The 72089-nt window shown below is 35.6% G+C and overlaps 2 protein-coding genes and 1 long non-coding RNA gene across 4 annotated transcripts; 1 reads left to right on the forward strand and 2 right to left on the reverse strand.

Moving 5' to 3' along the window:
• Positions 1 to 12952: 12952 nt before the first annotated feature.
• LOC135598172 (protein DOUBLE-STRAND BREAK FORMATION-like) lies at positions 12953 to 20088 on the reverse strand. Its single transcript, XM_065091708.1, has 5 exons — positions 20026 to 20088; positions 19702 to 19909; positions 18682 to 18825; positions 15917 to 16055; positions 12953 to 13290 (listed from the first exon to the last, which is right to left on the reverse strand). Exons 1-5 carry the CDS (start codon positions 20082 to 20084, stop codon positions 13100 to 13102), a joined length of 741 nt encoding a protein of 246 aa, XP_064947780.1. The 5' UTR covers positions 20085 to 20088; the 3' UTR covers positions 12953 to 13099.
• Positions 20089 to 20576: 488 nt separating this feature from the next.
• Positions 20577 to 23322, forward strand: LOC135598173 (pyruvate decarboxylase 1-like). Of its 2 annotated transcripts, XM_065091711.1 has the most exons (7): positions 20577 to 21196; positions 21281 to 21444; positions 21564 to 22214; positions 22299 to 22416; positions 22496 to 22684; positions 22751 to 22898; positions 23182 to 23322. In XM_065091711.1, the coding sequence occupies exons 1-7, from the start codon at positions 20678 to 20680 to the stop codon at positions 23193 to 23195; spliced, it is 1803 nt and encodes a 600-aa protein (XP_064947783.1). In that variant the 5' UTR covers positions 20577 to 20677; the 3' UTR covers positions 23196 to 23322. The 2 variants fall into 2 exon arrangements, with proteins under 2 accessions (XP_064947783.1, XP_064947782.1); XM_065091710.1 differs by lacking the exon at positions 23182 to 23322 and having other exon boundaries at positions 20578 to 21196; positions 22751 to 23110.
• Positions 23323 to 24483: 1161 nt separating this feature from the next.
• Positions 24484 to 30765, reverse strand: LOC135599115 (uncharacterized). Its single transcript, XR_010481835.1, has 3 exons — positions 25179 to 30765; positions 24969 to 25073; positions 24484 to 24797 (listed from the first exon to the last, which is right to left on the reverse strand). It is a non-coding gene; the product is annotated as an uncharacterized LOC135599115 (long non-coding RNA).
• Between the last annotated feature and the right edge of the window lie 41324 nt (positions 30766 to 72089).

Below are 72089 nucleotides of genomic sequence, written 5' to 3' on the forward strand. Positions count from 1 at the left end.
CTTTTATAATCCAATACACCTTACATCTCCTTGTGCTAATTTTTCTAATATCATAAAAAATAAATTGTAATGTATTATGCATTATCATTATCTTAATATGTGATGAATAAAAAATGATAAATTAAAAGTCTCTAGTATTATCGATAAAATTGATATGGTTAGATGTTAACTTGAGGAAAAAATGACCCAAATGAAATTATAAATATTAACTTTGAAGATTGTCTATAATCATGATAAGTATTATTATATTAAAGAATGCTCTCTTTCTATTTCTAGAAATAGAAACATCCAAGTTTATAAGAAAAGAAGTTTTGACATCACTATTATCACATGAAATCAAGTTATATCATTATATTTAAGAAATTTTTCAACAAGATGGATATTTTTTTTGATATTATTCAATTATATAGTTTATTATTGTAAATGTGTAATTCTTGTAATAGGAGTAGATTTTTAATTTTCTCTACAAATGCAAACCAATGTATATAACACTAATTTTATTAAAGTATAATTATATTATTAGTTACTAGGTTTTGATAATGAATAACTTAGTCGCTATTTAAATGAACAAATTCTCGGTTCAAGTCACTAGTATGTACCAAGTCGAAATATTTCTATAAAAAGAAACTATCAATACATTATAAGTTACCTATAATAAAATACTCTTAGAGCATTAGAATTTGCTCATCTTGAAATTTAAGTGATTGTAATGTCAAAGTAGGCAAACCAAATATTTAAGATATTTTAATGAAATATCAATTTTATCTTCTTAGATTTTGATTATATTTGACTTTTTAGTTTACTCATTTATACAATTGATTATTAAAATTCATCTTTGTTATTTAGTATGAGGGAAACAAATTAACACAAAACAAAATATTTTTTTTACAAATATTTATAACTTTGCCATGCTTGTATACAATCATGATAACATCATATTATGACATACTTGATGTTTATTGAAATGTTTTATGCTTTTGATATAAAATAATGAACAAAGAGGATCATCAACTAGGTTCCCAATTTTGGAAGATTGTTCTCAAGAGACAAATATTTTTCTCATGTTCTTTGGAAGGTTTTATACTATTGTTGAGTTAAGATATGTGTTCTTGGTATTTTTGTAATCCTCTAGTTATTCTAGAAAAGACTTATCGTAAACATGTTATCATTATTGATGATAGTATAAGTTTGAAGTGGACTACGGTCTTGTGGTTTTTCTCACATTAAATTTTTATGTATCACTTTGTGATTGATTGATTGTTCTACACTTTGATTAATATTTACTTTTAGTAACAAATTGATATTTTGATGAATAACCCATTTTGATGCACAGGAAAAAAAATTATTCCACTATAATAATTTTTCCGCATAATAAGTTTGATATATGTTAATTCGGATCAATTTGATTAAAACTCAATTTTAGCATGCCATGAGAGCTAAACGAGTGAGTAAAAAATACAAATTATATAAAGATATAAAGACCACCAACTCATTTCTACCTGCCTCGTCATTGATGCTGTCTCCTTGTGTGTCATGAAGCTCACATCGGAGGTTTCAAAATGATGGAGAGAAGTTCACTATCTCCGAGTGATTTCATTTGATGACCTAATATCCTACATCCAAATAGGTCAATAACTTGGATCAAACATGGCTTGCACCATGTAACCCAAAAGTTTAAGCTCAAGTTATATGAATGAATAGCTGATTAATTATGAATTTTCAACATGTAATTCCTGAAGTTTTACAGTAGCAATCAACTAATCTCTTACTATTTGCAACCTCCGCAATCGATAAGAATTGTGCCCACAATGAGACTGCCTCCAGATTTCAGGTGAGCACCTGTGATGAGTGATACTCAGGGGGCATGGATTGCATTCTTGGTGATTCCACTATAAATGTGAACTTTTGTGGCAAATCAGAGATAGTTTCTCTATTGGTGTTTTATTTATCAGTAGCTACAGGAAAATGGATTCTGCTACCATTTGACTTTTTTTGGTTGCTTCTTTATGTAATTTTGTTGTCTCATACTGTGTTACCATAATCTGCATCCACTAAATAGCAGTGACCAACTTGGCCGCGGTGAAGCACACGGACTACTGCAGACAAATTACTGAACAAAACAAGAGCTCAGCTATGGAGAAGCACATGGATTTCTGCAGACAATTTACTGAACAAACCAAGAGGCTGTTGGTATGTGGACAAACAATCCTGTGTTGAGAAAGAAACAAACACAGCACAGGAAGCAGATATAAGAGGATGCTTCCTCTCAGCTGAGATAAGCACCGCATGAGCTCTTATCGATGTTATGAAGAACAAGACCCTAAAATGGACCTGGGAGCAATTATGTTGCAGCATAACGCAGAGGTATCGAAGAAGCAATGGGACAGCAGCAGCAGCAGCACCACCTCGATGCTACTCCATATCTTGCATGTTTCAGGTACATATGCCTGGCCATCTCTCTGCTCACATGGAGATGCTGCTTTATGTATCTTTCAGGAATGCAGAGTCTGCTCTGCAACCAGGACATGGAGTTTTACAGTGTTTTGTGACAGTTCTTGCCACGGAATATTGGCATGTTAGTAGTGCCCTGACCCATTGGGATCCATGTGATGACAATAAAAGGATGGCAGTTCATTAATGTGCACTAGGGTCTGCCAAGTTCACAGGGTTTGTGCAGCAGGAGATAGCACAGCTATCTGCCTTTGTGCAGACATTTGTGGCCCATCATTTAATGGCTGCCATCCACTGTGCTGATATCAATTCCAATTTGCAACCTCCTCATCGATCCCAGCAACAAGGCATGTGGCTTTCTTTTGTTCTTTATTCTGATATTCCTGTTCTTGGAGCTGCAGACAGTAACTTACTGGATGCACACTTTCTGAGTTGCACCAACTTATCTCATTGGCGTATGATTTTTCTCTCTTTTTTTTTTTTATGTGACTGACATGAACAAAGTATAAATAGCAGAACCACAACTTCATCTGTATATGGGTGGATTACGCGATGAAAAAATGCTGAGTCCATGACAGACAGACAGATTACAAGTCCAATCACTAGTCTAGATCAAATATGCTCATATGTAACCAAGTCTAATTCCAACATCTCGAGTACCTCAAGAAGCTAAACCATGGAAAAGCTGCAACTTAGCTGTCTAAGAGTCAATAGGATAAAGTTTCAGTACCATGCCTTGCATTAATTAATTATTTTCGTATCAGGGAATTAGATGAAGAATTTATGGAGACAATAAATGGAGCATCATGAAGGAAATACTAACAGTAGTGATGGAATATAATATGTCTTGAGCATAATATCTGAGCTAGCTTGCTACATTCATCCCAAAAGAAGATTAAAAAAGGGTTAGCTTGGTACCTTCCAACGAAGAACAGAGACTGACATGCTCTGGTGCCATAAGCCTAAAGTTTCACGAATGAGAAAATGGACCGTAGTCCCCAAAATTGAATAACAGCAGCAACAATGAGGATGAATTAAGAAAGTAGGAGACCAGAACAAAAAAAAAACAGAGAAACAAAAAAGGGGTAGAGAGATTCACTGCGACAGAATCAACAAGTGGAAGTTGCAGAGTAGACCGAAGGGAGAAGAAAGAAGCAAGACGAGAAGAGATCAACATATGGAATGCCGGTCTGTGAGAGCAGGAAGAGCCCATGGAACTCAGGATAGATAGCGCAGCAGATGAAAGAGCAATCCCAGGTCTTTCCTTGTCATCAATGGCGCTATCCCTCCTGAGCTTTATGGATGCTTCCATACTTTTGCCATCCTTAAGGTGCAAGTCAAAGTAGGGAGAGGGGGAAGGTGGATGAAGGCATGTGGAGAGTTTGCTCAGCTGAGTTACACAAGTTGGCAAGGGTTTGAGGAAAGGTTGAGGAGAGGGGGTATTTATACAAGAATGGATAGAGGTCACAACTATTAGGCCATGAGGAGCCTTTGACATGAGAAATATTTCAATTGATTTATGTATGTGACTTATGCACATCGATCCTTCCCAAATTCTACATTGACGGAGCCTTACAAATGAACTAACTAATTAGATTGTTGCATAAATATAAATCAAATAACAAAAAATGGATTACTCTAATCCATTAGGTTTCCCTATGCACCATAAATGATTGCTATTTCGATATCATTTTCATCATAATCTAAATATAAAATTATTATTATTATTATTATTTGGAAGAGTCTACATAATCTTCTTTGAACGTCAGCATTCTCAAAAGAAAGACATGATTAATACCAAAGGAGAGCTAAGATGCATTACGACTACATTATAATATGTATGACCTTCTTACAGAATTTGATGACGAGACAGATCCAATTTGAGAGGTAAATTTATGGCTGATAATTTGAAACAACATTCATAACATTAACATATATATATTTTTGTCATGGGTTAAAGAGTTGAGGATCAAGAAAAGGATGCTATCATGTGGACTTGAAATATATATATATATTTTTTACAAGATTGCCTTCTCAACTAATAAATCATCATTTCGGTTCTGCGATTAAATTCCACAAGAAATCATTTATAAAGAAGAACGAAGTTAAAAGCTGCAAGGATGGCGTGCTTGTAGGAAGACCATTAATACATTAGCAGCGTTGGAATGAAGATTACAAGGCACATATATATATGGGTAGGGAAACTCACAAGATAGGGTATTAGCCTTCTATTGATCCTTTCTTTCTTTGTGCGGTATCAATCTGAGAGACTCTCGACACCACAAACTCGTGCAGAATAATCATCAGCAGAATACTTTAAAATTTCTTTTTTTTTTTCTACAAATCATATGTGGTAAACATAAGATTAAATTCTACAACTTGCTAATGAATTATCTGTTAGAATATGTGGTCCTTTTATAATTGAATAAGATATATAATAGAATAACTAATTGGGTTCCGTTCAGATATTTTAGCTAAGTCCACTACGGAACGATTCTTCGGAGATATTCTTGATGGGAGGAAATCTTATGAGATCTCATCGTAGACCCTTGCACTCCTTCAGCGTGAGATTGGATTAAAGACGGTGCTTGTAGCGATCTTGGATTAAAGACGGTGCTTAGCAGATCAACGGGATCTCTGAACATATGACGTCAAAAGGTACACATCGTATAATTAGATCTATGCATTGATTTCAATCCTGGCATATAGGTTATTTCCGCATTATTAACATAGCATAATTACATATCTTTATGCTTACAATTGGTATCAGAGCCCGATTTTTGAAATCATGCATTAGATTTGTAAATTAATTTACGATGCATAATTACCTTTATCTTCTAAGAACTGCTAAGCAGTAATGGTCACCGTCGACCTCGCTGCAAATCTGCGGTTAAGCCGAGTAGCATGCGCATCACAGAACTCGTCCCATATGTGGACATTACAGAACTCATCCCATATGCGGACATCACAGAACTCGTCCCATATGCGGACATCATAGAACCCGTCCCATATGCTGACATCACAGAATCTGTCCCGTACGCGGGTATTACAGAATACGTCCCGTACGTGGGCATTACAGAATCCGTCCCGTACACGGGCATTACAGAACCCGTCCACGCGACGGCATTACAAAACCCGTCCACGCGACGGCATCACAGAACCCGTCCACGCGATCATGGACGGCATCACAGAACCCGTCCATGCGACGGTCGGCCACACGCAGGCAGACAGCCCAGGTGGCGGCCATGCGTGAGTAGGCCGTGCACAGGCGGCAGCTGCGTGCTGACAGCAGCCACCCGCGGGCAGGAACCGTCGCAGCGGCAGCAGCCGCGCGTGAGCAGTAGCAGCCCCGCGGAGGCAGCGCCGTGGCGGCAGTGGCCGCGCACAGGCTAGAACTGCCGCTGGCAGCCGCGCACATGCGGCCGGGCCGCAGGCAGCAGCGGCAGCGCCGCTTGCGCAGGTGGCGGCGGTGATGGCAAATTAGGGTTTTGGCATATTTATGTTTTTGCCCTCGATGCTAGGGTTTTGAAAAATTATAATTTTACCCTTTTCAAATATCGTAATTACAGTTTATGTTCTGTCAATATATTTACGGTTTTGCCCTCAGATCTAATTTCTGCCAAATTACAGTTCTGCCATTCATATATTTTCGATTTATATCCTATCAAATATTTTCGATTTTTATCATTATGAAATTAAGAAATTTAGGTTATATTCTCAATTATAAAATTAATAAATATCATTTATTATAATTATGATTAATTTTAATCATGATTATATTTTTGATTATTTGATTGGATTTAATTTTGATTAAAAAAAACTATAAATTATGGTTTATTTTATGGTTTTCTCATATGAATTATTCATTATATATGTGGTAAATAAAATTAAAATCCAATTATTGTTTTTGAAATTTTCATTTATTTATTCACATGTATATGCTTGAAATTATCATATGAGTTTTATTAAAGTTCAATAATTATTATGGTTATTTATTATTGAACTGCTTAGCATTAATATTCAATAATTATTATTGTTATTTATTATTGAATTGCTTTGCATTAATGTTCAATAATTGTTATGGTTATTTATTATTGAACTGCTTTACATAAATGTTCAATAATAATTATTATTATTTTATTATTGAACTGTTTAGCAAAATTAAAGAAATATTGATGAATATTATTTGTAATTTATTTCCCTAAGTTTTATCTAACTAGTAGCTACCAAAGTGGCCTGGGATGATAAACTTTTGTGATATGAATTACAATAAAAGTTTTGTCATTTTATAGGATATTTTTATTTTATATTATTGCATTAGTCTTGTAGCCACCAAAGTGACCTAGACTAATGACTTATAAAATAATATTAAGGAATTAGTCCTAAATGACATTAAGAAAATAATATTTATAATGACACATATAATTAGGAGATTTAGATAATCCCAAAGGAGAATCTAATTCAAATAATTATGTGATGGGGTAGGATGATACTATTTTAGATATCCTTGCAGTTTAGGGTTGTATACCCAAAGGTAACAATACCTATTCCTCAAGGATGGTATCAGTCCTCCATAAATATTCTTGAGTGAACACTAGATAGGCAATTCATTAACTTCTAGTGTCCCTGTACTTTCTGGATCAAATTATTCAGAATGGTTAGAGCATGTGCAATTCACACTAGGTGTATTAGATCTTGATCTAGCATTACTTGTTGAAAAGCCTGCAGACTTGATTGATGAAAGTATTGCAGAACAAGTTAATGAAATGAAGGCTTGGGAAAGATATGATAGGCTTAGTTTAATGTTCATAAGAATGACAATTGCAAATAACATAAAGACTTCATTACCGATTGCAACTAGCACAAAGGAATATTTAAAGGTTATTGAAGACAGATTTAAATCTGCTGATAAGTCATTGGCTGGCACATTGATGAAAGAACTGACTACGGCTCAGTATGATGGTACTTGAGGAATTCAGGATCATATCCTCAATATGGCTGACAAAGCTGCAAAACTTAAAACATTAGGCATGAATGTTGATGAATCTTTCCTTGTGCAATTTATTCTCAATTCTCTTCCTTCTCAGTTTGGCCCATTTAAGATTCACTATAATACAAATAAGGATAAGTGGGACTTGAATAAGTTGACTAGCATGTGTGTTCAAGAAGAATTGAGATTAAGGAAGGAAAATTCATATAATGTCATGACGACTACTCAAGGAGGTGGTAATAAGAAAAGAAAGTTGAAGCATCATCCATCAAAGAGATTTGCTAAGTCTGGAAATGTTAAACAGACTAATGAAAAGAAAGCCTTTACTATAAAGTGCTTCTTTTGTGGTAAGAAAGGACATGTGAAGAAGGATTGCATTAAACACAAGACTTGGTTCGAAAAGAAAGGTATTAACTCGACCTTTGTATGTTTCGAATCAAACATTACAGAAGTTCCTTCTAACACTTGGTGGATAGATTCCGGTGCTTCAACTCATATTACAAATAACATGTAAGGATTTCTTTCAATTCGGAAACCAAAAGAACATGAAAGATTCATCATTATGGGAAATCGTCTTAAAGCGAAAGTGATATCAATGGGAACTTATCGTCTACGCTTAGAGACGGGTCACTTGATGGATCTTGTTGACACATGTTATGTCCCTACAATTTCTAGAAATTTGATTTCTCTTTCTAGAATTGATGAGTTAGGATATTATATTTCTTTTGGTAGTGGCAAACTCAGCATATTTTACGATTCAATAAAAGTTGGTTTTGGAATTCTGTGTGATGGTTTGTATAGAATTAATTTGGATCTTGAGTTTGCAAAGACACTAATGACCTTGCAATCAAATATTGGATTGAAACGTAGTTTCAATAATAAAAGATCTTCTATATTGTGGCATAGATGATTGGGGCATATCTCCAATGAAAGAATTGAAAGATTAGTGAAGGATAATATTTTAGAACATTTAGACTTCATTGATTTTGATATTTGTATAGATTGCATTAAGGGAAAGCAAACTAAACAAATAAAGAAAAATGCCACAAGAAGTAAAGAACTCCTTGAGATTATTCATACTGATATTTGCGGACCACTCCATATTCCTTGTTTTAGTAGAGAAGAGGTGGTGAATTTTATGGCAGATATGATGGATCTAATCAGAATATTGGTCCTTTTGCTAGATTCTTAGAACAATGGGGTATTTGTGCTCAATATGCATTACCAGGTGTGCCATAGTAGAACGGTGTTGCTGAAAGGCGAAATCGTACTTTGATGGATATGGTTAGGAGCATGATGAGTTATTCCTCTATACCTGAGTCGATGTGGGGTGAAGCTCTTAGGACAACTATGTACATCTTGAACAGGGTTCCTAGTAAGTTAGTTTCATCGACTCTATTTGAGTTATGGACTGGTAGGAAGCCCAGTCTGAGACATTTACATATTTGGGGATGTCCTGTAGAGATAAGAGTATTCAATCCACATGAAAAGAAATTGGATCCAAGAACTATTTCATGATATTTTATTGGTTATCCAGAAAAGTCTAAGGGATACAGATTTTATTGCCCTAATCATAGTATGAGAATAGTAGAATCTGGTAATGCAAAATTCCTAGAAAATGGCGAAATCAGTGGGAGTGAAAAATCTCGAAGGATTAATTTTGATATTGAGGAGATTCAGGTTAATTCTCCCATATCATCTCCTGTCCGAGAGATTGTTGTTCCTCAAATCAATGAGAGTATTGATGAGGGTGAACAACAAAATAACATCCAAGAACTCTCATATGATGTTGATGTCGCCGCTGATGATCTTGTAGAACAATCACAATTGGCAGATTTGAGAAGCTCTCAAAGGAAAAGGAAACATGCCATTTCTGATGATTATGTTGTATATCTACAAGAATCAGATTATGATATAGGAATAAAAAGAGACCCCTTATCGTTTTCACAAGCCATAGAAAGTAACGATTCTGAAAAATGGTATGATGCAATGAAAGAAGAGTTAAAATCAATGGTACAGAATGATATCTGGGATCTCGTTGAATTGCCCAATGATTGTAAAAGAGTCGGTTGTAAATGGGTCTTTAAGACAAAACGTGACTCAACGGGCAATATCGAACGATATAAAGCCAGACTTGTGGCTAAAGGTTTTTCTCAGAAAGAAGGCATCGACTATAATGAGACTTTTTCTCCTGTTTCTAAAAAGGACTCATTGAGAATCGTTATGGCATTAGTAGCTCATTATGATCTTGAGTTGCATCAAATGGATATGAAAACAGCATTTCTAAACGGGGATCTAGATGAGGAAATCTATATGGAACAACCCGAAGGATTCATAGAAAAGGGAAAAGAAAGTTGGGCTTTTAACTTAAGAAATCCATTTATGGCCTTAAACAAGCTTCCAGACAATGGTATATAAAGTTTCATAATACCATTTCTTCCTTCGGATTTAAGGAAAACATTGTTGATCAGTGTATATACCTGAAGGTAAGTGGGAGCAAGTTTATTATATTGGTCTTATATGTGGATGATATTTTACTTGCTAGTAGTGATCTTGGTTTATTGCACGAAACCAAGATATTTCTCAACAAGAACTTTAAGATGGTTGATATGAATGAGGCATCTTATGTTATTGGCATTGAGATATTCAGAGATAGATCTCAAGGATTATTAGGATTGTCTCAGAAAGGATATATTGATCGTATCTTGAAGAGATTTAATATGCAGCTTTGCTCAACCAATGATGTACCTATTACTAAAGGTGAAAAATTCAATCAAAACCAGTGCCCAAGAAATGACTTAGAAAAGAATCAAATGAAGAATATTCCTTATGGATGCGCAGTTGGAAGTCTATTATATGCTCAAACCTGTACAAAACCAGATATCAGTTTTGCAGTTGCAATGCTGGGAAGATATCAAAGCAACCCAGGAATGGAACATTGGAAAGCTGCAAAGAAAGTAATGAGATATCTACAAGGGACAAAAGATTATATGCTCACATATAGGAAATCTGATCAGCTTGAAGTAATTGGATATTCAGATGCTGATTTTGCAAATTGCCTCGACAGCAGGAAGTCCACTTCAGGATTTGTATTTATGTTAGCTGGTGGGGCAATTTCTTGGAAAAGTGCAAAGCAATCGATTATTGCATCATCAACAATGGAATCTGAATTTGTGGCATGCTTTGAGGCCACAAATCAAGCTTTATGGCTGTAAAATTTTATCTCAGGACTTGGTGTGGTCGACTCAATTGCCAAGTCGCTGAAGATATTTTGTGATAACACCGCAGTAGTTTTCTTCTCTAAGAATGACAAGTATTCTAGTGGTTCCAAGCACATTGAGATAAAGTACTTGGTGGTTAGAGAAAGAGTCCAGAAACAGCAAGTGTCAATTGAGAACTTGAGCACCACTATGATGATTGTTGATCCATTGACAAAAGCCTTACAGTGCAAAATATTCAAAGAACATGTTCTTAGAATGGGGCTTGTGAGCAAGTCATAAAGGATATGGTGATGCATGTTTATGTGGATGCTATTATTGACATTTTACTTAATTAAAGTTATATGTTTCTACTATCCTGTTTACATTTATGTTTATGCATATTATGGTTGAATGTAATAACAGGATTGTCTTGACAAGACAAATTACAGGGGTCATTATGGACTATGTTAGGAAAGACTAACAATGTTGTGGTACATAGAAGGGAGTATGACATTGATGAAATACAACCGCTATGACTCGCATTAATAGTTGGACTTAATATAGTATTATTATGTTTATTGGACTTATTGGCTTATTTTTAAAACATGACCATGTATAAAATGTTTTTCAAAATTTCTTGGAATCCAATTAGGTAAAATTATTTTCAAACAAATTTTGTTTTGTTTGTTTTGATTTTGTATCTCTTTTATATCTTATCAATTAATGGGCCAAGTGGGAGAATGTTAGAATATGTGGCCCTTTTATAATTGAATAAGATATATAATAGAATAACTAATTGGGTTCCGTTCAGATATTTTAGCCAATAGACTAAGTCCACTACACCTCTCCATTGAGGGATTCAGTTATTCTCCTCGACTCTCTCCCCAAAACACTCTCCCTAAATCCATCAATCTGTGTATATCCTGTGAAAGGATAAGAAGAGAGGAGAAGCTCCTTGCACTCCTTCAGATTGCGTGCGATTGGATTAAAGATGGTCGGATTAAAGATGGTGCTTGCAGCGATCTTGGATTAAAGACGGTGCTTAGCAGATCAACGGGATCTCTGAACATATGACATCAAAAGGTATACATCGTATAATTAGATCTATGCATTGATTTCAATCTGGCATATAGGTTATTTCCGCATTATTGACATAGCATAATTACAGATCTTTATACTTACATTATCATGAATCAAAATCAAATCGAGTCGATGGTTCAATCAAGTCAAAATCGAATTATGATAGTTCAGTTTTGAACTGATAAAAAAAAATCTAAATGATCAAATGCCCCTGCAAATGAAGAATGTGTCCCTTCTAATAATTTAATAAATATTTAATTGAAGGAGCATTTTAAGAAAATAAAATTTAAAATTTAAAATTAAAATATATGAAGTTCGAAACCGGAACCGTTCGGAGCCGATTCGATTCTGATTTCAAATTTGACTGAATCAAAACCTCAATTCTGGAACCTAGATAGACTTCTTCATCAACTAAAATAACTTATGATTTATGAGCCAGGATGAGCATGAAGCAAACATCAATGATTGAACCTTCCCTTTTTTTTTCTTTTGACAAAGCAAAGCCACAATCCCTCTGGAGGTTAGGTAAAGAGAGGAGGTAGTAAAGTTCTCAGTGCAGTAATTATAAAGAGAAAAAATAAAAGGAATGGGTCTTTGAAATTTTTGAACAGGTAATGAAAAAGAAATTGCTTTCTAAGACCAGAGAAGTCCAAATTAGAAATCCATATGATACTAACCATCAGTCGGTTCGATCTCAATCACTAACATCAATAGGAAATTGAGAGCTCCACAGCATAAGTTTGCCTAATTCAGCCATCTGATCAGCTGCTTTACTAAGATCTACCAGAGGATCAGAGTGGATCATTATCATAAAAAATTGCAACAAATTACCACCCTTATATATATCATTAGAACCCTGGCATGTCGCAAGTCGAAAATGTAGGCCACAGTCATAGATGAGTCCAGTAAGTAGCTGCAACGGCTAAGATTATCAACATACATATATGATGCCCACTCTGAATCAAGAGGATTAGATACACTGCAGACAAATACCACTACAGTAATATCACCAAACCATCCATCTTACTAGCAGCAGTGGCCATTTCCCGAGGGAATAGACTCAAGCACAATAAAACTATCAGTAAGTGGCCACTTCCCCTTCGGAATCCAGAAAACATAGCAACTTGGTCCCTTTGTGAATCTTCAAGCAACGATACAGACTGTTGTACAGTGCCAATTTCAACAGCAATGAAGTCCACATAAAGCAAAGACAAAGAACTAACATGCCATCCTACTCCGAATGATTTCTGACCAAGTTAACCTAGAACTAAATGCCTTTACAATGCAAAGAAGTTTTTATCAAATTCTACTGAAAACATGCAAAATGTTGGTCAAAACGCGCTGACGTTGAGCTTCAGAACTTTGCTTTAAAAAGCAATCAAAACTTTTTACCAGTTAACACTATTTCCTTCGGCAGACCTTGACTTCTTTGCAGCTTTTGCATGTTCCTTTTCTTTATACCACATCTGAACATTGAACTGGCTACATGATTTGTCCTACTTGGGCACGAAATGCATATATTTTCTTGTGTGCCTTTTCTTTTCAAATATTCTGCAGACTGGGTCTGAACTGGTTTGCCCCAAAATTCAGATATTAGCAGAAATATCTTTCACCTAAATCTACAAAACCAGCTAGAAATTTTAAGACATTAAGCTTTATGAAAAGTAGAACTATATGACTGCAGAATCATAGAAGCATTCACACTCTACTGCAACACCCATTTGTATCAATTTTAAATATATAAGTAGATTGCATAAAGCCAATTAGATAATAACCATCCCTGAATAATTACTATACAATAGGATCCTGTTATTTACAAATTGATACAGAAATTCTATCCAAAAATATGATCTTATAATTAATCATAAATTGAGTTTGCATAATCATGTTCATTCATTGCTAGTAATTTAATTATATTACTCATCCATATTTTGTTGAGGACTAAAATATGATTTTGAAGATTGACTAGATGATGCACAAAACTTAGTATAACTAGCACAATGATTATTGTTGTTAATTTAAGCAACTTACACCAGATAATACAAAGATTTCCCTTGACCAACACAAGCTATTTATCCCAGTAGGCACCATAATTTTATCATTGCAAGGACACATAGTAGTTTATAAGGTTAAAAATAGGATGAATTCCCTAGAAAAGCCTAAAATATAGCGCTTTTCAAATATTCATCCTAATCCAATGTTGCTAATGTTCCGGTCTTAAAACTAGAACTAGGGGGCTCGTTCGACCTGACACTAGTTAGGTGTGAGGTCAAACATGTCCCGCTTCGCCCTATAGCACTAAACGGAGTGTCCATATATTGTAGCGAGGAAAAGGCGCTCAACTGCGCTTACTGTCTTATTACCATATCCCACCAGAGGACTTCGAGGGGGCGGATACTAAGACACAAGCTGGAAAGAGCAAAGGAGAAGGCAGGCTCCATGTGAGTTTAGATGCGCCCTAAAGCATCAAGCAGCCTCAATCGCAATAGTAGAATCAATCCAATATCCAGTTGGATTGGATATATGACTGAAAAAATAAAAAATTAATGTTTCTCCAACAGAAACATTAATTTTTATTTCTCATAGAGTACTTTGCTTTAGTAAATGAAAAAACAAATAATCCTAAAAATGCAAAGGCAAGATTCCCACTCATATTTTGGTCCTCTCTCCAACAGAATCAGTTTCTCCCCTAAATTAATGTTTTCAGATTGGTTCAGAATAATATTTTTTTTTTTTGTAATAATTACTATTGTTAAAAAATATATAAGTGCTTCTAGATATCTAGTTACAACATTAGGTATTTGATCAAGGCACCAATCTTGAATGGACAAGATACTCCTTTTAAAATTAACTGATTGTGATCATTGATATACTTTTGTTGAGTGTCCCTCATCAAGCAATGACCAAGTTGTTGGATTACGTTATCACATGTGTGTGTTTGCGTCCGTGTGTTCCTTTTATATCTCATGCTGACTTTAATCAACAATAAACTAATATTCATCACTCTGATGTCCAGGAGTTGCTTAAGCACATTTGATCAACTTTTTTTTGCCATAAGAAATCCACATTGTTTTATTCATAACTAGATCAAAAAATTCAATTTGCAAGAAATATAATATAAATACTGTTAACTTAAATAATTAGTCCTAGCAGACCCTTCTCTTTCAAAGTTTTGTTTTATTTGTCCTTCTCTGAAAGCTTCTGCATGATATGTTGGGACTCTGTTATGATTATTGATAGAATGTAAAGCCACACATCGAGTGTCTTGTTTCCTCTAGGAAAAAGACACCTCAAAGGAGTAGAAAGAAGAGAGATGAGGATGACCAAGATAGAGAAAAATTAGAGAGAATATTAAGAACTAGAATGAATATTATTGATACAACTCATGAAACAGTAAGTAATCACATTATTGAATCTTTGATTGACACCACCATGAAGTAACACTGAAAGCTCTCCTTATTGCCTATTTGATCATTAAAGATTGTTTTGTTGGCCCTTGACTTAGCCTATTTTCTCCATATTTTTGAATGATTATCATGCCTTCTTCCCTACTTCATAGTAAAGTGGGTCAAATGTCACTGGTCTTTATGAATTTTCTCTAGCTCCAATAAGTTGCTCAATCTTTCTCATTATATTGCCATGTCAACAAAAAAATGCTTATTGTACAAGGCTCCCGCCAATGCAGGCCTTGAGAAGGACTGATCTATGTACCCTGATCCTACTCATATCTGTTAGATAGACCACAATGCAGTAACCTTATCATGACACAAAGTTTCACCCTCTATTTAGGCCTAGTTCATCACAAGCATAATTTTATAAGCTTGTATATCTGTGCCAAGAGGTATAAGATAATTATTTTATAAGCTTGTATATCTGCACTGAGGTTATAGGTTAATGACTGATTTAAGGCATGCGTTCTAGTGGCATGCCTTATGCCAAAAATGTAATTGCACTTGCTTGGTTGTTTAGCTCCTATTGTTTTATTCAGTATACACACAAATTTATCATGTACAATATCAATCTGATGCTACAGGTGACAGTATCTGTTCCAGCTTCTATATGACTGTATTATAAAACTAATATTCTTAAAGCCACTTCAATTACTTTTTCATTTTCATAGAGTTTTAATGATGGTTAAGCAAGAATATGCTAATCTCTTTCAAGTAGTTCAGTTCTAGCCAAATAAGACACATACCAGAACATGATGCAATTAATGATGTTGCAACATCTTTCAGTTTTTTTATATACTTGATAATATGTGCATCCTCGGATGACATAAACTCTGGATCTTCAATTTTTTCGGTTTGGAAGCAATGAAGTGCCCTTTCAAAACCCTATGAAATGAGATGAGAAAAGATGATGTTTCAGACTACTTATGATAATCCTATAATGTGTACTCAGATAATTAGAGATCAATATTATTAAATGGAATTAACAAGGTAATTGTTGGAAAAAAAAAATGAACCCACTTTAGCACCCATGTGGATCATTCATAAGCATGGTGAAGCAACAACTTTGAGCTAAAAGAAGTCCTCATATACATTAAGCCTTATACACAAATGACAACTCAGTAAAATAATAGAAAAAATAATCATAATGTTCTCTGAATTGGTTGGTGTGAACCTTGATACCTTTAGAGTGACATAATTAAGCTAGTTATTCATTCCATATCAGAGGATACTAAAGAATGATTCATAACGAAGAGTCCTTAAAAGCAGGAGTGTATTAGGAGAAAGAAAGAATTAAAACAACTAACACATTCAAGTTCTAAAAATTGATGAATGGATGTATTTTCTGATATAAGTTCTTGGATGCTAAAGAAAATTCTTAAGTTCCAGTGAAGCATTGGATTCTAGGATCTAGATTGAATCTATTTTCTAAAAATAGTTTAACATTATACAGAAAATCATCTTAGAATTTTCATAACAAAATTGTATTTTTCTTTACTTTGTCTACTCTAACCTGCAAGCAGGATGGCCACTCAAGTTCTGAGCAGGGTGTCAAGCCCATAACTCTTAGGACTGTCTTTTTGCAAGGTATCAATTTAACAACTGCTAAGGGCTTCGCGAAGACCTGATTTCTTTTTTTTTCCAAAGAAACACATAAATTTACTACTTCACAGTTCTGTAACAACCGATGCCTTGCCTATCAAAAAGTAAGGAGTGGGCACAAGCCCTTGGACCAATGGTCTTTCCAGCAAAAAAATTAAACTTATTAACTCTAGCAAAGTTGGCTAACTGGTTAGCGTACTAGTTCCCCTCCCTATATGTGCACACAAAATGATATTATGTGAAATAATACAACATATATATGACATCTCTTGTTATATTGAGTATCTTCTAGGGTGGATCAGTTGCCACATGACATATCTTGTTATATTGACTATTGAGTAACTTCTAAGGTGGATCAGTTGCCAACTTTCCACAACCTAACTTAAATTCTTTGACTTATTTAAGTGCCCTGAACAATACATGCTGATTTCAGAAAAGCGAGCACTGAATACAACCTGATTTGTCAATACTAGAACTCAAAACAATCAATTGACTTCCATTTTTGTAATCAAAAGTCTAAGCTACATTTTTAATGGAATCATGAACACGAGACCAAATAGTTATAGCATGTGTAACATCAGGGTATTCATAATAGTAATCCAACCCAATATCACGTGAAATTGGGAATAGCATGATTTGCCAAAAGGTGTTACACTCGATAGTTATACCAAGGGAATTTGCTTGGTAATAAAAACTCTGACATCATTTTTTTATGTACCGTGTGAACTCAAACATCAAATCAACTTAAAGGAAATTTAGTTGTGTAAGAAACTGAAAATGATGTAACATCAAGGATTAGTCTGCCAATCATTTTCATAAGTAGCTGCTAAACTCCTGATATATGCATACTGAGAAAGAAACTACTAAAAAATCATACTAAGTAGGTAGACATTTCTCATTTGAGAACTTAATTAAATTCCATGAACATCCTCCAATAAACCAGTATTGTACAAATGAATAACCATCATATGTTAATAAAGAATTGCATTACATTAATAGTCAAAATTAGTTACACTAAGACCATTTTCCAAAAAAAGATAAGTAAAATGAAGTGACTTAAACTTAAGAATTGTTTTATACATTCAAATTCCAAGAATCATTGTGCTGATCCAAACCAACATATATTGCGTTTAGTGAAAAAATCTTTTGAACTTCTCACTGAAGCATCATTTGATGCAAACTAGGAAAGAATAGACTAGCTTATGTTTATTATCAAAGACAAGCATCCATGCACATCTTTTACACTCCTATTGCTGTAATTTTGTTTATAGTAGTCATTTAAGATATAGAAAACAAAATAAAAACACATCAAGCTATAGTGGATGCCATACAGAATAATTAATGAATCAAATATATTCTACACATCTTACTTGGTAGAAAGTATATCTACACATTTTATATCCTGAGACACCTCAGAATTTAAAGTGTACGAGCGGCACAATCAGTTAGAACAATCAAGGAGGAATAAAGTAAAGAAAGAAAAACTCAAATAACTAAGAGCATGATTATGGTAGCTAGTAACTAGGAGTCAAAAAATAAAACAATGAATTTTCTAGGGAGAGTGCAGTTGTAGCTACGACCACTGCAGAAAGTCAGGAAGATCAAAAGATCTAGAGCACATACATTAAGCAATGAAAGAAACCAACATCCAAGAACACAAATGTGACCATGACTGATTTTTGATGAAAATCAAGAACCCTTTATCTTCCAGATGATGGGGATCCAAAATAAACTATAGCAGTAAAATTTCATCAGTATTTCAGAATTATGAATGGTAGTCTGAAATTAGAGGGCTAAAGGTGGGGGTGACAAATTGTGAATCTAGAAGATGCACATTGGCACATAGAAAGAATCACACAAGAAAATAAAAAGATGGTAATTACTAATGAGAAAAGACAAGCTGTGGTACCTGTATGGCAACTGGGTAAAATCCATTATCAAGTGAGTCCTTGGCAAAAGTCAACCATTCCTCATATGAAACTTCTAGACCATGAATTTTAAGATGCTTTGACTCCCGTAGAACCAGAGCTTCATATTTGAGCAACAAACAACTCTGAGAAAAGCAAACATTTAGTTAATAGTTACTTTATCTTCAAATTTTAGTGAAATAAAGCTCAGAAAAAAATGCCGATAATTGGTTCAATTCTGCAGCCAAAGACGCAATATTAAATGTTAAAATGAGTTCTGCAGGTTCCAAATTGAACGTTGATTCTGCAGATAAAGCTGCAATAGTGAATGATCAAATGAGTCCAGCAGGTTCAAACATGAACCCACGATTCCACAATAATTTATACATGTACAAAAAACTAAGGACCCTAGATTTATTCATTAGCTCCCTGTCACAACATCCAATATCATCTAACATTGGTCCTTATGAATACATAATCTGCATGACAACAGACAAGATCAATGTGATAGCCGTCATACTAGTATACCAGATTGAATATCTGTGAATTACCTAATTGAAACTTTGTCAGCCAATCATGTTAATAAGAAATTGGTAGGACGACTCAAATTTGGATGATACTTTGTCATCCAACAGGCAAGTAGCCTTCTCTCATGACTTCAACCAACGCAAAATGGAATTTTGCAGTCGAATCAAATCAAGAACTACTCAAACTTGATACAATTCTATCAAATCCTATTCTAAAAAGTCTGGTAGTTAAACTAACACATCCAGCTGATGACAAGTTTAAACTTACATCATTCAAGATCAGAAGCAAAGAGATTCAGTTCTCCACAATAAAATGCAAAATTATTATTTCGATTTAATTCACTGGAATCAACAAAACTTAACAGAACTAGATCTTCGTCATCCCAAAAGCTTTTTTACTAATAGGAAACTACCCAAAGCATTTGAAGAAAAGGACACGAGGCAACATCAAAATTGAATCACCCAAACCAAATAAACAACAAGATCAAGGCTCACCTCGACATCCCCGACAAGAGCAAAGGCCCAGACGAAGAACTGAACCGTGCTGAGCTTCCGATCGACCGTCATGCCCGAGATTCCTCCCATGACCGACAAGGCCTCGGATCGAAAGAGCTGCCGCAAGGCCGACCTGGTTTCGAGAAGCGACTGCACATCACGCGCGACCAGAACCGATTCCAAGATCTGAAGGGTTCGTCCGTCGAGTCTGGCGGAGAAAAGAAGTCATCGAGATCATAGGCGTCGGGATAAGAGGCGATCGAGGCGGCGGAGGCCAAGCGGAGGAACAGCTGAGGCCGAGGAGAGGGTCTACGAAAGGCGCACCTTCGTTTCTCGAGCTGAGAGCGGACGAGAGCGACGCTCTCTGAGATCGAGTCGGACATTGGAACGCAGCGATCGAGCAAAATGGCGGCATGAGTTGAGCGCGTATTTATAGGACGAGTGAGCAACCTGATCCACCGGTTCAGATTCATTGGACCGAACCCTATCCAGGCCGGGTCGGATTCCGGCCTATTCAAATAAGACGCTATCCTTTCATATATATATATATATATATATATATATATATATATATATATATATATATATATATATATATATATATATAAAAGCCTATCGTTGATTCCAATTACATGTAGGGTTGAGACGGCTGCAGGGATTCTAATTTTCTGTAGTTTGCGTTCCAGTATGCATTCCTCGTAAAGAGAGAAGCATTCAAGATAGCCTGTTCCTCACGACCCGGAGGAATCACCACATAGCTAGCGGAATGCCACGCACTCTTTCCTCCCTTTGATGCGGGAACACAAGACCAAAGCTACGGCAAGAGAGTTCCTACTTCCATCACACTCGTTCGAGGTGCGTATGGCGGCGACTTGATCGATGCCTTTAAGGTCGGAGGCAGATACATCAACCTCTATAAGTAGGTCTTCCGCTTCCTCTTCGGCAGCAAGGATTGTTCCGCCTCTGAGACATCTTTATGGAGACCAAAGTGGGATCAGTGGACGGGGTGGCGAAGCCAGTGAGCAACGACGTGGGCGGGCTGCCGTCGGCGACGTGCCACACCCTCTCGCCGTCTGCGGTTGCCTGTTCCTCGGATGCCACCCTCGGGCGCCACCTCGCCCGTCGCCTCGTCCAGTTGGGCGTCACCGACGTCTTCGCCGTGCCCGGGGACTTCAACCTCACCCTCCTCGACCACCTCATCGCGGAGCCCGGCCTCCGCCTCATCGGCTGCTGCAACGAGCTCAACGCCGGCTACGCCGCCGATGGCTACGCCCGCTCCCGTGGCGTCGGCGCCTGCGTCGTCACCTTCACCGTCGGCGGCCTCAGCGTCCTCAACGCCATCGCCGGCGCGTACAGCGAGAACCTTCCCCTGATCTGCATCGTCGGCGGGCCCAACACCAACGACTACGGCACCAACAGGATCCTGCACCACACCATTGGCCTCCCCGACTTCTCCCAGGAGGTGCGCTGCTTCCAGACCGTCACTTGCTACCAGGTACTTCCTCCGTCTCCATCTTCCCCGAGTCTCACCTTTCGCCATTCGGAGCCCCGGAGTTGACCTTTCGGGTGGGCGAAGCAGGCGGTGGTGAACAATCTCGAAAACGCTCACGAGCTCCTCGACACCGCCATCTCCACCGCCATGAAGGACAGCAAGCCCGTCTATATCAGCATCAGCTGTAACCTTCCCGCCATTCCGCATCCCACGTTCAGCCGGGATCCCGTTCCCTTCTTTCTCTCCCCCAGGTCTAGTATCTCTATTGCTCCAGTGTTCCGCATCAATCGCTGGAGTGGTAACCTTCTTAGTTTGGACATGTCATCACTTTTGTGCTCTGTGAATGATCTGGTGTCGTTGAGCTCTCCAGGTTGAGCAATCAGATGGGCTTAGATGCGGCCGTGGAAGCCGCAGCTGAGTTCCTCAACAAGGCTGTGAAGCCGGTCATGGTCGGAGGCCCCAAGATCAGGGTAGCCAAGGCAGGCAAGGCGTTCGTGGAATTAGCCGACGCGTGCGGCTACGCGATCGCCGTCATGCCGGCGGCGAAGGGGCTCGTGCCAGAGCACCACCCGAGGTTCATCGGCACCTATTGGGGAGCCGTCAGCACTGCCTTCTGCGCCGAGATCGTGGAGTCCGCAGATGCCTACGTCTTCGCCGGGCCTATCTTCAATGACTACAGCTCCGTGGGATACTCCCTCCTCCTCAAGAAGGAGAAGTCGATCATCGTGCAGCCTGACCGGGTGGTGGTGGCCAACGGGCCGGCGTTCGGGTGCATCCTTATGAAGGATTTCCTTCGGGCGCTGGCCAAACGCCTCAACTGCAACAAGACGGCCTACGAAAACTATAGCCGGATCTTCGTGCCCAGGGGGGCACCACCCGAATGCCAACCCGACGAGCCACTAAGGGTGAACATTCTGTTCAAGCACATCCAAAACATGCTGTCGAGCGCTACGGCCGTGATCGCGGAGACCGGCGACTCATGGTTCAACTGCCAGAAGCTGAATCTGCCACAGGGATGTGGGTGAGTCCCCCCTCCTACCCGCTCTCATCTTTTATCCGCTCAAGTAACAGCAAACCCCACGGATTAATGTTTCCATCGTCGTAGATATGAATTCCAAATGCAGTACGGTTCCATCGGATGGTCGGTGGGAGCAACACTAGGATACGCGCAGGCGGCCAAGGATAAGCGTGTCATTGCCTGCATCGGTGACGGAAGCTTTCAGGTACGATAAATGCACGCGAAACATTGATGCTGATGAAACCTGGGATTACGAAGAGCTCGGTCTTCTGCATTGGACCCAGGTAACAGCGCAGGACATTTCCACCATGCTGCGGTGCGAGCAGAAGAGCATCATATTCCTCATAAACAACGGAGGGTACACCATCGAGGTCGAAATACATGATGGCCCATACAACGTTATCAAGAACTGGAACTACACCGCCTTGGTCGATTCCATCCACAACGGCGAAGGCAAATGTTGGACGACAAAGGTAAATTCGTTGGCGTCTGATCGATTGCATGATCTCTCCAGAAGAGAACCGACTGTTCCGTTTTAGGTGCAACGCGAGGAGGAGCTGAAGAAGGCAATCGAGACGGCAACCAACGAGAAGAGTGATTGCTTGTGCTTCATCGACGTCGTCGTGCACAAGGATGACACGAGCAAAGAACTGCTGGAGTGGGGCTCGAGGGTTTCTGCTGCCAACAGTAGGCCACCAAATCCCCAGTGATCTATTGGCAATCGTCATGAACGCTTTCTAATAATGCTTCTTCTCCTCTCCACTATTATTCTTGTGCTTTTAGGGATTTCATGTATAAGTTGGTAGCCAAATGTTGCACAGACTAGTTTTAACCATATTGTGCTGCTACTTCAAATCAAATCCAGCAGGAATAAGAAAAACTTTTTGCAGATTTATTGTGAATAAGCAAATGTCTCTTTTAGCATATAAATTATTATGTGTTTCTGAAATGGTTTCTTGCATTCATTCAGCCCCCTCCCTCTAGTTGAGGAACCGGAGGATTGAAGCAGACCGGAGGCTTCCTGTTTGGTGCCTCATCATCCATGGAGGCGTAGGGAACGAAACCTTCGACCTGTCCATAAAATAGTATCCAGATAAAGATTAGAGAGTTTCTTCTGAGCATTTGATTTTGAAGATTTCTGGGAGAGTGAGTTTGGAACAAGTTGGACATCAATTTGCTGCACAAAATGGTGGAGATGTCACACAAGTAATTTATTGAAAATATTAAAAATGTTCGGAAGGTAATTGTAATTTTCCTGCGTCGATCTTTTTTATTTTTATTTTAATGTTTTTTGAGTGATTGATTGAATTCATTATAGGCTTATTTCTACAGATCTTTCATAATGTATATGTAATTGTAGTTCTTCTACACATCGAGCGTTCACTTAAATCAAAATAAGTTTGGTGTCACCATTATCTATACATATGTTTACCGATAAAAACAATATTTTATTTGCAAATATTTTATTTTATTTAGCTCGCAGATATTTTGTGGGGTGTGAAAAATGAAGGTTATGTAAAACCATATAAATCTAAAGATTCTCCATGGAAAAGAATTTAAAATGAAAATATATTCACACTGAGATAATTCTTCTTATGGAATGAACATGTATCAAATAACTTATGAAAGTATATTGGGCCCAATAAGATAATTGGTTCATCAATTTCGTTTACGACTAAAATTTTTAAGATTAAGTTTAGAATAGTATCCTTACCATATATTTATAAGTCAATTTTAATCTTACTCATACTCATTTTTAACATGAGACTAATTAGGATATTATAATTTCTCCTTCTTGATTTAGATTAAACCCTAATTTATACCAAATTATCATGATAAGTTAATTGGTCCATCAACCTCCCAAATCACTAGTAAAATACTTAAATTAATCTTTATAAGAATTTATAAGTCAATCTTATATTTAAGTTAATCTTAAAATAATGTGGGATCAATCCAAGTGTATTATTCTCTTTTTTTTCTCTCTCCACTCTTTTTTAATGTATTTCTTTTATTTTTTTAAATATCTTAAAATAATAATACTGATTCATATTTCTCAAAGGTATTTCACAATCAAGATAATTAGTTGATTCCATAAATCTATTTCATAGAAGTTTCCTATTTTTTTTATAAAATAAATCAAGTCAATTCTTGATCGATCAAAGTCAATTATTCAACTTTTTTATTTTACTAGAAAAAAAGATTTATGTTAATAATTATTTATATTTTATTTGAAAAAACATTTGTATTGCAAGCTTTCTCTTGTAATTTTTCTTCCAATAAAAAATAGAGCTTGTATTAAGGAGGATTAAGCATGTCTACTACACGTATCTCCAATGGCATCACTACAAACCGGATGACCAAGTACAAAAATTGACGACAGCTCGTGTGGTTTGTAAGCTTAGTTAGCAGGACAATTACCCTCACGAAAGATGGATAACCTAACGTTGATAACATTTGCAGCAGTGTATTTGAGACAATCCACCATAGCCATGGAATCAGGCTCAGCGTGGAGCAGCAATTGAATCCCAATTCCAAAAGCAGCCTGAATGCCCTCTTTAATACCTCATATTATGGTTGCTTAATCTCCTGCAACCACATAAAACACAGCCTCCATTAACTTGGCCCAACCGAGTGGAGAATTCCATTTAACCAAGAATCTAATGCACTCCCGGACTGCTCCTCAGAAATAGCACTCATCATGCAAAGGAGAGAAGTGGTAGAGACACAAGCATTGTCGAATAGCTTATTGTTTCGCACCTTCCGAAGAAACCAAAAAACAATGGCAATAAAAAGCCCCAACAGCGCTTGCAGGAGGACATCATCCAAATAGAAAAGTGGTCAAGATGCACCCCCTACTTTAAGCTGGACAAAATTCCAAAAGCAAGTAGCAACAAAATTAGATGAGCAATAGTTTCAATAAGTTAGGAGGATCATGAACCTAGAATTTCTAAGGAAAAAAAATTTTACCTGAGAAACGATGAAAAGTCTCCAAGCACGGTGCCATCCGTGCCAACTGATGGAAGGCTTGAACCTGCAAAGGGTGGAAGAAATTTGAAGGCAGATATGATAGAAGATTTGTCATGCACATTATGCCTCCAATGCCATGTATCTTCCTTGGGGACTTAGGGAACCAAATAGTGTCATGAATGATTCAAAATCCATGCCAGAAGAGATATCGAAGGAAGTAGGCTTGAATAAAAAGGCATTTCGAATATCCAGGACTCAGAATAAATGTCAGTGGAAGTCCCAGGTCTAATCAATCGAAAAAAACCATTCTTAAGATGCTCAAAAGCTTTAGGAAATAACTGCCTGATCCAACTGGAGTTATTGGATGGAATTACTCTACGGGATAACCTTATATTTGATTCTTACTACTACAACTTTGATATTATTATTATCGTGAAGAAAGAGAGGATCACATATAATTATAATCCTTTCTTAAATAATAATAATAAAGTACTATTAGTCCAAGATTAAACCAAATAAAAAAGAAGAAATCAAGATGAAAAAAAAAAAAAAAAAACTCACAAGATCTTGATCTAACTCTAGACTTGAGTCCTATATGCTTGGATGCTTGAGACTTGAATAAATCTACACATCTATGGTATCATCTATTTATAAGTGTAAAATAACACCTTAAACTAAGAGAATATTATCACATCTTTTATTTTAATCAATTAAAACTCTATCTAATCAATTTATCTAGAAGATAAAAATCTTAAGATCCTTTAAAAGATATAACTTTAAACTTTAGTCCTCCCCTTAAAGTATACTTTTGAACATAAATTTCAACTTGCTCATTAGTAATGGATGAAAATTATCACCAAAAGTTAAAAAAATATCACTAAAAGAATTAGTGACGATGCGAGCTATCACCAACTTCAGTCGACCTAAGTATCATGATTGAAAGCTTTAGCGAACACAATAGGCACACTTATCACAAAATTATAAATTTTAATGACTTATTTTTTTATTAATATACTCAAATTCTATCATTAAAAATAAATAAATAAATTGACAAGGTAATGTATGTGACAATATTTGGTGAAGGATGATTCTGTCATTAAATGTCATGACAAAAAATTTTAGTGACAGCTTGATCTGTCACTAATTTCTAATTAATGAAAATAATGATGATAATTCAATGATAACTAATCTGTCACTAAAATTTTAGATAAAAAGCTTCAGTGACAATTACTTGGATCTATCACTAGTATTTATTTTGACAAAAATAATATTAGTGAGGTAGTTCATTAGCGACAAGCTATTAACAAAAACAACATTAGTGATAAAGTACACTAGTGACATATTATCAACAAAAACTGTCAATAATAATTTTCTTGACAACCTCTGAATTTTTAATAATTTTAAAATCATATCAGAATTTTTTATAACGAAAACATCCACATGAATATTAAAGATAATACAATCACAAAATCCACATTATTTTGTCTAAGAGTCAATATTAAAGTTCATACAATCACAAAGTCCATGTCATATCAAAATCAAAATTACTACATTGTCTTTTGCATCCTGTATTAAGGATAAAAAAAGATATACTTCTATGTTCTTTTTTCTTCATTCCTAGGCACTCTCTTCTACATTATCTTTTGCATCTAAATGAGGTCATAGTTACATACTTACATAAAAATAAGTCGTTAGATTGACAATAAAAAAATATATAAAATAGGATGCACAAGAATGAACACTGCTATACCTTCTTCAATTTGATTACCATAAGCATCAAACATCTAACAATTTTAATTATTTAACCACATAATTTGAAGGGATAAGATAACAGAAAAAGCCTCAAATTCAAAAGTAAAATAAATCATGACTACATTGGAATCAAACTGCTAAACATGAAATAATCAGCAAGTGCAAATCAAGATTATTTGAATTTGTCACTTGTTTTGATATTCTTGCACCGTGCCAACCACCAAAACTTACCAACAATCTACCACATGCAGCATGGAGACTACCATGAGTACTCCCCCACATCAAGTTAACATATACTACTTTAAATGGATAATCATGAAGTTCTTACAAAATGAACCACATAACAATTAGAAAAGAAACCATTAAATACTTAAAACCATGAAAATTTGCATATATTCTCCTCTTAAACATACCAGATTAATGATTTTTAAATAAATTCATCACAACTTAAAATAATGTCAAAGTTATAGCATGGTGACTAATATACATATCATGACATGGGATTTGGGGAATTATGATGAATAAATAAAGAGAGAAATGAGGTACTAAGATGTAAATTTTAAATGAGTAATTTTTTTTACCATTTCAAGACATTCAAGGTATCAAATAAGAGAGAAATGAAGTACTAAGAAGTAAATTATAATTTCAAGGCATTCATGAATCATTACCATTTTAAGGTATTAAAAAACAATGATGGTTCTAGTGATCAAGGTCATTGTAGCTACGTTGCAGTCATAGATTTACATGGAAGCTTATTTTTTTTAAGAAAAAAAAAAGAATTAGAAAACATAATACATGCACGCTAAGATACAAAACCCAAGTATTTCATTTAAATGACAAGGGAACATGTATATATTGTTCAAATAAAATTTGCATATGGAGAAGTTATCATCCATTTTAGAAAATAAAGAAAGCAATTCTAAAAAGGATCTTTTATTTTAATTTATGCCCCCACGTTTCAAATGTTATAAAAGTTAACAATGCAACTATATATGTCAATCAAGATATAATTTTATCATTCAGATGTTTCTTTCATTACTTTGCACTTCATCTGCAGATAGCTAAAAAAAATTACTTTGAAAGGAAAAACGACAAATATAAAATATATCACTCATAACGTTTAATACCAATCATGATCACATACTTACATGATAAGAGTAGAGCAAAAACTTATAATAATATGTTGACCAAAACTCTACATATACTTATAATACAAGAGAAACATATCATCATGTGTCTTTTTATGAATTGATCAAATTTTATAGTAATATAGTAATGGCTATACTTGCTTATTGTAATTTTTGTTACATCAGCCATAGGTCAACAGAAATTAGACATAAAAATGTGTCATTTAATTTAAAACATGACAGAAAATCATGATTAATGAATTTACACATATATTCACATGTATTGGAAAAAAAAATGTTTGGTTGATAACATCATTTTCATTGCAGAATCATTGCTAGAAAACCTAAGTGGACCACAAGAAAAAAATTTATTAATACTTTTTTATTAGTTAGGTACCATCTAAGAAAGGTGGCAAGTTGACTTACCATATCTAACGATCATTTGAGGAAAAAATTAGGGGTATCTGGTAAGTCAATCCCATGAGTCTCTTTCATGTCACATCTCCACAAATAAAATAACTTATTGATATTTCAGTGGGTCCTCAATGTCATGTCATCCATTGAAGTAGCAAGGAAGTAAGGATGAAAGACTTGAAAAAGCTTGTGACCACTTGTCAATGCTGAAACTGATCCACTGGAACCAGACTAAAGCTTCAGTCTCCAGATCCACATTCAAAGTTCCAGGAAAGATAAGCAAAATGTGACCCTTAAGGAGTTTACCCATGGATATATTTTATAGTGTATATAGAACAATAATAATCCCTTCACCCAGTGTTCCTTTCTGCCAATTAGAGACAAATACAACCAAACTATCCATTACATCAAAAACAAAGTTAAATGAATCATGAAAGGTATGCTAATATAATTTGGAAGTGTTCTATGTAGTAGTCAGTTCATTTCTACCAGAGATTGAATTAATAACTTATAATTACAGAGTCTAAGAAATCATGGAATGTTACCACACCTTAACAAAAGAAAAATATGACAATTGTAATGAGTATAAAAGATCATTATAAACAATGTGGGCTATTTAATTGTCTTATTAAAATTTGACTCCAACAATACATGACCACCGTACACCAATTGACAATGTAACCTTTATAGGGAAATCTTAAATAGAAAAAACAATCATTCTGGAATCATATCATAACACTACATTCATGTTAGAGGAGAGTAGCATCAATATATTTATAACTAAAGGAGAATCGCATCATCGAACTATGTAATTGCAAAACTAATTTAAAATGATTCCAGCAGAATATAAAAAAATTAAGAGCATGGTAAATAACACCGAAAATATAAGTATAATATGAATAAATTATCCAAATATGTAGATGAACAGGCATATCTTGAACATCTTCAAGATTTCAGATGTAACAATTATGGCCATCAGGTAGGACCAACTTCGTTTCCCTAATACAAGAGCTATTCTCATACAATAGTGACTCAAAAGGTTTATAGAGTATAATTTTAACACCACCAGTTTATCAACTATGTTGTGATACATAATTGATCATCGTTACTCTAGTAAGTGGAGGGAAAAAGCGTGTTAAACATCCATTAAATCTCATCAATAAACTACATATTCCCCACCATACCCATCAGCTAAGCAATTTAGCTTGTGGGGCTTCAATATAATTGGAATGGAGAAATACAACATATCTTCGGGCATGAAGAATAGTACCAAAGGGAAGTACACAAGATTTTGCAAGCAATAGTTTTGTTTAGGCATCTAAAATTCCTAGCCTGATAAACAATAGTTGCCAGGAAAACAAAATATGTAGTTGAGCAATAAAAGTAAGAAATGCTTGGTGAAGAAAAGTCAAAATCCAGCATGCACTAAATTTGGTTATTCAGTATGTTAAGAATAACTTTTCCACTGACATTTATATCCCTACTATTTCAGAAAGGCTTGCAGATGCAAATTACTAATAAAACTTGATTTTAGTAATAGCTTAGGGTACAATCGAAATTTACATACGGTTCAATGACTGGTTATGAATTAACCATTGCATATACTCACAAATCCTACTCCTCCAGTAGGTAGATGACACAAGGTTGTAGCTAGTTTCCTTATAGGAAATGCTCCATAATCATTCAATCGATTTCAAGGATTTAGGTTTCCATGAGGATGGCCACTAGACAGGAGTGTTTGGGATCCTCTCGGTGGAGGATGGGCTTTGTGAGAAAGAGGGGTCGGTCCTTGGCCTCCTCGGTTTCATCGTTGACATCCTCGGCAGTGCCGAGGTTGATGCAGGAGCAGCGCTCGAGGGAGGTGAAGAAGGCAAACACCACGCTCGCCCGCTAAGTCTGGTCAAGGCTACAACTGAGCCAAGGATGGCATCAAGCAAGTCTACGAGGTTTAGTTGTGAGAGAGCACGTCGGTGGCATTGCGGTCATTTAGTTGCGTATCCTCAACGCATGGTTTGGCTCCTCGCCCTTGCTCTGGCACCTATAGGGAACCCCGATGAAATCACCATCTGATGCCGGTCAGGAGGCGAGATTCCTGCCTCCCGCGTTGTCTCTAGCAGCAGCACTGAGCCTCCCGGCGATGCGTGGTCGGCCGAGATCCAGATGGCCTTGCCACCGATTTGGAGCGGCAGATTCTCCTGTGATTCCACCGAAATCTCGGGCTCCGACGCGATGCCTTGCCTACTCCCCCATTCCGTAGTAGTAAAAAAAATAGAACCGATAAAATATATGTTAGAGAATAAAAATATATTGTCTTGGATTTACTTGCTTGCGTCGACTTCGCAAACTCGAGTTGACTCGCTTGAGTTGATCGAGTTTAGCGAGTCGACTCGTATGATTTTTCATGACAAAATATATTATCGGTCGTTAATATTAGTTTTAGTGATAATAATAATTATATTCATCAATAAAAATATTATTTGTGATAGTTATAATATTTTTATCATAGATAAAAATATTTGTGACGGTATTAGTGGCAATGACTAATATGTATATATGAAAATTTTAGTGAGAATATATATTAGTGACAAATGATAGTTTATCACTAAAAGTCAGTATAGTGATAATCACGTCAACAAATTATCTTGTAGTGATAAACTTAAATGCTTGGAACATACAGCCCATGGTGAATAATAAGTTTTCTGGTAGTATTAACTCAAAGATTTTAAACTTGCAAACTTGTAAGTTTTAAAGATGTATAAGTTTAGCAATTTTGCTTCTCGAGAAATGCAAGATAGTAAAATTTTTGTATCTTTTTTAAATAGCAAGTTAGCAAACTTTGCTTCTATTTTGAGATGAGTAAATTAGCAAATTTTTTCTTTCTTTACGAGTTAGAAATTTTTACAAATTTACAAGTTTTTCTTTCTTCTTGAATTATACAAACTAGCAAATCTTTCTTCCTCATTGTCATTGTCAAAAAAAGGGAATGTTACAATAGTGCAAATTTTTTTCCTTTACATCATTTTCTAAATTATCACATGAAATATATCAAGAAAAATTAACTTGGTAATAAGATATACAATTCATTGAATACAAATTTCAAGTTGTGAATATTAAGAGAGAAATTATAATTCTTTTGGATAAATCAAATAGTGAAAAGATGAATTATACTAAACGATCTTGATTCAAATGAAAAACGTAAGTCATTAAAAATCAACAAATTAAGATAAACCATGATTCATATGGATAATTCTCCTCTTTAGTAAATGGTGAAATGAAATTTTAGGAGATTAAATAGTCAATGATCTTCAAAGGTGATCTTATGTTATAAATTCTGAAAAATCAAGAGAAAAATTTGAATAAAAATTATGTTTAGTAAAACAAAAAAATCATAGTGAATGATATTGATTTATATAAAAATCTCAAGTTATAATTATCAAGATCATGATTTGTTTGCATAATTCTTCTCTTTAGTAAAAGAAGAAATCATAAAAAATCTTGATTCATAAAAAAATTCAAGTTATAATTCCGAGAAATTAAAAGAGAAATCATGATTCATTTGGATAAATTTCAATTTGAAGAAATCTCAATAAGAAAAAATGATACAGAACATATAATAAGAGATCTTAATTCATAAATGATTTCAAGTTATAAATATTAAGAAATCAAGCTCATGATTTTGATAAAACTTATTAAATTCAAATCATCAAAATCACTTTCTTAATTCAAGAGATAACATAAAGTAGATTCATAACTAAGAATTACTTGTTAAAAAATCGAAAAGCTTTAGAGATATTTTCAAGAAAAATACATTCTTCCTTTTTTTTAATTTCAATTTCAATGATTGATTTCATACAAGCATATCCTTGTTTTCTATGCCAAATCCATGCATCATTGATGAAAACAAAAAACTAAAAAATCATCATAAAAAAATCATCAAGATCAATAAGCCATAAATCATAAAAATCATCATACATAACTTCAAAATATAAACTCATTAATCATGAGCATATTCAATCAAAATAATTTTGTTTCAGCTAATGAGCTTTGTGAAGTTTGTTAGATCTCCGGTTATAAGCCTTAAGCATCCACAATCAAAAAATCATTTTTGGCTTCTAGCTTTTAATTTTGGAGATGTCTATAAGAAGGGTGGGTTTGTTCTAGGTACCCATTGAACTTTGGGTCCCTCATGATTAAATCTATCTATCTTGCTTTTTGGCATAAGGTCATTTATGGTTCGAACCCAAACTAATTTATGCAAGCTATAATTCTTGAATGGACATTTATATATAAAATATACACACCTACCATAAAAATTATATTTATTTTTATGGAAAATATGTAATGTGAGTTATATAACAAATAAAGTTAGTTTTTGTTGAGTGTTGCTACTCACAAAACTGATTCTTACTTTTGTATGTATATGACCCTTATTGGCGAGAATCATATTTAATGATTTGCTCTCAATTTTAAAATTTTCTAACATTTATTTTAGTAATACATTTCCATTCTTAACTAAGTCTAACTCTTTACATTTAGTGTAATAAGTTAACATATAATTATCATACTCATTTTTTAATTTTTTAAAGTCACGAGCAAGAGAAGCATACTTCTTTTTTGACAATTTATACTTTTTACTAACTAATTTAAAATCATCAAACAAATCATTAAATGCATTGAATAATCCATTGTAAGATAAAGAAGATTTATTTGAGTTGTTTACCTCATTGTCGAGAGCCATCAAAGCGAAGTTCACCATTTCGTCTTCATCGGTTTACTCCTCGTCTTCGGATGCACTCGTTTTGTTCCAAGTCACCTTGAGTGCTTTCTTGTTCTTTGGCAGGTTCTTCCTTTTAAGTTCATTTTTATTCTTTGATTCTTGTTTTATGAGCTTTCTAAATTTACTTGTGAGGAGTTCAAAGTCATCATTACTTGAGCTTTCACTTGATTGGTCTTCTTTTGTTCTAAGTGACAAATCCTTCATGTTCTTTGGAAGGTTGTTCTCATGTTCATCAAGTTCATCATATGCCTTGCCCGTCATTTCATAGGTCATCAAAGACCTGATAAGTTTTTCAAGTGGAAAGTTATTTAGGTCCTTTGCCTCTTATATTGCAGTTACTTTCAAATCCTAATTTTTAGAAATAGATCGTAAGACTATTAATAAGTTTAAGATTTAAAAAATATTTGCCAAGAGCTTTTAAACTATTGACGACATCCATAAAACGGGTGTACATGATAATAATAGTTTTATTTGGCTTCATTTGAAATACCTCAAAATCATGTATTAAAATATTTATTTTAGACTCTTTTACTCTATTCGTGCCTTCATAAGTTACTTCTAGTGTGTGTCAAATCGTATGTGCAGTTTTACATAAAAAAATATGATTAAACTTATTTTTATTCAAAGCACAAAATAGAACGTTCATAGCTTTAGCATTCAAAGAAAAAAAAAATTCTCCAAATCATTCTATTTGTTCATTAGATTAGAAGACTTTTAAAATCCACTTTCGACAATATTCTATGAATTCAAATCCATAGAAAGCAAGAAAACTCTCATTTGAGTTTTCCAACAAGTGTAGTATATTCCATTAAACATAGGAGGACGAACAATAGAAAGACCATCTTGATTAAGGAGGAGGGGGAGGGGGGGTAGGGGCGAGGGTGAATTAGTGCTTTCGTAAAAACAACAGTTTAAAAAATCTTCGTTCGATGAAAATCGATATAAAAAAAGAGTTTAAATTGAAAGCACATTCGTAAGCATAATGAGAGTAGTAAGTGTTGGGAAATCTTGTGGGGCGACATCACATGCGCAACGGAAGAACAAGAAAACAAAATCCTCGATTCCCAAAAAGATGTTCGTCGTCGTGCGAAGATTGGTGCGAAAAAATCTGCGAAACATGAAACTGCGTATAGAGTAGATTGTGTTACCTAGGGAGATCGTATACCCCTGTTTCCTTGCAGATCCTTAGGAGAGGGTGAAGGAGGTCAAGCGTCCTCCTCTCTAGCGGTGATCCACACAGTAGGGTTGCGATGACGCTCCTCAAGACTCCAGGCCTGCTCTGAGGTGGAGAGGAAGAGGAGAATAGGAAAGGCAAGCAAAGACTCTTACCTATGAGGCTCTGAATCCCTCCTATTTATAGAGGTCCCTTGTCAAACCCTAATGAGTCCTCCCCTAGTGGATATTGGATCTGCATCCAATAAGACAAGGGCTCCGTCGGATATCTCATATCCGAACCTCTACTTATCGCAATCCCTACCATATGTGTGTGACCCTCTAGGCCCAATATCGAGCTGGCCGTGAGTCATACCTGTCAGAACTCTTTCTAACTCAGTGAATTATTATCTCTGTAATAATTCACTCGACTCATCGACTACGGATGTACTAGGCCACTACGCCGTAGTCCCCAGACGATACAAGGGAATCCAATCCATTGGACCTGTCTGTCCTTAGTTACCGTGTACCTATAATCCCTCATCCATCTAATATCCCAGAGACCGTATATCGAGCATGGTGTTATCAGACCCATACGGTTTCTACTCGAGTCTCGCTCTAATCGGATTCTCCCGGATAACTCTTTCTCTCTCAACCCGAATGACCTTGGCCAGGGATTTGTCTGAGCAAGAACACATGGGATATTCCTCTCATGACGTCGAGAGTGGATGATCCTCTATCGACACTCAATAGCCCTCGTAAGGTCGACTACCACTCCCAATGACCAGCTGTACTAGATCTGGGACAGCCAAACCTATAAGTCTGGTATCAAAGAGTGGAGCACTCATACAGGACATCCTTGGTGTCTCAAGTCTAAGGACCAGATACACCACTAGGACTATGGAATCGCTGTCTGACAATATGACATCATCAACCATCCAGCATTCCGTAAGCGGATCAATCAGTGAACTCATTCTCCAATGAGCACCTGTACTGTATCCCTAGTGTCCCTACATGAGCAGCTATGAGACCAACTGCATTCATCAAAAAAGACAAATCTCACGTGATTGACATGTCTATCGATCCTCCGACCGACATCCAATTTTTTTATATGTTCACTTTAGCCCAATATCTGATTCCTCCTGCTTTAATCGATTTGTCTTTTTTGATCGAAGTTAGTCTTGCGTCACTCAAAACATAGATTAAATAGTAAACTCATCAATTGATTTCATCATTAAAATTTGAGATTCAACACTAGATACACTATTGGGATGACGGAATCACTATATGACAATAAGGCATCATCAACTATCCAGCATTCCGTGAGCGGATCAATAAGTGAACTCATTCTCCAATGAGCACTTACATTATATCCCTAGTGTCCCTACACGAGTACTTTGAGACCAACTGCCACCATCATATGGATAGGTATACAACATATTAATCTGTCCGGTTATCTCGATGCCCCTCTCGAGTAACCTATGACCAAGATTATTTAGGGTATGTGTTTAAAGATGAATCAGTCTCATTATTATGATCTCATCATAATCCGATTCCCATTGCACAAATCAATGAACATCACACTATATATATATATATATATATATATATATATATATATATATATATATATATATATATATATATATATATATATATATATATATATATATATATATATATATATAAAATATAAAGTGATAAAATGTTAAATAATATAATAAGAAAAAAAAAAGGGTATTATGTCACACATGTCATCACCCACTTAATTGGCTTGCAAGACACCTATAACTAGCAAATACCCGGTATATGATCTCTGAGATATTAGATAGATAAGAGACTATAGATATATGGTAATTGAGGATAAACATGTCCAATGGATTGGATTCTCTTGCATCATTTAGGGATTGCAACGTAGTAGCCTAGTACATCCACAGTCGATGAGTTTGGCGAATTATTATGGAGATAATAATTCACTGAATCAAAAGGAGTTCTGATAGGTATGACTCATGGGTCGATATTGTACCTGGAGGGTTACACATATATGATATGTGTTGCGATGAGTAGAGATTCAAATATGAGATATCCGTTGGAGCTCGTATCTTATTGGATATCCAATAAGCCCCTGAATTATTAGATCCTATGGATAAGAACCAATAAGAGCCAATGAGATATTATTGGGTAGAGATCCATTAATCTAAGAGGCTTGGATAGTTGGATGGAGATCTAGTACCCAATAGGGTAGAATACATTATGGTTAAGCTGATAGGAGGTCTCTATAAATAGAAGGGAACCAAAGGACCATAGGCTAGATCTCTTTTGGCTGCCACCTCTTATTCTTCTCTCCCCGTCTCCTCCTTAGCCAACAACCCCTGTTTGGGGCATATGGACAACAAGAAGGGCCGACCCCTTCTTGATTATATGGTATGCACAGCAAGGAGATTTAGGCAGTGATTTGAGGAGCATCTTCACAACCCCTACCGTGTGGATCATGCTAGAGAGGAGAACAGTTGACCTCCTTCATCCTCTCCTACAAACCTATAGGTTTTCAGGGATATATGACCTCTTTAGGTAACACAACTTTATTATATGCGTAGTTTTTTTATTTTACGGGTTTTTACGCACCAATTTTTGCACGATGACAATAGACTAATTTTCTGTAGAAATTTAGGAATTTTGTTTCTATTCTTCTACGGCGCATGTGATATCACCCCTAATTTCCCAACAGTGGTATCAGTGATAGGTTGTTCATGTAAAATATTAGCTTTTAAACTTCGTGTTGTGTTCAATCACGTAGAATTATTTTTGTGTGATTGCCATGATTTTTGTCATAATTTTGAAATCTGGATTTCACATCTTCTCTCTACTAAAAGGTAGTTTAGATTAATATTTTGTTGCCCAAATTATTAACGTAGAATAGGGGAGAAAGGGCAACAACTATTGCTATCCTATAATTTGGCCCAAGGCTACTTACATCCTTGGCCGAGAGCATAACTTGCTGCTCTCAGCTTGGCCAAAAGCAACAAGGTTGAGAGCAACAAGGGTGCTCTCAACCTACAGGATTGGCAGCCCCTACAGTCAAGTTTCCTGGCTGCAAGGGGCACCCCCTAGCAGCTAGGGTTTCTTGGTTATAGGGATTGCCTTGGCAGTTAGGGTTACCTAGCTACCCATGGTCACCCTGCAGCCAAGGTTTCCTGGCTATAGAGGCAACCTTGGGGGCTAGGGTTTTCTGGTTGTAGGGGTAACCCTAGCAACCAGGGTTTCCTGGCCGCATGGGGCACCCTAGGGTAGGGTACCCCAAAGGGCTACAAAATGATTAATTGAAAGGTTTAATTAATTATTCTTATTATTACAATCTAATAGTCCTATATGGTGATGTATATATGTGATGTATAATGTGGACAGATGATTATAGATCGTGTGATGCGATGTATGTGTGTATTGTGATTATTATTATTATTGGAGCCTACGAGCCTATATTTTTCTCGTTCATTATTGGCCTGCGTGCTTGTGATTATGTTGTAATTATATGAGGAGGCACAACGGAAGCGTGGAGGTGAAAGTGAGACCCACAAGGCCGAGACGAATGATCATGATGCATGGAGATGCATCGAGATGCTGACGGAACCAACGAGGATAAGATGGATGACCAAAGATGCACCGAAGCACACATAGATCATGATGTGACTAATTGGGCCTATTGGCTCGGGCTTGTTCATATTAGGCTATGATCCATGATCATATGATGTGATTACTCATGTGATATATGATTACTTATATATATATATATATATATATATATATATATATATATATATATATATATATATATATATATATATATATATATATATTAAATATGTATGTGACATGACATATGAGGAGACCGAATCAAAATCCCTTCTCTTGATAATATTAAGTCGGTAAATGTGAGGCAATTAGATTGACCCACGTGGTCTTCCATTTTTATAAGAAGAAATCGATTCTTGATATAGGTTGATTTGGTCGAGTCCTTTGAGGCTCACATATATCGTGATTCGATATCTTACCTATAATATAGAAATATCACCAGTGACCTAAGGATGTGATATGCTTGGTCGAGTCCCTCAAGGGCATATCATCAAATCAAACTCATCTTGTAATGATGGTGGTGACTTAACTGAACATCATGGCTAGTCGAGTCCCTCGAGGCTAAGGTGATTCAGAGGTCGAACAAGATGGGAATCACAAAGAGTTATGATAGACAAGAGTTGCCTACCTTGTCGATCTTAGTGTGATTGGTCGAGTTCCTTGAGGTTACGTTAAGATGCCGATTTGATTCCAATCCCCATTAGAGATCCGTCGGGGGGTCTCCGATTCACATGCTCTAGGGAGTTGTGTGTCTTATGAGAAAATAGTGGGAGTAAGTTAAGATAGAAGTCCTTATCTTGATTGTTTACTTTTTATAAAATCTATATATTATTTATTTCTTCCACATATTTATTTTCAGAAAATATCGCTTTCAAATCCCTTATGTGACATACTTGATGTCAACCGCCTCACTAGTCCAAATTACACGGATTGGCTCCGCAACCTAAGATTCATTCTCATGTTAGAGAAAATCACATACATCCTTAATACAACTCGAGGAATGGGCAAGCGAGGATGATATTACTCACTATATGAAATATATAGATGACTCTACTCTTGCTTAGTGTTACATGTTAGGCTTCATGACTCTTGAGTTATGGAGACAACATGAAAAGATGGAAGCTAGATCTATTTTTTTACATGTTTGCAAATTGTTTGAGGAACAAAGAAGGACTCAACGATATAAGATATCCATATGTCTCTTTCGTATTAGGATGATTGAGGGAACACTAGTTCTAAACCATGTCCTAAAGATGATTGGGTGGATAGAGAAACTCATAGGTCTAGGAATGGTCATAGAGGATAACCTATGTATTGATCTTATGTTTCAGTCCCTACCAGATTTCTTTTCTCAGTTCATCATGAATTTTAATATGAAAAGCTTGAGGTGACTCTCCTTGAGATCCTCAATATGTTGAGGGAGGTTGAGAGCACTATCAAGAAAGAGAAGCTAGTTCTTTATGCTGGTGAGACTAGAAAGAAAAGGAAGACAAAAAATTCCCTTAAGAAGGGCAAAGGCAAGGGAAAACTAGATAAAACAAAAATTGCTATGAAGGAACTGACAAAGAACAAAGGTCAATGCTTCCACTACGGTAAAGACAAACACTGGTGTTAGGAACAAGAGCGGCACTAAGAAGGGGGGTGAATTAGTGCAGCGGATAAAAACGTCGATTTTGAAAAATCCTTTCGTATGATAAAATCGAACTTAGAAATGCTTAACTTTGAAAGCAAAGTAAGAGCGTATTAAAGACAGTTTGCAGTTAATGTAAATTGTAAGAAGTAAATGCAAACCAAAGAACACGCTAATTTTATAGTGGTTCGGTCGTCGTGACCTACATCCACTCCACTGATTCCTCTTCCGTCGAGGCTACTAGCATCCACTATCGATCTTTCTTTATAGGCGAAGATCAACCTCCTTCTTACAACTCTTTCTCCTTTTACCGGGTTTAGGAGATAACCCTTACACCCCCACTCACTCCTGTCTCAAACTATTCTAACACTTAAAACTTTGAGAGGAGTTTCACACAAGATTACAGTAGAGTTTCTTTCCTTTTTACTCTCAATACTTGTGTATGTTAACCAGGGATGAGAGGGGTATTTATAGGCCTCAAGTTGATTCAAACTTGGAGCCTAAAAACATCTCATCCTAGGTTTTCTAGGGTCGGGCGGTACCACCGCCAGTGTCAGTCTAACACTGACATTGCATTGGGCAGTACCATCGCCTACAGTCTCTCGGAAGCTGTGTCTGGGCGGTACCACTGCCCAGACCGGTGGTACCATCTCCTGACATAGTCTCGAAGATTATGCCATGATGGTGCCATCTCTTGGGTCATTATTTGGGCCTTTCATTGGGCCAAACACAATCCTTACATGGGCCCAACTGGCCCATAATTAAGTTGGCCCAAATCCAATCCCAATTACGTACTAACTACGAAATCTGAGACATATCCTAAGCTAAATAAGTAAGTCTAGTTTCTTTCAGCGAGCTTCCGGCAAATTTCCGACGATCCCTTGGCAATGTTCTAGTAGACTCCCAGCAAGCTCCTGGACTTCACGACAATCTTCTTGGTGAGTTCCGACGAGCTTTTCTGGCAAGCTCTGAGACCTCTCGACTGGTTCCTACAGAACTTCCGACGAACGTCCAGACTTCCGACGAACTCTCGAACTCCCAACAAAATCGCGTCATTGACTCTGGGACTTCATTTTGCTTCATGCCTTGCTATTGTAGTTAATCTTGCACATGTAAAACACACTTCGATCTAGACAATTATTACTAAGCATGAATCATGTTGTCCGGCATGTCATTGGTCCATCGATACTTCGTCCGATTCTTTGGTGCATCATCCTCTCTTGCGGCCTATTGCCCACTCGGCCAGTTGACTCCGCAACTCTGATATCCTTGGCACAATATCTGCTCTTCTTAGCCCGATGCCCGAATCCATGGCCCAAAGCCTTCTGGCGATATATCGACCGATCCTCCAACCTGACATCTAATCTTCTGACATATTTTCCTTCGGTCCAACATGATTCTTCCTGCTTTAATTGTTTCTCCTTGATCGAAGCATCTTGCATCACTCAAAACACAAATCAAGTCATAAAAACTTATCAATTGGTTTCATCATCAAAATCTGAGATTCAACAACTGGATGAGGAACGACAAATAGTACCCTATAGAGAAGGCGAAATAAAAGCTTGGAGAAGCTTCAGGTACATTCATGATCAGTCTCTATTTCTTAGATTTTTATGATAACACATGGGTATTGAATACTAGCAATGCGTATCACATCTGCAATTCATTGCAAGTTCTAGCAAGACCTAGGAGATTGGTGAGAGGCAAGATGAACCTTAAGATGGGCAATAGAGCAAAAGTTGTTATAGTGGTTGTTGGCGAGGTCACCCTACATTTGCCTAGTAGAGCTACTATTGCATTGGATGCATGCTATTTTATTCCTTCTATTATCAAAAATATTATTTTCATTTCATGTTTGATAGTTAGTAGATATAATTTAATTTTTTAGAATAATAGTTGTTTAATATTATTATATGATAAGAACATCACGGGAGGAATATTGCATAATGATTTATTTATGTTAGACATTGCTCCACATATTATGAATGTAAGTGTGTCAAAGAGGAAACGAGATGAGGTGAATAATGTATACCTATGGCATTGTAGGCTAGGTCATATCCATGAGGGAAGGATTCAAAAGTTGCTGAATGATGGATACTTAAATCCATTCGACTATGAGTTATATGCAACTTACGAGCCTTGCTTTCGTGGAAAGTTGACCAACTCTACATCTAGATGAACTGAAGAGAGAGCCATTAAGTTGCTAGAACTCATACATAGTGATGTATGTGATCCCATGTTAACTCAGGCCATAGTTGGTTACTCCTACTTCATTACTTTCACTAATGATTTCTCTAAGTATAGACATATGTACTTGATGAAATATAAGTTCGAGGCCTTCGAGAAATTCAAGGAATATAAGAATGAGGCAGAGAACCAGACTGAAAAGAGTAGCTAAACTCTTCGGTCAGATCGAGGAGGTGAGTACTTGAGTACAGAGTTTACCTAGTTCCTCAAGGACTATGAGATTCTATCCTAATGGACACATCCTTATATACCTCAGCTCAATGGTATCTTTGAAATGAGGAATCACACACTATTAGACATGGTGCAGTCCATGATGAGTTTCATCGACTTACCCGTCTCATTCTAGCGATGCACCCTAGTATTCGTAGCTCACCTTCTAAACATATTTCCAGTTCCTCAAGGACCATGTGATTCTATCTTAATGGACACATCCTTACACCTCAGCTTAAAGGTATATCTGAAAGGAGGAATCACGTATTGTTAAACATTGTGTTGTCGACCTACCCGTCTCATTCTAGAGATACGCCCTAGTGTCCGTAGCTTACTGTAACATCCCTCATTTTTAAAAAAAATTTATAAGGACTTATTTGTAAATATGAGGATCTTTTTTAATAATTTTTTAGCACTAAATATTTTATATATATATTGAAAATATTGTGAGTGACCAAAATGTGAATCTCATTAATTGAAGGTGATTTATGAAAGATTCACACTAAGAAAAAATAAAATAAAATAAAATAAAATAGAGGACTTGTGGCATTAGCAAGGATGAGCCACTTGTATTTATTCTAAAGATGACACCTAAACCTCCATGCATGCTTGCCACCTCACTATTTTAGCATGAGCCAAACCTAAGTAATTTAAGGCACAAATAAGGAAAACTTTATAGCCAACGTAACTTGAGAAGAGGAGAAGGAATTGAAGGAGAAGAGAAAGAGAAAGAATTAAAGAAGAAGAAGTTTTATCTTGGCTTAAGGCTTTGCATCAATTCCCCCACATTTGGAAATCAAAACTTTTAAAGGCAAGTATTCTAAACCATCCTAGATATAAATATTTTGATCCTTGTTTTCACCTTGATTTTGAGAAAATTGGGAGATTGTGGCTGCATGTAAGATATCCATGCCGTTTATGCATCAAATGTTGAATCTAGAATTTTTCAGATTTTGACCTTTCAGTACTCGTGTGGCCATAACATTTTGCACCAAATTCAGATCGAGGAAAAACCTCTTTCATATAAAAGGAGACTTATAGAGAATTTATTTAATATAAATAGTGAAAAATTTGGAGTAAATTTACCTATCCAAACATATAAATAAAAAGACCTCATATATTTGGTAAAACAGATACTACAGCTTCTGACCTTCTGTTACTAAATTGCTCATAACTCTCTAGGAAAAATTTTGAATTATGCAAAACTTACTTTTTTGAAAACTAGACTCGATACCTTTTTTTATTACCTAATTTGGAAATTTTGAAGTATGTTTGCCTTCTAAAACATCTGTTTAATATGATTCTATCAATTCTGCAAAATAGAGATGATCAATTCTGACATTCTGTTACTAAATTGCTCATAACTCTCTATTGAAAATTCTGAATTATACAAAAACTTAGTTCTTTGGAAACTAGATTCGCATATTTTTCTTTTGACACTAAATTTGAAAATTTTGAAGTATGTTTGCCTTCTGAAGCATCTATTTAAATTAATTCTATCAATTCTGTAAAATAGAGATAATCAATTCTGACCTTCTATTACTAAATTGCTCATAACTCTCTAGTGAAAATGCTAAATTATGCAAAACTTAGTTCTTTAGAAACTAGATTCACATATATTTCTTTTAAGATCTAATTTGGAAATTTTAAAGTACGTTTGCCTTCTGAAACATCTATTTAAATTGATTATATAAATTCTACAAAATATAGATGATCAATTCTGACCTTCCTTTACTCTATTTGTTATAACTTCCTGGTTTTAGTTAATCTGAAAATAGATTAATACAACTTTCTAATAACACCTATTTTTAGTGAAATGGAGCATACTTGGTCACTTAAATAATTCAGGAAATGTACCATTCAAATTCTACCAAAATTGATAACTTTATTACGTTTTGCCTATTCAAGTTTCATCCTATTGGAAATTTGATTTCTACTAAATTCTTTTTCAATTGAGCTTTATATTAGTCCTTTGAAATTCTTGTATTATTCATCCTGAAATTGTTGTATGTCTAAAATTTATTATGTAATGCTTCGTTTGCATTTCCTTGTTTGATAAAGGCATACGCATATTTCTATTGTTCCGCATGTGCTTCCGATATATGCCAATGTTATTGTTCATACTACCCTTTTGTACTTTGGTGTCTTGTGGGATATTGTAAACCTTTACCAGAAATGGTAAAGGGAGTTATGCATAGAGCCCGCAATGCTCTGCCGGCCCCCATTGACTTCACTCAGATGTGGGTGGATGGAGCTCCCAAACGTGGGAGACTTATGCTTGGTGGTCATCTAGAAATGGATGAATCACATTATGTATGTGATCCTATAGCACTCTCTATATTTTTGATATGATATCCAAAGCTTTGCTTATGAGTTTATATTTATGCTTTGGATAAAAATGGAATGCATGCTATATCAAAAATGACATACAAGCTTGTATTTATTATTTCGGTTCACTTGTTATACTTTAGAGTGTTTCGTATGTCATTGTTATGCTCCTAAACACTCTTACACCTTTGATATGCACCTAAATGCTTCATGTGTCATTTGATACATGCCTAAATGCTTCTTTTGCCAATGAAATGCTCCAATTTCCTTTCTCCCATTGTTATGTCTAACGCTTGTTTTCGAATGAGGTAACCCTTTATGATTTTTATATCAAATGAGATGATTTCAAATGAATACTTATATTTCTGCTTTTGTTATCTTGATACTAAGCCTGCTTGAACTTCTCCTATCGCCATGGATATGTTAGTCGCTTGCTGAGCTCTTTATGCTCACCCCGTTGCTATATAAAATTTTCAGGGTAGCTTGTCACGCACTGAAAAGCTAGAATTGGGTTGAAGTAGTGAAAGGGTAGAAGATTTTTGGGCTAATCTTTGTTGGTTAATGGGTTTTTGTTATATAATATACCTTACTTCTGATGTAATATTAAGGATATATTGATACTTATGTGTTGTAAAAGTTTTAAGGACCGCTCATGTTTATGGAATGATAGGTTTAAATTGTATAAGGATTATGAACTCATGGTAAATAATTATTTTTTTTATGATTGTATATATTTCTATGATTATGGATTTGTGTTGTGGTTGATGTTTAGTTGAGTTGCCTTTGGATTTTATGAATTCTTTGAGTGAAGTGGAGTATGATTTATGAAACATACAGGTTTATAAATTGTGAATATTGATTTGAATGGTTCTTAGTATCCTCAAATTGTTAGATTGGATCCTAGATTGAATTGATGATGAATTATAATATTATTGATTTTAGACAAGGTCACAACTCCTAAATGTGATAATTTAGGGGGTGTTACAGGAGTTGGTATCAGAGCATGGTTTGAGGATCACTGAAAAATTTGATATATTGACGTGCAAAATATATTGAGGTCTAGTGAAATATAGTGATTGGTAGAAATTTTCTTTGATGTCTTTTAGGAATCTAGGAGGACGAGGACATTTGGTTCTCCTACTTCATCTAGTTTTGACTAATTAAGTGAGATGAAAGGAGTGATTGGGGATATTGAATCAGAGTGACGTAGTAGAAGCATGGTGCACCTAATCCATTGGTGGCAGAAAAATGGATGATGCGAATGGAAAAGATATTTGATGTACCAAATTGTTCCAATGATCAAAAGATTTCTTTTGCCATCTTATATTGAAAGTAGAGGCTGATTATTAATGGGAACAATGAAAAGAATTTTTGGAGATCAGTGGCAAGAATGACAAGGACAAGTTTACTAATAAAAATATGATTGGAAATGAATCAAAAAGTAATAATAAGAGGGTCAAGACATTTGGATTTGAAAAGAAAAGTCACCAAAAAAGACTCAATAATGTTGATGACCTCTATCCAGGTGCAAACTGATCTCATTCATCAAATTAAAGAAGGACAACTACGAGATCTACATTTAATATACTTGAGAAATAAAGTGGAAAAGGGATTGAAGTTGAATTTTTAAATTTCAGATGATGGCCTATTGAGATTTGAGGATAGAATATGTGTTCCAAATGACCTAGATATCAAGAACCAAATCTTGAACGAAGGTCACAACTCAAAGAACACCACGCATCCTGGTAGCACGAAAATGTATAGAGATCTCCAAAGTCATTAATGGTGGAAAGGCATGAAGAAGGAGATTACAATATATGTTTCAAGGTGTTTGACATGTCAGTAAATCGAAGCAGAACACTAGAGACTTGGAGGTTTGTTACAGCCCTTAGATATTCCTGAATGGAAATGGGAATGCATTACTATGGACTTTATTTCAGGACTACCCAGAACCTCTAGAAAGCATGATGCTATTTGGGTCATTATTGATAGGTTAACCAAATATGCACATTTCTTACCAATCAATATGACTTATTCTCTTGATAGGCTTGCAGATTTGTATGTTAATGAAATAGCAAGACTTCATGGTGTCCCGAAGGAGATCATCTCGGATAGAGACTCTAGATTTCTTTCTAGATTGTGGAGGAGATTACAAGATTCTATGGGCACCAAAGTAAAGTTTAGCACTGCCTATCACCCTCAGACTAATGGTCAATCTAAAAGAACAATTCAAGTACTTAAGGATTTGCTTAGAGCCTATGTTATGGATTGGAGAGGTAAATGGGATAAAGATATTTCTCTTATTGAGTTCACTTACAATAATAGTTACCATTCGAGCATTCAGATGGCTCCTTATGAAGCATTGTATGGGCGAAAGTACAGAACGCCTATATGTTGGAAGGAAGTTGGTGATAGAAAGTTGTTAGCACCAGATAAAGTATAAGAGACTACTGAAAAGATTCAGATTATCATAAAAAGGCTAAAGGCTGCTCAGAGTCAGCAAAAGAGCTATACTGATAACAGAAGATGAGAGATCGAGTTCCAAGTAAGGGATTTTGTATTCCTAAAGGTCTCCCCTTCCAAAGGCATTGTAAAATTTGGAAATAAATGAAAGTTAAACCCAAGGTTCATTGGATATTTTGAGATCCTTAAAAGAATTGGCTTTGTCGCTTACAAGATTGTCTTGCCACCATCGATGTGTCATATTCATGATATATTTCATGTGTCAATGCTTAGAAAGTATATATATGATCCCTTTCATGTCATTGAGTATGAGCCGATTGTGATTGAGAAAGACTTATTTTACAAGGAAGAGCCCATTTGGATTATTGATAAAAAAAGAGAAGATATTAAGAAATAGAATCATTATTCTGATTAAAGTAATTTGGAAGCATTATTCTACGAATAAAACGACTTGGGAACTAGAGGAAGAAATGAAGAAAGCTTATGCTCATCTTTTCATCGAAAGAGGTATGACAAATTTAGAGGACTAAATTTTCTTTTAAGGAGGGGAGAGTGTAACATCCCTCATTTTTTTAAAAAATTATAAGGATTTATTTGTAAATATGAGGATTTTTTTTAATAATTTTTAGTACTAAATATTTTATATATATATTGAAAATATTGTGAGGGACCAAAATGTGAATCTCATTAATTGAAGGTGATTTATGAAAGATTCACACTAAGAAAAAATAAAATAAAATAAAATGGAGGACTTGTGGCATTAGTAAGGATGAGCCACTTGTATTTATTCTAAAGATGACACCTAAACCTCCATGCATGTTTGCCACCTCACTATTTTAGCATGAGCCAAACCTAAGTAATTTAAGGCACAAATAAGGAAAACTTTACCGCCAACGCAACTTGAGAAGAGGAGAAGGAATTGAAGGAGAAGAGAAAGAGAAAGAATTGAAGAAGAAGAAGTTTTATCTTGGCTTAAGGCTTTGAATCAATTCCCCCACATTTGGAAATCAAAACTTTTAAAGGCAAGTATTCTAACCCATCCTAGAGATAAATTTTGATCCTTGTTTTCACCTTGATTTTGAGAAAATTGGGAGATTGTGGTTGCACCTTTCAGTACTCGTGTGGCCATAACTTTTTGTACTAAATTCGGATTAAGGAAAAACCTCTTTCACTTATAGAGCTTTCATTTGATATAAATATTGAAAAATTTGGAGTAAATTTACCTATCCAAATATATGAATGAAAAGACCTTATGTATTTGGTAAAATAGATACTATAGCTTTTGACCTTCTATTACTAAATTGCTCATAACTCTCTAGCAAAAACTCTGAATTGTACAAACTTGGTTCTTTAAAAATTAGACTCGTATATCTTTCTATTAACACCTAATATAGAAATTTTGAAGTATGTTTGCCTTCTGAAAAATCTGTTTAATTTGGTTATATCAATTCTGCAAAACAGAGATGATCAATTCTGACTTTCTGTTACTAAATTGCTCATAACTCTCTACTGAAAATTCTGAATTATGCAAAACTTAGTTCTTTGGAAACTAGATTCGCATATCTTTCTTTTGACACTAAATTTGGAAATTTTCAAGTATGTTTTCCCTTTGAAACATTTATTTAAATTAATTTTATCAATTCTACAAAACAGAGATGATCAATTCTGATCTTTTGTTACTAAATTGCTCATAACTCTCTAGTGAACATTCTGAATTATGCAAAATTTAGTTCTTTAGAAACTAGATTCACATATCTTTCTTTTAACACCTAATTTGGAAATTTTAAAGTACATTTGCTTCTGAAACATCTATTTAAATTAATTTTATCAATTCTACAAAATAGAGATGATCAATTCTGACCTTTACTCTATTTGTTATAACTTCATGTTTTTAGTTCATCTGAAAATAGATTGATATAGCTTTCCAATGACACCTATTTTATGTGAATTGGAGCATGCTTAGTCACTCAAACAATTCAGGAAATGTACCATTCAAATTCTGCCAGAATTGAAAACTTTGTTGGGTTTTGCCTATTCAAGTTTCAACCTATTGGAAATTTGATTTCTGCTAAATTCTTCTTCAATTGAGCTTTATATTAGTCCTTCGAAATTCTTATATTGTTCATCCTAAAATTGTTGTATGTCTGAAATTTATTATGTAATGCTTTGTTTGCATTTCCTTGTTTGATAAAGGCACACGCATATTTTCGTTGTTCCGCATGTGCTTCCGATATATGCCAATGTTATTGTTCATACTACCCTTTTGTACTCTGGTGTCTTATGGGATATTGTGAACCTTTGCCAGAAATGGTAAATGGAGTTATGCATAGAGCCCGCTATGCTCTGCTTGCCCCCATTGACTTCACTCAGACGTGGGTGGATAGAGCTCCTAGACGTGGGAGACTTATGCTTGGTGGTCATCCAGAAATGGATGAATCACATTATGTATGTGGTCCCATAGCACCCTTTATGTTTTTGATATAATATCCAAAGCTTTGCTTATGAGTTTATATTTATGCTTTGGATAAAAATGGAATGCATGCTACATTAAAAATGACATACAAGCTTGTGTTTATTATTTCGGTTCACTCGTTATACTTTGGAGTGTTTTGTATGTCATTGTTATGCTCCCAAACACTCTTACACCTTTGATATGCACCTAAATGCTTCATGTGCTATTTGATACATGCCTAAATGCTTCTTTTGCCAATGAAATGCTCAAATTTTCTTTCTCCCATTGTTATGTCTAACGCTTGTTTTCGAATGAGGTAACCCTTTGTGATTTTTATATCAAATGAGATGATTTCAAATGAACACTTGTATTTCTGCTTTTGTTATCTTGATACTAAGTCTGCTTGAACTTCTCTTATCGTCATGGATATGTTAGTCGTTTGCTAAGCTCTTTATGCTCACCCCGTTACTATATAAAATTTTCAGAGTAGCTTGTCACACATTGAAAAGCTAGAATTGGGTTGAAGTAGTGAAAGGCTAGAAGATTTTTGGGCTAATCTTTATTGTATAGTATACCTTACTTCTGATATAATGTTAAGGATATGTTGATACTTATGTGTTGTAAAAGTTTTAAGGATCGCTCATGTTTATGGAATGCTAGGTTTAAGTTGTATAAGGATTATGAACTCATGGTAAATAATTATTTTTTTTATGATTGTAAATATTTCTACGATTATGGATTTGTGTTGTGGTTGATGTTTAGTTGAGTTGCCTTTGGATTTTATGAATTCTTTGACTGAAGTGGAGTATGATTTATGAAACGTATAGGTTTATGAATTGTAAGTATTGATTTGAATGGTTCTTAGTATCCTCAAATTGTTAGATTGGATCATAGATTGAACTAACGATTATTTATAATATTATTGATTTTAGATAGGGTCACACCTTTTGAATGCGATAATTCGGGGGGCGTGACACTTACCTTCTGAACATATTTCCAACTAAGTCGGTAGTGTCTACACCATATGAGATATGGAAAGGAAAAAAGTCCAATCTTAAGATTAAGATTTGGGGCTACCCCGCCCACATTAAGAGACACAACCTCAATAAGTTAGAATCTAGGATGGAGTGGTGCAAGTTCATGGGATACCCCGAGAAAATTTATAGGCATTATTTCTATCATCTCGAGGACCAAAAGGTCTTTGTAGCCAATATGACAATATTTCTTTAGAACGAACATATTTTTGGTGGAGATAGTGGGAACATGATAGAGTTAAGCGAGGTTAGAGAACCTAGCTCAAGCACCATTCATAGCCCGGGTCTGTTCAGGTACATAGTATATAGGTTTCGACTTTACATACGTCTAGTACAGTACCCCATTCTCCTAAGTGATATGTGAGATATATCAAAAGAGAGAATGTTGAAGATATTGATCCTTAAACCTATAAGGAGGCTATTACGAGTATAGACTCTAGAAAGTGGCAATAAGGTATGAATTCTGAGATATATTTCATGTACTCCAATAAGGTTTGAAACCTAGTTAATACACCCAAGAGTATCGTACCCATTGGTTGCAAGTGTATCTTCAAGAAGAAGATCAAAATAGATGGAAAGGTAGAGACCTATAAATCGAGGCTAGTGGCTAAGGGATATTGTCAAAGGCAAGGTGTTGACTATGACAAAACCTTCTCACCCATAGTTATACTAAAATGTATTAGAATTCTATTGGCTATTACAGCACACTATGATTATGAGATCTGGTAAATGGACATAAAAACTATATTTCTCAATGACAATCTCAAGGAAGAGGTGTATATGATACAACATAAGAGATTTATGCCCAAATAAATTCCAAATAAGATGTACAGATTACTTAGGTTCATCTATGGACTGAAGCAAGCTTCCCGAAGTTGGAACATAAGATTTAATAAAGCAATCATATCTTAGAACTTTGTTAGAAACGAAGATGAGTCTTGTGTATATAAGAAAGTAAGTGGGAGCACTATTACCTTTTTGGTGCTATATATAGATGACATCCTGATCATTGGGAATGATGTCAGAATGCTCTCCACAGTAAAAGCTTGGCTATTTAGACATTTCTCCTTGGGACTTAGGAGAAGTATCCTACATCTTGGAAATTCAGATCTAAGATAGATCTAAGAGAATGCTTGGGTTGTCCCAATCTAATTATATAGATAATATTATTAAAAAAGTTTGGTATAAAAAATTTCAAGAGAGATCTCATATTGATGAGACATAGGATATCGCTTTCTAGGAGTATGTCCCTAAAAACTCATGAAGAAAGGCCAAACATGGATAGGATATCCTATGCCTCAACGATAGGGTCTATCATGTATTCTATGCTATGTACTAGGCTTGATATAGCACATGCTCTATGATAGTTATAGGTGCCCTATAGGCCAATCACATGAGTGATGACACGTATGACATGATACACATTCTTTTTACTTTTTATATTATTTGATATTTTATCACTTTATCTTGTGTGTTGCATATATTGTGATGTCCGTAGATCTATGCAATGAGAATTAGATTATGATAAGATCATGATAATGAGATCGATTCACCTTTAAATATAGACCCTAAATAATTTCGATCATATATCACTCGAGAGGGGGATACCAAAATGATTAGATAGATTGGGGTGCTATATACCCATCCATATGATGGAGGTGGCTAGTCTTATAGCTGCTCGTGTAGGGACACTAAGGATACAATGTAGGTGCTTATTGTTGAATCTCGAATTTTAATGATAAAGTCAATTATAATTTATTTAATCTAATCTATATGTTGAGAAAAATATGCAGGATTAACTACGATAGTAGTAAGACATAAAGCAGGTGTTGTGCTGAAGTCAAGATCAAGATCACATTGGGAGTTCGAGAGTTCGTCAGAAGTCCGAACATTCGTCGAAAGTTCTATTGGAACCAACTGAGAAGTCTAGGAGCTTACCAAAGAAGCTTATCGGAACTTGCCCAAAAGATCATCATAAAGTCTAAGAGCTTGTCGAGAGTCCTCTAGAGCATTGCCGAGAGTTCGTCGGATGTTCGTCGGAAGTACGTCGGAAGCTCGCCGGAAGAGCAATTGATGCACCGGAACAAGAAGTCCTATGATCATGTTTTAATTATCGTAGTTAGAGCGTAAATTAAGTTAGGATTAGGAGGTAATCTCATTAACTTAATTAGGGGCCAAATAGGCCCTTAATAGGGCTGATTTGGGCCGGATTGAATAGCCTAATCAGTCCCTAAAAATATGACCGGTGGTGGCACCGCCTAGAAGACCTAGTCTCCCAAGTGGTCTGGGCGGTGGTACCGCCGGCAGTTATTGCTGCCAGTGGTGGCACCGCCCCTGTCAGGTGGTGGTACCACTAGAGCTCGATCTCCGAGCTCTGTCAGGCGGTGGTACCGCCCAGTGTCAAGTGTCAAGTGTCAAGTGTCAGGTGGTAGTACCATCGCGTAATGGCGGTGGTACCGCCAGTATCCTGAAAATCCATGATGAGACACTTTTTGGCTCCAATTTTGAAGCCATTGGGGCCTATAAAAATCTCACCCTTTTTTGCATGAAAAGGCACAAAAGCATTGGGATAATCTTGAGTTGTTGGGGTGTAAAAGTGTTGTAAATAAGTGCTAGAGTTCTCCTCCTCCCTTTCTAAGTTTTGAGACTTGTAAGGGTTCTCTCCTAAACTCTCCTAAACCCGTGAAAAGGAAAAAGCACTATAAGAGGTGGTTGGTCTTTGTCTATTGAAGGAAGGCCTTTAGTGGACGTCGGTGACCTCGACGGAGGAGGAATCCAAAAGTGGATGTAGGTCACAAAGATCGAACCACTCTAAATTCTGATTTGATTTACTTTTCAATTTGTTCAATCTTCATTATTGCAAGTTATATTACCTTCTTACTACCTTCTCTACACTCACATACACTTTCAAGTTAAACTCCTTACGAAACGATTTTAGTCGAAATCGGTTTTACTCGAAACGTAGACTTTTAAAATCGTGAAAGTTTTCCGCTGCACTAATTCACCCCACCCCCCCCCCCCCCCCCCCCCCCTCTTAGTGCTGCTCTTAATCATAATAATTGGTATCAGAGTAAGGTTCACTCTCATTTGGTTTTAAACCCAAGAGAGATGACATTTGCTGGCAACCTAGGGGGTCATTCAATTACACGTCCGCCCATGTTCAATAAGATGAATTACACATATTGGAATACTAGAATGAGGATCTTCCTAATTTCAATGGATTTTGAATTATGAATATTATAAAAAATAAGTTTTAAAAGTCTTATCTTCCAATGAATGATTAGAATGAGTTGGAGAAGAAGACTTTTACTTTAAATGCCAATGCTATGAATGTCTTATTTTGTGCATTAGATAAAAATGAGTTTAATCAAGTATTGATTTGTGAAATAGCTTTTGACATTTGGCACACACTCAAAGTGACTCATGAAGGCACTAGTAGAGTGAAGGAGTAAAAAATTAATCTTTTGGTGTATTCTTATGAGTTGTTTCGAATGAAACCGAGTGAGACCATTGGAGACATGTACACCCGATTTATGGATGTCGTCAATAATCTAAAAGGACTTGGTAAATGTTTCTCGGATTTTGAACTTGTTAATAAGATTTTAAGATCCCTACCAAAAAGTTGAGACCCTAAAGTAACGTCCATTTAAGAGGCCAAAGATCTAAATATTTTTCCTCTTGAAGAACTAATTTGGTCACTAATGACCTATGAAATGACATGTAAAGCTCATGAGGAGCTTGAGGACGCCCTTTCAAAGAACAGGAAGGATATGATACTAAGAACACAAGAAGACCACTTGAAAGAAAACTCAAGTGATGTGGACTTTGATGATGGCATGACACTCTTAACAAAGAAGTTCAAAAGATTCATAAAAAGAAATAAATTTAAAAATGATACTAAAAATAAATTTGAACCTAGGAAAGTACAAGTGATATGTTATGAATGCAAGAAGCCGGGATACTTCAAGAGTGAATGTCCCCAAGCAAAGAGGAGACAACCAAAGAAGAAGACTCTCAAAGCTACATGGGATGACTCAAGTGGTTTCAAAGGAAAGGAGCCAACCAACACCGAGCAAGTTGCTCACTATGCGCTAATGGCTATTGGAGATGAGGTAACAGGTTCATTAGATACAAATTTAACTTTTGATGAGCTTTCAAGTGCTTTTCATGAATTGTTTGATGAATGTGAATCTTGAGTAAAAAATATAACTCTTTGAAAAAGGAACATACTTCTCTTATTAGCGACTTTGATAGAGTAAAGATTGAGCATGAAAATAACTTAGCTTCCTACACAAAATGCCATGAACTAGAAATACTTCAAAAGGAAAACTTGCTACTCAAAGAAACCTTAAAGAAATTTGAGGTTGGTAGCAAGTCCTTAAAAATGATCCTTGCCAATAAGAGTCACGTTCATAAAAAAAGGCAGAACCGGATTTGTGAGTAGCTCTCACCAAAATCTAACCACCTTTATTAAAAGCCTTACCTTGCATGTATCACCTCACACCAAATACAACTTTTGTTGCAAACTTGGACATGTTGCGTACAAATATCCATTTAAGAGATATAGTCCACATAAATTGATTTGGGTTCTTAAAAGAATCTCAAATGACTCAATGCAACATGATAAGATATGTAGATCGATTTTTGAGGTATCCAAGGCCAAATGGGTACCTAAAAATCATCTCTTTTTGTAGAAAAATACACCATCACAAGCTAGGAGCAAGAGATGATACTTTGATTTTGGATGCTCAAGGCTTATGACTAGAGATCCAAAATAACTCATAAAGCTCTCTAGCCAAAATAATAAAAAGGGGATCATAAGAATTAAAACTATCAGTTACAAAATGATACTTATAAGACCATGATGCAATAATTATTTGAAATCTTATGTGATAAACACTTGAGCTTGATCTCTCAAACCTGAGAATTCTTAGCACAAGTTCCCTTTCTCACTTCTTCTGAATGTCTAAATTTCTCGGACACATTCCCTCAAATTTTTTTTTTCGGATCGAATTCTATCCAACAAGATCATGAATTTGTTAAATTTTATTTTCAGACTTTTCTTGATTCTTTGGATCACTCACTTAAATCATAATCTTATAGTGTGCGCAATGAGCCATATACATTTTTCCATATGAGTTATTACGATGCTTGCGTACAAATTTTATATGGCGAATCATGAAATTACAGTATACGTTTTTTTGATATATACGAGTTCTATATAATGTTTAAGTATGGTTTGTATTTTATATGATGAATCATGAATGTACAATCTTCAATATGAATCTTCTCCTCTTATGATGCGAATTTTACATGATGATGTAAATAAGGTTGTGTGCTTCACAACAGTAAAAATCTTACAAAATTGGAATCACCTATGACAGCAACACACACCAATGTGACCAGTGCTCACTACTTGTAGGTGGTGGCATCGCCTAGCTGGCAGTAGCACCGCCAGTTGTCACGGGTGGCAGGCGGTAGCACCGCCCAGCTAGCGGTGCCACCGCCCGCAACCTGTGCCCTATAAAAAGCCCTCTTGCATTCCTTCCTCACACCTCTAAACACCTCTCTACCCCTCATTCTCCTTGATCCTCCTCTAAAAGCTCTAGGAAACCCTCCTCTTCTTCAAATCCAAGGATCAATCTCAATCTTTCAAGAAGATCACTGCAAGGGTAATTCTTAAACCTCTTCTTTCAATTTATTGATAGATCTTGCCTCTTATGTATAGTTCTCTCATCATTTATGTGTTTCGTCTCATGGCTTCTAGAAGATCCTCTAGGGACAAAGGAAAGAGGAGATTAGATGAAAATTATGACTCCTTACTTTTCGATTCTAATCAACATGCCTTTAAATTTTCATCCATAGGAATGTTCAGGTAAATATATTGATTTAGAGGAACTAAGTGACTTAGAACCCATTCAATAGTTTGGTAATCTAAACATTCTCCCAATCCTTCAAATAAGTGAACCCATCTACCCTAGGCTTGTTAGGCTATTTTACAACAATTTACATGTAGATGAAAACGAAAGGGTATCTACCTATCTATTAGGACATCATATACCTATTACGGATAGAACAATTTACAACATCATAGGAATTCCGGTAAAAGAAAGAGGGTGTTATTTTAGAGGACAATGAGATGAAGAAACAGTTAGGACTACTTACGTTGATGCCTTAGGAATAATTTTTGGTAATCCTAACTTAATGATTCTTCCAAAAAACTGTAAACATTTACTACCTTTAAGCACCAAAATACTTCATCACATCCTGATAAGTATCATTCTCCCAAAATAATATCATCATGATGAAGTAAGCCAAATGGAATTAGGTACCATGTATTGGATTATGAAAAGATATAATAATTATTTTGGTTACCTAATCCAATAAAACATGATAGAACTATCAAAAAGGGACATGATGTTTCCATATGGTGGCTTAATCATAAGACTATTCCATGCCTATGATATTGACATTCCACCTAAAGAAGAAGTTATAAAATTAGATAGATTTAGTATCATAAATAGAAATCTACTTCGACGGATGAGATGTAAATTCAGAAATGGTATATGGACTAAATTGCCTAGAATGACTGATCCCCTCCAACCAGAACCAGAACCTGAAACACCAATTTTTAGGGGTAATCAATCTCGTCCAATTGGTCCATTTGAGGAATCACCTCCGGTAGAGAAATCGCCTCCCTCATCTATCGACGACATAGGGACTCGGATGGATCATTTTGAATAACAACAAGATTGACTTGAACAACGTCAAGATCAAATTTTAACTGAGTTGTAGCAGATTCACCGACAGTTTAATACTTTGTTTAGACATTTTAATTTATCACCACCTGAATGAGCAATGGATGAAATCTCTCTATTGTATTATGCTTACTTTTATGTTATAATCTCATGTTGATTACCTTGCTATTTGTAATCTTGAAATGCTGCTTACTTTAATGCAAAAATTTCAGTGTGATCTCTTTTATGTTGTAATCTTATGTTACCTGCTCTGGTGGTAAAATTCTGTGATTACTTTGATGAATATATCACTCTAAGAATTAGACTTGGTAAATATTTTAACTAAATAAATTCCTTGATACATTCAACTTTTGGTATTTATAACCTGACGTTTTATTTGATGATCATTTGCGAAGTTAGGAATGTTAAATTATCTGAATGCATGAATTTGGTGAATTTCTTTTCTGGACTATCTTCTTGAATGGAACTTTCATGAGTTTAATGCCATATCAAGTTTATTCCATATCCTTGCTCCATCATGTAATAATGTTGGATACATGGAATTCATTGACAGCCAAGAAGATCGTCGTAAAGTCCAGGAGCTTGCCGGGAGTCCGCTAGAGCATTATCGAGAGTTCGTCGAATGTTCGCCAGAAGTACGCTAGAAGCTCGCTAGAAGAGCAATTGATGTACTGGAATAAGAAGTGCTGTGATCATATCTTAATTATTGTAGATAGAGCATAAATTAAGTTAGGATTGAGAGGTAATCCCACTAACTTAATTAGGGGCCAATTGGGCCCTTAACAAGGCTAATTTGGGCTGGATTGAACAGCCCAATCAGCCCTTGAAAATATGGCCGGTAGTGGCACCACCTAGAAGACCCAGTCTCCTTGGTGGTTTGGGCGGTGGTACCACCTAGACTAGGCGGTGGTACCGTCGGTAGTTATTGCTGCCAGCGGTGATACTGCCCCTGTCAAGCGGTGATACTACCCAAACTGGGCGGTGGTGTCAGGTGTCAGCGGTGGTACCGCCCAGTAATGGTGGTGGTGCTGCCAGCACCCCGTAAATCCAAGATGAGACATTTTTTTGCTCCAATTTTGAACCCATTAGGGCCTATAAAAACCCCACCCTTTTCTGCATGAAAGAGCATAAAAGCATTGAGATAATCTTGAGTTGTTGGGGTGTAAAAGTGTTGTAAACAAGTGCTAGAGTTCTCCTCCTCCCTTTCTAAGTTTTGAGATCATTAAGAGAGGTGTGTGACTTGTAAGAGTTTTCTCCTAAACCTTTGAAAAGGAGAAAGCACTATAAGAGGTGGTTGGTCTTCACCTATTGAAGGAAGGCCTTTACTGGATGTCGGTGATCTCGACGGAGGAGGAATCCGAAAGTAGATGTATCTGATCCCCATCAGACCCTTGTGATGCTCAAAGATAATCTGACATAATGGATTTGTCAGTGGATCTACGATGTTATCTTCGGATGGAACTCTTTCCATTGCTACATCTCCTCGGGTCACGATCTCTCTAATAAGTGGGAATCTTCTTAGAACACTTCTGATGAGACCTGGGTTCCCTCATTTGAGCAATAGCCCTATAATTATTGTAATATAAGGGAATCAACTCCTCGCTATTTAGCACGACTCTCAGATCTATGATGAACTTCTTCATCAAGACTCCCTCATTTGCTGCCTCTATTGCATTAATATACTCCGCCTTTATGGTCGAGTCAGCAATAGTATCTTACTTTGAACTCTTCCAATGTATTGCTTCTACATTCAAGGTCAACACATATCTTGAATTAGACTTACTATCATTGACATCAGATTGAAAATTCGAGTATGTGTAGCCCTCAACCCTGAGGCTACTACCTCCATATGCTAGTAAAAGAACATTGGTCCTTCTCAAGTACTTAAGGATATACTTTACTGCTTTCTATTGCTCCTAGCCTGAATCCGCCTAATATTTGCTTATGACACTTAGAGCATGTGCTATACCAGGCATGATACATAGCATAGTATATATGATATACCCTATCATTGAGGCATAGGGTATCCTATCTATGTATTCCCTTTCTTCAGAAGTCTTTAGGGACATACTCCTAGAAAGTGATATCCTATGTCTCATCGGTATAAAACATCTCTTAAAATTTTTCATGTCAAACCTTTTGACAATCATGTCAATGTACTTGGACTGGGACAAGCTAAGCATCCTCTTAGATCTATCTCTATATATTCGAATCCCCAAGATATATGATACTTCCCCTAAGTTCTTCATGTAGAAATGTCTAGATAGCCATGCCTTTACTATGGAGAGCATTCCTACATCATTCCTAATGATTAATATGTCATCCACATATAGCACCAAGAAGGTGATAGCGCTTACCTTCTTGTACACATAAGGCTCATCTTTATTCTTAATGAAGTCATAAGATCTAATTGCCTCATCAAATCTTATGTTCTTATTTTAGGAAGCTTGCTTTAGTCCATAGATGGACCTAAGCAATTTGCATACTTTATCTTAACATTCTTTGGACACGAATCCCTTATGTTGTATCATATACACCTCTTCTCGAGGTTACCATTGAAAAATACGATTTTTACATCCATCTATCAGATCTTAGAATCATAGTGTGTTGCAATAGCCAATATAATTCAGATGGATTTTAGCATAGCTATAGGCAAGAAGGTTTTGTCATAGTCAACACCTTGCCTTTGACGATACCCCTTAGACACTAGCCGAATTTAAGAAAAATAATTTTAATGATGATTTTAATTTTGATACGTTGAATTTTAATGAAAATTCTTCTCTCCCTAGTAACTTGGATGCATCTACTTCCAAAGAATCCTTATCTAAGAAATGAAAGTTTGTAGATGCTCATCCTACGGAGCTAATTATTGGAGATACATCAAAAGGTATTCAAACTCATTCTTCTTTTAAAAATTTTTGTGTGAAGGCGACCTTTTTGTCTCAAATTGAACCGAAATGCGTTGATGATGCTCTAAAAGATGATTCATGAGTTATTGCAATGTAAGAGGAGTTAAATCAATTTGAAAGAAATGAGGTATGGAAGCTTGTTCCTAGACCTAGTGATCACCTTGTAATTGGTGTTAGGATCGGAGCGGCAATAAGAGGGGGGGGGGGGGGGGGTGAATTAGTGCAGTGGTGAAGTGCGATAAACTTTTCACGATTTAAACACTTTTCGGAAACTTCGTACGACAAAAGTAATGTTTTCGTTTAAAACTATTTCGATTACGTTTTAACTTGAAGAGATAAGTAAGACGGAGACAAAGTATTATAGCATTAAAGTGCAAATGGTTTGCAGTAATATGAATGACAATAAGTAAATGCAAACCAGAGATTACGCCGATTTTACAGTGGTTCGGTCAAATGACCTACATCCACTTGCGAGGCCCCTCTTCGATGAGGCTCCCACCTTCCACTAGCAAATCTCTTGAAAGGGAAGGGTAAATACCCCTCTTACAACTTTTACAAGCGGTTCACTCTCTTACAGATTTTCAGCAAGAAAGAAGGAGGTGAACACTAGCAAATTGAAAATAAGACTAGCAAAGACTCTTCTAAGACTTTTCTCTCAATCACTTGCTGCTCAAAAAGTTGTATTCTCAGCTGAGACTTGAGGGGTATTTATAGGCCTCAAGAGGATTCAAATTTGGGCTCCAAAAATTTGAATTCTCTTATGTTCCCGATGCTGGCGGTGCCACCGCCCAGCCCAGGAGGTGTCACTGCCCAGCTCTCGGGTGCTGGGCGGTGCCACCGCCTAGGCCAATTCAGCTCACTAGTTGGGCTCCAAACTTAGCCCAAACCAGTCCGAACTCGGGCCCAATTGGCCCCTACTTGGGTTATAAGATTAACACCTAATCCTAACCCTAATTAACATGCTAACTACGAATTTAAAGATATTTTCTAAGCTATTACAAAGTTCGTAAGTCAAGACTTTTTTCGGCGAGCTTCTAGCGAACTTCCAACGGTTTTCCGATAAACTCTCGGAAACCATTATGCGGACTCCCGGCAAGCTCCTAGACTTCACGATTTGATCTTGACGAGTTCCAATGAGCTTCTTCGGCAAGCTCCGATCTTTCTTGGCGAGCTCCGCGAACTTCCAACGAACCTTCCGGCGAGCTTACGAAAAACCCTTCGGCAAGCTCCCTACTCATTCTCGGCTAGTTCCGGCAGCATCCCCGACGAACCTTCGGACTTCCGTCGAACTCTTGAACTCGCAATGAATCCTTCGTGCTTGACTCCGACACTTTGTTTTGCTTTATGTCTTCGTCGTTATCGTAGTTAATCCTGCACACACAAGCTAAAACTCTACTCCGATCTAGACAATTATTACAACGCGAATTGACATTCTGTTGCCCGGCACGTCATTGGTTGGCGCTTCGTTCGATTCTTCGGTGCATCGTCCTCTCTTGCAGCTTGTTGCCTAATCGGTGGTTGACCTCTGCAACCCCGATATCCTTGGCGTAATTTCGCTCTCCTTGGCCCGATGCCCGACGTCCGAAGCCTTCTGCCGTCTAATATCTTGATGTGATCTCCTCCGGGGCAACGTCAATTCCTCCTGCGTTAACTGTCTAATCCTGATCGAGTAGACCTGCATCACTCAAAATGCAGTTAAACATAAACATAATTATCAATTGGTTTCATCATCAAAATACGAGATTCAACAATCTCCCCCTTTTTGATGATGACAACCAATTGATGACGGAGTTAAACTTGACTCCCGAAGTTTAAACAAACTCCCCCTATCAATATGCCATATTGATAGAACCTTGAATTCAAACTGAATTCAAGTCATTGCAATATTCATCATGAATACTTGCAACACGTCATTATGAACTCATGCATAGACTTATGCATATCATGTCATCAACATACTTCTCCCCCTTTGTCATCAACAAAAAGGAGAAGTACAACTATTCTTTGTGTTTGTAATATAAGTTCAACTCATTGTATGAAAAACATAATATTAAGTTTTATCATCATGCAGTTTTGAAGCTAGAAAATTTAGCAAGTAATGCATCATGCTTAAGACATTCAAGCTATCAAGTTTTAGATATGCAAGTTTTACAGCATACAAGATAGCACTTTTGGTAATGTTCAAGATAGTAAGTTCTACATCATGCAAGCTAGCAATATTGAGATATTCAAGAAAGCAACTCTTGCTTCTTGAAATATGCAAATTTGTCAAGTTTTGCTAGATGTGCAAGTTAGCATTTTTGCCTCTTAAGATAGGAAAGATAGCACATTTGCTTCTTTTGAGATAGCAACTTTTTGCTTCTCTTTAGACTACAAGCTAGCAATTTTTATGATATGTAAATTTCACAATATACAAGCTAGCAAAAATTTCGAAAGCAAATGCAATATAGCTTTCTTGTGTAAGCTCATAATTCTTGCTTCCTATTGCAATGTGCAATTTGCAAGTTTTGCTTCTTGAGATAGGCAAGATAGCACTTTTGTAATTTTTGTTTCTTAAGATAGGCAAGCTTGTGATGTTCAAAATAATAAGCTCTTTCTTCTAGAAGTGCCATTTTTGCTTTCTTTGCAAAGTGTAAGCTAGCAAAATGTTTGAAAAAGTGATCAAGTTTTGCAACATACAAGCTAGCAAAAATGCCAAACTAGCAAGAGATAATGTTTTACATGCGGCAAGCAAACAATTTGGCAAATGTTACATTTGCATCTTCTCTTTTGAGAAGTGCAATTTTTGCTTTAATCTTGAATTGTGCAAGCTAGTTAGTTTGCCTCTTTTCATGATGTTCACGCTAGAAATTCTTGCTCCCCCTTTGTCATTGTCAAAAAGAAGGGAAGACCCTTATATCAATTTTCATATTATGACAAAGGTAAGTATCATTCTTATTTGTGCATCATTATATATTCAAATTAAAACATACACAATTTCAATAACCTTATTTTTCATGCATGATACCGAAAAATAAATCAATCATCATTAATAAGCATATCATACATGATACTCAAACATTAAAATTTTTAAGCATTTATCAACATGTTGATCATGATACCAAACATTCATCATTTAAAGCATTCATGATACACATCATATGCAATAAATACATCATCTACATCATTATCATAAGTATTGCATACATCATTTTAACTTTATGAATATTTCATCATTGCATGCATCATACCAAAACATTTCACGCTATGCAAGCCATAAATACAAAGAAATCATGTCATGAAGGATAAAATCATTTGAATACCAAAAGACATGATTCATATAGTAAATATCTTCTTTAAATAAAATATCAAGAAAAATCATAGGAGTACAAAGAAGAGATCATGTTTTAAAAGAAAAATCAAGTAATAACTCCAAGAACTCACAAGGAAAAATCATGATTCATTTAGAAAATCTCTTCTCAAGAGAATATCAAGTAAAATCGTAGAAGATAGATTAATGAGAAATTTTGATTTATAATAAAATCTCATGTATCGAATGTCGAGAAATCAAAATGATGATTTATATAAAAAAAATATCACAAGTTATATTCAAGAGAAAAATCATCATTCATTTTCAACTTATTCAATTTGTCACATCAATATTTCTTAGATATGCATGATACCAAAACATGGTCTTAAATCTTTAACATATAACATGCATAAATTTAAAGGAGAAGGGAAGAATTCAAACGTACAAAGATTTCAACCATCTCATAAACAAATGTAAGACCAAGTCATGAATCCAAAATTCCATGAATCAAAATGATCATCAAAGGTAATCTCATGTTATTCCAAGAAATCAATATCATGATTTTGATAAAACTCATTTCAAATTTAAATCATCAAAATATCAACATTACTTTCAAGAGATTCAAAATGGTATACATAGATTTATCATAATAAACATCAAGATCAATAGGATAGAGAAAAAATAATTTTTCAAGGAAAAAATATTTTCCTCTTTTTAGTTGTTTCAATTCATATGATTTTATTTCACTTATACGAAATAAAAACATGTATAATGTTTAAAACCGAAAGTGTAAGATTTATTACAACAAAGATTAATAAGCCACTTTCATTATGGTAAAAATCAATAATTCATAAATCATAAGATTCATATGCATAATTTTGAAATTTATTAAGCATGATCATTATGCATGACACTAAAACATGGTTTCAAAATGTTTAATATTTTCATTACATCATTATGCAATAGTTTCATTGAACATAATTTTGAATGATTCTTATAGATAACTAAAACTTCTTTAGTTTTAATTTATGTGATTGACTTTATATTAGCATGCTCAAGTTTTTTTCTTATGTCAAAAACATACATCATGTTTGAAAACCAAAGACAAGGTTTAAAAAAAATATCATCAAGCCTTCCATATAAAAACCATGCATCATCATTGAAAGTTAATATGAAAATCATCAAAATACACATTCTTGCTTCTCAAGCACATATATATGATTATTTAAATCTAACATTTTATTCTATTAACATAAAACATACAATTTTCAAGAAAAATAATTATTCAAAAGAAAAGAGAAAATGCATCATGGAAAACATCAAGTAATTTCAAAATAATTCAAGAGAGTTGAGTTACTTACCTTGTAGTCGAAGCCCGTCAAAGCCCAATTCGCCGTTTCACCTTTGTAAGTTCTTGATTCATCCTTGGTTGCCTTCCTCTTCTTTGGCCTCTTCCTCCGTTCAAGTTCATTGTTTATTTTAGATTTTTATTTAATAAACTTATTAAGATTTAGTATTCGAAATTCAAGTTCATCATTGTCCTCATCACTTGAGTCATTGCTCAAGTGGTATCCATTTGTCCGGAGTTCCAAATCCTTCCTATTCTTTGGAAGGTGGTTTAAGTGTTCATTGTGTTCATCATGTGCATTGCACACCATTTCATATGTCATCAATGAGCCGATAAGTTCTTCAAGTGAAAAAATATTTAAATCTTTTGTTTCTTGTATTACCGTTACTTTTGATTCCCAAGCTTTAGAAAGTGATCGTAAAACTTTACTAACAAGTTCAAAATTCGAGAAACATTTGCCAAGAGCTTGTAAACCATTGACGACATCCGTAAAACGGGTGTACATGTCAACAATGGTTTCGCTCGGCTTCATTCGAAAAAGCTCGAAATCATGCATTAAAATGTGAACTTTAGAGTCTTTGACTCTACTAGTTCCCTCGTGTGTGATTTCAAGTGTACGCCAAATATCAAAAGTCGTTTCGCACATAGAAATCCGATTGAACTCATTTTTGTCCAAAGCGCAAAATAAGGCATTCATAGCCTTTGCGTTTAAAGAAAAATACTTCTTCTCCAAATCCGACCATTCGTTCATCGGTTTAGAGGGAAGTTGAAAACCGTTTTCAATGATATTCCACAAATCCAAATTCATAGAAATCAAGAAAACTCTCATTCGAGTTTTCCAATAAGTGTAGTCCAATCCGTTAAACAACGGTAGACGAAAAACCGATAAGCCCTCTTGAAAGCCATGAAGAGCCATTTCTCTCGGGTGTAAATCCGAAATGAGAAATACCGGGCTCTGATACCAATTGTTAGGATCGGAGCGACACTAAGAGGGGGGGGGGTGAATTAGTGCAGTGGTGAAGTGCGATAAACTTTTCACGATTTAAACACTTTTCGAAAACTTCGTACGACAAAAGCAACGTTTTCGTTTAAAACCGTTTCGATTGCGTTTTAACTTGAAGAGATAAGTAAGATGGAGACAAAGAATTATAGCATTAAAGTGCAAATGGTTTGCAGTAATATGAATGACAATAAGTAAATGCAAACCAGAGATTATGCCGATTTTACAGTGGTTCGGTCAAATGACCTACATCCACTTGCGAGGCCCCTCTTCGATGAGGCTCCCACCTTCCACTAGCAAATCTCTTAAAAGGGAAGGGTAAATACCCCTCTTACAACTTTTACAAGCGGTTCACTCTCTTACAGATTTTCAGCAAGAAAGAAGGAGGTGAACACTAGCAAATTGAAAACAAGACTAGCAAAGACTCTTCTAAGACTTTTCTCTCAATCACTTGCTGCTCAAAAAGTTGTATTCTCAGCTGAGACTTGAGGGGTATTTATAGGCCTCAAGAGGATTCAAATTTGGGCTCCAAAAATTTGAATTCTCTTATGTTCCCGATGCTGGCGGTGCCACCGCCCAGCGGTCGGGTGCTGGGCGGTGCAACCGCCCAGCCCAGGAGGTGTCACCGCCCAGCTCTCGGGTGCTGGGCGGTGCCACCGCCTAGGCTAATTCAGCTCACTGGTTGGGCTCCAAACTTGGCCCAAACCAGTCCGAACTCAGGCCCAATTGGCCCCTACTTGGGTTATAAGATTAACAGCTAATCCTAACCCTAATTAACATGCTAACTATGAATTTAAAGATATTTTCTAAGCTATTACAAAGTCCGTAAGTCAAGACTTTTTCCGGCGAGCTTCGGCGAACTTCCGACGGTTTTCCGATAAACTCTCGGAAACCATTCTACGGACTCCCGGCAAGCTCCTAGACTTCACGATTTGATCTTGACGAGTTCCAATGAGCTTCTTCGGCAAGCTTCGATCTTTCTTGGCGAGCTCCGCGAACTTCCAACGAACCTTCCGGCGAGCTTCCGAAAAACCCTTCGGCAAGCTCCCTACTCATTCTCGGCTAGTTCCGGCAGCATTCCCGATGAACCTTCGGACTTCCATCGAACTCTTGAACTCGCAATGAATCCTTCGTGCTTGACTCCGACACTTTGTTTTGCTTTATGTCTTCGTCGTTATCGTAGTTAATCCTGCACACACAACTAAAACTCTACTCCGATCTAGACAATTATTACAACGCGAATTGACATTCTGTTGCCCGGCACGTCATTGGTTGGCACTTCATCCAATTCTTCGGTGCATCGTCCTCTCTTGCAACTTGTTGCCCAATCGGCGGTTGACCTCCGCAACCCCGATATCCTTGGCGTAATTTCGCTCTCCTTGGCCCGATGCCCGACGTCCGAAGCCTTCTGCCGTCTAATATCTTGATGTGATCTCCTCCGGCGCAACGTCAATTCCTCCTGCGTTAACTGTCTAATCCTGATCGAGTAGACCTGCATCACTCAAAATGCAGTTAAACATAAACATAATTATCAATTGGTTTCATCATCAAAATACGAGATTCAACAATTGGCACTAAATGAGTATTTAGAAATAAGCAAGATGAACTTGGTATCATGGTTCAAAATAAGAAAAGATTAGTGGCCAAAGGTTTCAACTAAGAAGAAGGTATTGATTATGAAAACCTTTACTCATGTAGCTAAACTTGAAGCCATAAGGGTTCTCCTTGCTTATGCATATTGTAATAATTTTAAGTTATTTCAAATGGATGTTAAAAGTACTTTTCTTAATGGTTTTATTCCTGAAGAAATTTATGTTGAACAACCACTCACTTTTGAAAATGTTCATTTTCGAAATTATGCTTATAAGTTATCTAAGACTCTCTACGGATTAAAGCAAGCCCCTAGGGCTTGGAATGAGATACTTAGTTTATTTCTTATTAAGAATGATTTTTTGAAAGGCAAGATCGATACTATATTATTTATTAAATATTTTAAAAATAATTTTTTATTGTTTAAATTTATGTTGATGATATTATTTTCGGATCTTCAATTGAATCTATATGTGAATCTTTTACAAAAAAAAAAGAGCCAAGAATCAAAATGAGTTTAATGAGCAATTAACTTTTTTCTTAGGATTGCAAATTAAGCAATTAAGTGATGAAACTTTTATTAGTTAAACTAAGTATGTCTTAGATCTATTAAAACGATTTAATATGAATAGTGCTAAGGCTATTAACACACGTACGAGCACTTTCACAAAATTAGATATAGACCATAATGGAGAAAGTTTTGATCAAAAGACTTGTACGTGTATGATAGATATTTACTATACCTCACAGTAATTAGACCGGACATTATATTTAGTATTAAACTTTACACTAGATTTCAATCTAATTATAAATAATCTCATTATAAAGTAGCTAAAATTATTTTTAGATATTTAAAAGGAACTCCGATTATGGTATCCAAAATCGAAAAATTTTAAATTAATTGCTTATATCGATGTTGACTTTGTTGGATGTCGAATAGATAGAAAAAGCATATCTAGAACATGTCAACTCCTAGGTCATGCACTTATTTCGTAGACTTCCAAGAAACAAAATTTTATTGTATTATATATAACTGAAGCTGAATATATTGCAGCAGGTGCATGTTATGCACAAGTTATTTGGATAAAAAATACTTTAGAAGATTATGGACTTCACTTGAAAAATATTCCTATAAAATGTGATAATACTAGTTCTATTTGTTTAACAAAAAATCACATTCAACACTCTAGAACTAAATATATTGATATTAGGCATCATTTTATTAGAGATCATGTTAATAACCATAATATATCTTTAGAATTTATTGATATAAAATATCAATTAGCTGATATTTTTACAAAACCATTGAATGAGGAATAATTCGATTTTATTAGAAGAGAATTAGGAAAGTTAAATCTTCCAAATGCATGAATTTCTCTTATACATTTTTTAGATTTTTTGGTTTTTCGTAACTTGAGTTTTCTTTTTAAATAGAAATCATTTCCTATCATTCCTTCTTCTTGCTATTTACAAAAGAAGATATTTGATTCATGGATTTTTGGCATTCTTGATCTTTTATTTTTCATGTGATGATAATTTCCTATGAATCCTTCCTCTTTTTATTTGTAAAGTAGAGCTTTGATTTATAGACTTTCGGATCCATGACTTGATTTTTCTTTTGTTCATGTGATGATTAAAATATTTGCACCATTGAATCCTTTCATTCTCCTTTCTTTCTTTCTTTAATGACAAAGGGGAGAAAGAGAATTGCTAGCATCTCATAGAGAAGCAAAAGCGTTAGCTTGCAATCTCAAGAGAAGCAAAAGTGCTATCTTGCACAACTTAAAGAGAAAGAAAATTGCTAGCTTCCTATCTCAATAAGCAAAACTTGCAAACTTGCACATCTTAAAAGAGAAGCAAGAATTACTAGTTTACACATTTCAAGTAGAAGCAAGTATTGCTAACTTTTATATCTCTAAAACTGCTAGCTTGCATGTTTTAAAATGATATAAAACTTGCATGTTAGTTGCACTTTTCTTCTTTTTATTGATGACAAAAGCAGAGAAGTAATGATGAATGATTTACAAATTTTAATGTTTTGGTATCATGCATTTTATGCCCAAAATGATGATGATTTGTTTTAGCATCATGCATGTTATAAGTGATGATGAGTTGTAATATTTTGAAATTGTGCATGTTATATTTTGATGATTTGAAACTATCGTTAAATGATGATGTACAATGTATGAAATTTTGAAATGATATGTTGCATATGATCAAAATTGTTTCACTTAAATTCAAAGGTTATTATTATAATCACCGATAATTTCTCCCTTAATATAAATTAATTACTATAAATAATGTATTGCTATATTATTAACTTCTATGTTTGTGTATATAGTTAAGGAAATGATTAAATTTAGTTTCCTTAATCATGTGGATAAGTTAGTAATTCTATTAATCGATTAAATTATTAATTGATTTATTTCTTAACGAGTACTTTGAGTTTTAGGAAGTCAATAGTTTAAATTTCATTTTCGTGTGTGAACTATAAGAAATGATCACTATGTTTCTCTCTTTGTGTGTGAAAGAAAATTAAAAATAAATTAAAAATAAGAATTAAATTATTACTTACCTTATGAGGAGATCTTATCTTCTCCTATATAAAGGAGGCTACTCCCCTCTCATTTCTCACTAAGCCTAACAATAGGAGGATTGAGGAGAGGACTTCCCGAGAAGATGAAATCAAGGAAAAGATAGCGAAGAGAGGTAGAATCCTTTCTTTTTTTAACTAGCTTTGATTTATATTTTGAAATCTTGATGTTGAGATTGTTATAATTTTATGATATGATGTTTTAATTTTGAAATTTCATGATTCATAAATAATGATAATTATTTTATAATGTTAGAATGATTATTGGATTTATATTGATATATGAAGCTTAAGTAAAATTTAATATTGATTTAATTATTAAAATTCTTATTTTTGGATTAGTATAATAGTTTTAATTTATTTAATTAGATATATCTATGTTTTTAAGAAGTATGTATGAATTTCTATAATATAATTAGTTTTAAATTTAAGATCATGAATTTAAAGTTTTAATTAATGGATTTGAGTTATTCTTTAATTATTTTAAGAGGAGTTTAATTGAGGTTTGAGTCAATTTTATTTATTAGACCAGACTCAACCCATGTGGTTATGTACAACTTAGCCCACGTGGCCAAGTACAGCTTAGCCCATGTGTCTAGGCATGACCTAGCTCATGTGGCCAGGTAGGAGCCAGCCCATGTGATAAGGTACGACCCAATCCATGTGACTAAGCATAACCCAGCCTATGTGGCCAGATATGATCCAATCCTTGTGGCTATATATGTCCCAACTCATGCGACTATGCATGACTTAGTCTATGTGGTCAGATACGACCACAACTCATGTGTCTAGGTATGATCAACTCGTGAGCCAAGCATGGCCTAGTTCGATGGTAAGGCACAGCTCAACTGATGAGTAAGGCTTAGTACATGAAGTTAATCATGTCTAGCTATGCGATTGGCATTAGACACATAGTTGCTCCTCTATCTAGCCTATTGTATCTCAACTCAACCTATTACTTGGAACATGCATATGAAACGTATGTGACCCGTCTAAGACTTATGTGGGTTGGTCTGGTTTGGGTTAACACTATATGACATAGTCCAATTTCCTCTCCCTTTATTGGTTTGAGCTCGTTAATTGACTAAATCAGATACGTTTGATCGGTTAAAGCTAATTTAAGGTGATTCCAAACTAACTTGACTAATTCAAACCTACTTGACCTAATTGATATCAGTCAAATGTAAATTAGACTAGTCTAGGATGATTCCAGACTAGTTTTATAAGGATTTGAGGTTGGTTCCATTAGATCATAATCGAATTAAGTTTGGTTTAAGTCAATTGAGCTATTCCAATTAGGGTTTTGTTTGATTGAGGATTATTAAGAGATTAATGTTTCATGCCTTTATAATTTGATGAATTTAAAGGTTTTATCTGAAGATATCATTTGAAAATGATTATTGGTTTTCTATTTTCTTATGTTTATGATATTAATATGTATCATGTAGTAGATGTGACTAGACTAATAGTTCACATTGGGAGTGTAACTTATGAAAGGAGCTATGAGCCCATCATAGTGTGGAGCCACCAATGAATATAGTCTAGCATATTTACATCAAGTATGATCTCTCATAATATTTAATCATATTGATTTCTTGATGCATGCGTGAGTGAATGGATGAGTGTAAATGACTGATCATGGATGTTTATGTATTCCTGCCAAGGGCAGGTATGACGATTCCCTTTGGGGATTAGCAGATCGTCAGACATGATAGTTAGACGGTTCCTCCATCCGCTATTGGGAGGAACATGTCCCCACTTGGGCAGGTAAGGAATACCACTCCATCTATTATTGGGAGGAATCCATCCCGTGGAATGTGCCACACATTCTGCTGTTAGGAAAGTGCACTATTGGGTGATGTACGCCTTTATTATTATGTATGTATTGCATGTGGCTGATGCATGATTTTATTTATTATGTAAGAAATTATCATCATTTTTCTGATGCATAAGTTTTATGATGAATAAATATATTTTCTTATTAAATTATTGATATTTATTTATATTTCATGGATATTGTAGATTATTTTTATGATTTTTCTGAGGTTCCTACCAACATGTGTAATTGCTAATATATTTTTTATTTTATATTTATTTCAGAGTAATCTACTACTGTGTAATAGATCTGAAGCTTGGGAAGAAGAGACTTGTGACTCTACCAAGAAGATGTTGTTATTTTTATAGTTAATAGAATATTTACTACTGTAA

This window comes from Musa acuminata, chromosome BXJ2-1 (genome assembly GCF_036884655.1).
Source record: "Musa acuminata AAA Group cultivar baxijiao chromosome BXJ2-1, Cavendish_Baxijiao_AAA, whole genome shotgun sequence".
NCBI lineage: Eukaryota > Viridiplantae > Streptophyta > Magnoliopsida > Zingiberales > Musaceae > Musa > Musa acuminata.

Bases quoted from the DNA above. Each gene is read 5' to 3' on its own strand.
- LOC135598173 (XM_065091710.1), top strand. From the start codon at position 20,678: ATGGAGACCAAAGTGGGATCAGTGGACGGGGTGGCGAAGCCAGTGAGC. The intron at 21,197-21,280 runs GTACTTCCTCCG...TGGGCGAAGCAG, and splicing joins AGACCGTCACTTGCTACCAG to GCGGTGGTGAACAATCTCGA. The intron at 21,445-21,563 runs GTCTAGTATCTC...TGAGCTCTCCAG, and splicing joins CCCTTCTTTCTCTCCCCCAG to GTTGAGCAATCAGATGGGCT.
- LOC135598172 (XM_065091708.1), bottom strand. From the start codon at position 20,084: ATGTCCGACTCGATCTCAGAGAGCGTCGCTCTCGTCCGCTCTCAGCTC. The intron at 18,826-19,701 runs GTGAGCCTTGAT...TGCTTTTCTCAG, and splicing joins CTCTTGTCGGGGATGTCGAG to AGTTGTTTGTTGCTCAAATA. The intron at 13,291-15,916 runs GTATGTGTCTTA...GGGGCAAACCAG, and splicing joins ATTAATTGCATCATGTTCTG to TTCAGACCCAGTCTGCAGAA.